The sequence below is a fragment of the Hibiscus syriacus genome, unplaced genomic scaffold (genome assembly GCF_006381635.1).
Source record: "Hibiscus syriacus cultivar Baekdansim isolate YM2019G1 unplaced genomic scaffold, ASM638163v2 tig00109999_pilon, whole genome shotgun sequence".
NCBI classification, from domain to species: Eukaryota; Viridiplantae; Streptophyta; class Magnoliopsida; order Malvales; family Malvaceae; genus Hibiscus; species Hibiscus syriacus.
The window spans coordinates 219,022-291,110 of record NW_024062556.1 but is presented as its reverse complement, the minus strand read 5'-3'; the positions used below and the strand labels follow the sequence as shown (position 1 = coordinate 291,110).

Genomic DNA, 72,089 nt, shown 5'->3' with positions numbered 1-72,089 from the left:
GAGTTCTAAAATACTAAAAGAGTAAGGACCTAAATCAATAATTTCTAAAGTTGGTGAATAATTAATAAACCAAAATTCTAAATATTGTCTAAATTAACCTACTAAAAAGTACTAAGCCTAAAGTGTCACCCCAATAATCGGACATTGTCTTAATTTTAGAAATCATGATGCGGTTTTGAAAATGATGTCGACCTATTTTGGGAATCACCAATAGTCACCCCATGAGCATGCTTGTGGGAGATATACCATAATTTCGTAATAAGTGAACATTGCCTTATGGTTTAAAAAATAAAATGCAATCAAACAAATTCTTATTTGTCCTAATTAACTAAGTGTTAGTTAAGGCTCTCTTTATCCTAAAGTGTCAAATTGTGAAAGTTAAAGAACCCAAAGGCACAAACCTAGTAGTGTAGGTTCTAATATTAACCCTATTTGATTTTTAAACCAAATATTGAATCGAATAGCCAATATGGTCCCTCGAGCATTTATTCGAGGCCAACTCGAATTATTCTCTAAATTAAGAAGACTATATCGAAATCTAGCTAAAAATGAAGGCTCTATTTAACCTATTTTATTATGACAATATTAAAGTTCTAATCAAAGTTCAGGAACTAAAAGGTTAAGATCTAAAATATCAAATTCTAAAAGACAAAAAGAGTAAGGACCTAAATCAATAATTTCTAAAGTTGGGGACTAATTAAAAACCAAAATTCTAAGTATTGTCTAAACTAACCTATTAAAAAACTAATCCTAAAGTGTCACTTTCTATAAAATATTGATGATTAATAAATTTTAAAAGGTCGAGTAATCAATTCGAGTAATCGGGCATCTTATGAGAAAACTCGACTCGAATTGCTCCCTAATTAAAACTAATGTGAAATCCTAATTTCTAGCTAATATTTGAATTACACATCTAATCTAAGAACAAATTATAAAAAACTAACTAAATAAAACTAAAATAACAAATTTAAATAAACAATAAACATGTAAAAGTAAATAATAAAAAAACAAAGTATATGGATTAAATTGTAATAAATTAAAAATGCAAAGCCAAATTAAAGCATAAAGCAAAAGGACCACAATGCATAAATTAAAAATATAGCATCAAATCATGAATAAATAAAAAATAGAATTGATTAATGACTAAAATGAAATAAATAAATAAATAAACGACTAATTGCTCACCATAACCTGAAATGATGATCAAATTAAAATAAAATGCAATAGGATGTCAAAATCATAATAAATAAAATACACAGGAACATACAGAATAAAATATAAAAATACGGCAAAGTTCAGATGACCTAAATGCAATTTTTCCTAAAAATATATAATCATGCATAAAAAGGGTAAATCATAAAAAATTCCCTTACAGGTGACTAACTTGCAAAACATGCATAAAGTAAGGGGACTAAACCATAATTATACCAAAAATTAACATGCATAAACAGAAAGGGGAAAATTATAAAAATGGTCCCTTTTAGTGACCATTTTTTAAAAAATGAATGAGTTAAGGGGACCTAAGTGTAATTTTCCCCTAACTTGTTTTATAAATACAATTTTTTCTTTTTTTATAATTTTCATTTTTCCCTTTTTTTTAAAAATACTTAGAGAGAGAGGTTATCCCCTCTCTCTAGGTTCTCGTCGTCGATTTGGGCTCGGTTTCGCATGAAACGACCTTCAACGCTGTGAAAATGGTCGAGAACCCCTTGACTTCCACCGCTCGGATCTCCATCGTCCGTCGTTAGATCGAGCCCAAATTTTAGTATGTTGTTCCCCTCTTCAAGGTACTCCTCCTCACTGTTATGATTGGCCAAAGAAGTACCCGACCGATGGCGAGGCTCCGGCCGAATGTAAGTCTCATTTCCTTCTCTTTTTTTACTTTCGAAACTAAGGATAGGAAACATCGAAATGGAAAAAACTTGAAATGGTTGTTGTTATTGATGTGAAAAAAAGGATCACAAATTTCCAATATTTTTCATCTGAATTGCCGAGAGAGTTACAATGATTTAATGCATGGGTCTTATACCCATTGTTACAGAAAAATGGAATGATTAACATTTGTTTCTTTTGTGTTGTTTACTGTTACATGTTGTGTGGAGCTGGGGTTTCGTGTGCTAGAGTGCTTTCCTTCGATTGGGGCAGAGAATGGTGGTATTTGGATAGGGGAATGAAATGTGGCCTTCGGTTGGGGTATTTGGGTGGCTACCGAGTCGGATCTAGTTTTGGGGGTCTGGGTCTATTTGTGTTTAGGTCTGGTTTTACTTTGGCTTGGGGCTTGAGGTCCGACTATAATTAAATGGAAAAAATGGTGATCACAGGTTCAATTCTCAAAGAAATACTATAACTCAAGTCGGGCTTTTCCAGAACTTAAAGTTGTTTTTTTATCTAATGGCGATAAACGTGGTTAGACCAACAAGAACCAAATTTCGGAGATAAACTTGAAAATTTTGTTAACCGAAGAGAAGAGTTAGTTGCATAGGATAGGCCCTGTTGATTGTAACTGACGTGTATCACAAAGGGAAAATTCTATTTCGATGATCAATCAAAATTGAGGCTAAGAAAAACCTAAGGTTATATCATCTCAATTGAATTCATCTACCTTATTTACTTTATTTATTTTCTCATTATTTTTTATTCAATATTTATTTTTTATAATTTATTTACTTTCATTATTTTTAAGATCCTCCTTTTTTATTTTTTTGCAATTGATACAATCGAAGAAACGACATTATCAAACTTCATTAGTCCCTGTGGATCAATTATACTTCTCTATAATACTTTATTTATTTATTTATTTATTTATTTGAGACTTAAGAATTATTTTATTTGACAAATTCGACGCTTGTTAACCACATATAGACTTTTTTAATTTACACACCTTCTAAGTCTCTAAGGTCGCCTTTAAGCCCGGAGGAATCTTCATGTAAACTTCTTCCTCTAACGATCTATTGAGGAAAATATTTTTATATCCAGTTGATGAAGACCCCATACATTATTGACTGTCAAACTCAACAGAACACGTACAGTGTTTAATTTAGCTACATGTGCAAACGTCTCCTTGTAGTTAATCTCATAGGTTCATGTAAAAACTTCTACTATAAGCCTGGCTTTGTACCTTTCTACAGTGTCATCCGAGTTATACTTCACATCTTGCAACCAGCAATTTTTTCCCTTTTGATAAATTAACCATCACCCATGTGTCATTTTTCTCTAGAACTTCAATTTCATCATCAACATTTTTTTATCTAGGATCTAGTAATACCTCCTCTATGGTTTTTGGTATTTGTTCTTTGTCCAAACTGACCGTAAAACTTTTAAAAGATGATATCAACTTCTCATAGGCAACAAAATTGTTTATTGGATGTTTAGTACGTTGTTTAGGGTATGTCATCATTATTCTGATCAAGAGAAGAAATTACATTACCTCTATTATATTTGGAAGCAAATTGACTGAGAATCAATTCTCGGTAAGTACTAGACTGTAAATGGCCTCCGGGATGGGTTTTGGTCTTCTTGTATAAACATGGATTTGCCCAGTGGAAGCTTGAGTATTTGGAGGAGTTGTTGAAGAAGGTATAAAATTCATGGGAGACATTACAGTAAGTGTATATATAAGGGTGTTTGGAACAAAATGTGACAAAAAATTTTAGGGTAACAAAAATAGAATAAATGGATTGTAATGTGAAACAGTTTCATCATCATGAATGGTATGAGAAGGCTGGAAAACACCTATATTCTCCCCCAGATTTTCAGTTGGCTTAAAAAATGGAACATGTTCAAAAAAATGTGGCATCAATGGAAATAAAAGTCTTATGAGAAAAAGAAGAATAACACTTGTAGCCCTTTTTTAGTGAAGAATATCTTAAAAATATACATTTAATAGAATGAAGATATAATTTAGACTGAGTTGGATTATCATTGTTAACAAAGACTGTACACCCAAACACTTGTAAATGAAGAGTAGATGGCATGTTTTTGAAATTAGGATACTTGTCCAAAAAAATAGATCGAGGGATTTGAAAATTTAGAACTTTACTAGGCATGTGATTTATTAAGTAGGTTGCAATTAAAAGTGTCTCGCCCCAGTAATATTTTGGAACAATAGAAGAAAACAAAAAACCTCATGACTTCCAACAAATGTCTGTTTTTTCTTTTGGCAATACCATTTTGTTGAGGAGTGTCAACACAAAAACTAATATGCACAATTTCATTTTCTCTGGATAAAGGCTCTCAATGTGTTAACAAAATACTCTCCCCTATTATTATATTGAACAATTTGTATTTGACTTTGAAATTGGGTTTCGACCATGGAATAAAAATGTTTGAATACATTTTTATTTTATTTTTATTTTTTTCTTTAGTAAGTCTAGGTCGACTATAATCATCAATAAAAGTGATAAATCATGTACAACCATTGATATTCTTGACTTTAGAAGGGCCCTAAATATCACAATGTATTAGGGACAACGGTTTAAAGGGTGTATATATAGAAGCATGATAATATCTTTTTGTGTGCTTGACAAGTTAGTAGATAGAACAATTAAAAGTATTAGATTTTTTTATTAATAAATAAATGTGGGAACAACTTGACTAAATAGTAAAAACTATGATGACCCAACCTAAAGTGTCATAGAACCACATCATTAGAGTTTTTTTAAAGCAATAGAAAAACCATAAGAAAATTAACCACTAGGATTATTTGGAGAGGAAGAAATATGTTGTGTTTGAAGAATGTAGAATCCATTTGACATTCCAGCATTGTAAATCATCCTCTTCGAGTTCATTGCCTGCAAATTGCAAATTTTATCAGTAAATGTTGTTACACAATTCAAATCTTTGGATGATTTACTGGTGGAAAGAATATTGCAAGCCAAGTTAGGGAGACATAGAACATCATTTAAGATTATGTTCATGTCCACAAAAACCGAACCAATCCTTGTAATGGTATATAAAGAACCATTTGTTGTACGAATAGAGGACTGATTATGTTGAAGCTTAAACTCACAAAAAATATCTTTATTCCCAGTCAAGTGATCAAATGCCCCCCGACTCAAGAATCCATGTTGTAGTTTTCATTTAAGTATTTAAGGAAGTAGAGGACGAACCATCTTGTTGACAAGTAGCAAGATTAAAGGTGGAAGGTCTAGAAAATTGATCAAATATTCTTTAGACTTCTTCAACCTATTGTTTGGTAAATGTACTCGTGTTATCAATATTAGCCAAATTTGACTGAGACTCTGTAACATCCTCCATATCAAGTTAGTGACTAAATTGAAATATTTCAGAATTTGTTGGTCAAATTAGATAAATTGAAAAGTTTGGGGAATTATATGAAAAATGATGTGTAGGATTTTAATATTAAAGAATGAAATATAGAAGGGCAAAATGGTAATTTGATGAAAATATAATTATTAAGTGGGGATATATATAGGTTACACGTGGGAATGAAGGAGAAAGATGAAGCTTTCTAGAGTTATCTTCTTCATCTTCTTCCAGCCGTGAACTCCAACTTGTTAAGGTGATATTTCTTATTAGTTGGTTTTTAGTTGAAATTAAGTTTGGTTTTTGATCATTGGATGATACTTAAGCTTAAGGAAAGCTTAAGTTATCTTAAAACTATAAGATGAAAAAGATAATATGGATTATAGATTGGGGGTTTTTAAGTAAAATCTTGAAGAAAAGTTGATAAGTTAAATTTAAAGCTAAATTTGACTTGTCAAGAGTTAAATTAAGAGATATGAAGTGATAGAATGGGTTTTAGAACATGTTGAAAATTTAGTTTAATTCTTGAATTCTATGTGGTGGATAGAATTTTGAGGTTTAAGATGTGATTAATAAATAGAAATGGGTTTAAACATGTGTATATGAGTTATGGATATGTAAAGGGTTGAAACATGAGGTATTTATGAGAAATGGAGTGAATTTTCATCCTTAAAATGTGAATTCTGGGCAAGGGGTATCAGTACCCATTCAACAGGTATCGATATCCTCTCAAATAAAAAGAAGCACATAATGCAATGAGGGTACTGACACCCTAAGAAGGGTATCGATACCCCTAAAGAAAAAAGGTGAATATTGGTTTATTAAGTTCGTTTAAGTTGTTAGAATCGAATTACAAGGTGTAGGTATCTAATAATTTCCTTAAAATGTATTATTATGTATATATAGAACGTAATTCCGTTCTGAAACAATAGAAGAATTAGGATCAAATCAAAGCAAGCAATGCTAAGTTGAGTGCATGTTAGTTATTACATGATGTTTCATGGAAACAAGACTTGCGATAAGTCTATTTCCTAGAATATGAAGTATGAACTCGTAATAGGAGCATATGTTTGACATGATGTATATATGTTAATGGTTATTGCATATGTTATATGTTATATATGAGTACAAGTTAATATAATAGTGAATGAGTATAAATGATATATGTGGTTATATATGTTACATGATTATGTTGAATCTATGTGATATGATATATATATATATATATATATGACCATAGAGATATAAGGAATTGAATGAACATGTTATATGTAATCATATATGTTACGTGATATACGTGAATATAGGAGGACAAAGTATAAAATATATGATATAAATGATTTCATAAGAAAACGCAATAAACTATGAGAGTATATGAAAGTGTTATATGAGTTATATGTTATTGTATGTGTGATATATTTTGTATGAATGGTATGATTTATATGATATATGTTATATGATATAAGATGGATGGTTACACATACATGTGGTATGTGACAGAGGAAAAGAAATATGTGATCATAAGAGCAATGGTATAAATTATAATGATATTCCCCATGATAGGTGGCATGAGAGCTATAGGTATAGTTGGCATGCCAAGAGTCGAGGGTTACCTATGTCTTTCGAGACATATGGACAGATTACCTATGTCTTTCGAGACATATGGACAGGATTACCTATGTCCTTCGGGACATATGGACAATTTACCTATGTTCTTAGGAACATATGGATAGGTCCTTCGGGACACAAATTTCATATGCCACTTAGTGGATTTTTTATACGAGCTGTGGTGACAGCATATGTGTGCAAACCTCATAGTAATCATATACCTTGAGTTCTCAGTAATGTACATGGGCTTATAAAAGATATGAAAAGAGTTTGTATGATGGTATGTTGTCATGTTACCATTGCTTGTATTGAATCATGTATGCATATGAACTAATAAAGAAGTAATGATCAGTATATATTAGGAATATAAATACGTTATAAAGGTAAAGGATATTTGATTAATAGATAAGGAGATTAATAATGATCTATGCATATGTATTTATTTCTTGATACGTAATTTGAGATGATTTTATCTTATGTGATGAAACAAAATGAGTTTGGATTACATGATAGAATATAGTATGCATATATTGTTACATGTTATAAGTGTATTATATATTTTATAATGCCTCACTAAGACTATGACTTAGCGTGTAAGCGTTTTTACACGTAAGTTTCGAAGAGCAAGAGGATCAAGAATAGAATAGAATTTGTAGAGCAGCATATCTTCACTTAAAGATCAGATCGGAAGTAAATTCATAGTATGTATTTTGGTTGAGTTAAAAGTTTTGGCATGTACAAAAGTGTAATTTACGCCTGCTCTGATCAATTTTGTAATGTGTTGAACTCAATTATGTAAATATGGCTTTTGTGTTGATAGAAATTTAAATTTTCTATGGTTTCTTATAAATGTACGATCTTTGAAAAGTCAATGTGACACCTCGGACTTGTATTTGGGTCGGGTACGGGTTGGGGGTGATATATTTAATGGTATCAGAGCTAAGGTTTAGCCGATTCTAGGCTTAAACCGAAGTCAAAGAAGTTTTATAATTTGTACATGCCAACTTAAAGTAGATAATTTATGATCTGATAGTGTGAGGAGTATGTTGTCTTGCTAATAGAATAAGATTAGTATAATATAGTAAAAATTCGATTATGAGAATTTCTGAGGAAAGTGAGAGGTGAAAAACCTGATGGTGATAGCAATTCACCTGCCCTGGCCAGGCAGGATTGATAGCGGACACCTCAGGAAGTGCCTAATAAGATCAAAGATTGATTTCAGAAAGTTAAAATCATATCAGAATAGTGATAGAAGGTCTTCACTATTTTGAATCAGAAAAGAGATATGGAGTAGTTTTATTATTATTATTACGTGGATAAGATAGAATATGGTGAACAAGTGTCACCATAAGAACGATAAAAAGATCAAAGGATGTGGTGAGTATTTGTATAAGAGTTTAAGAATAGATGCATCAGTGACAAGTGTATAAGAGATATGGAGATAGAGTTTATGAATTTAAGACAAAAGGATAGTACTATGTTTAAGCAAGAATATGGATACGATAAGGGTTTGCATTCTAGATGGGAAAGTTAGTGTTGGCTAACAAAATTATGTGATGAAAAGTGTATTGGAGTTAAAAGATTTGAAGATATTGTTAGGATAAGTTAACCAAATATGAAACGGATATATATATAGTTGTGTATCTCGATCATGTAAATGTGACGTAGTGAAGGAGATAAGGATTCGTATGTTTAACAAAAGTTAAGGAGTAATACAAAAGTTTAAGAATCAATATATCAGCAATCAGTTTATAAGATAAAGAAAGTTAGAATGCTTGAGTTTGGAAACAGAAGAATCGTAACGTGTAGGGATATGAATATAGTTTGATAAGTAGAAGAAATTGTTGTTAAGTTATTCAAAGGAAAATGATGTATGTAAGTGAGGTATGGAGGGCTTAAGCCTAGACTAAAGGAATAATATTTGTGTTAAAATTGTTCTTTTCAAGAAGTGATGAATTGTGTTAAAGATCTAGAGGGATCTCAGAGGGATTGAGAGAATTTGTATCTCACAAAAATCAACACTATCGAAGAGAGACAGAGATTATGATTTTCAATTACAGACTCAGTTTGAATTAGTTGTTTTCCATATCAAAGGATCAAATTTGATGAAAGACATATACGCTTGAATAGTAGAATTTGGTACTGGAAGATTAAATAAAGAGTTAAGAATGAATATGAAATTAAGTTTAGAAGGGAAAATAATGGATTGGATTAAAGTTATGTTAAAATAGGTAAGTAAAATTATTTTAAAAGGATCAAGTGATATAGGTATTGTTTTGCAAGGGTTTAAGAATGGGTACATTGATGATTGATTTATAAGATAAAGGAGTTGTAATGCTTGAGTTTGAACCCAGGAAAATTGTATTGTAAAGTAAGAATGTGAGTTGAATGAGTCAAATAAATTAATGTTGATTAGTTTCGACCGGAAAGAGTGTATATGATTGGAGGAACTGTTGCTGACTGATAAGGTTAAGTGATGAAGAATGTAGTTAAAAGATTAAAGATGATATGAGGTTAAGCTAATAGAGTATGGCGTAAATTTGTAAATGGTTATGTATTTGATTATGTAAAGGTGATGTAGTGAAAGAGTAAATGATTAATATGTTTGAATGAAGTCAAGGATATGTGTTTTTTGATTTGAATAAGGACTTTACGAAGAATAAGATATGTGCAAGGAGTGTTGATTATCAAAGTTATGAAGACTGTGATGATCCAGAGACGATAGCAGGTATTTTTCTATTGTATGGTAAATATGTTATGATATTGGTTGATCTGGGCTTGTATATTCATATACGAGTAGTAAATTGGTGAGAGAATTAAGATTTAGTTAGAAGTTATTTGTAGTAATATGTAGATACAAATCCGTTAGGGCACAGTGCTCAAGTAAATAAGATATGTTGGGTGTTCTGTTTGGATTCAGGGAATTGAATTCCCTGCTAATATGATGGACTTACTTTTCGAGGGATTTGAAGTAATATTGGAAATAGATTAGTTATATAGCTAGTATACAAATGCTAATTGTAAATTGAAAAGAGTAAAGTTAATTAGTTCATATGGATTGGAAATTATAGTGTTAGAGGATTTCTATAGTTCTGAAATAGAGTGGTTTCTTTGTTGCATTGACAAGATAAGTAGAGGGAATGGATGTTATTAGGAGAAAAACGGGTGAAAATATTTAGTTATGTAATGAGGAGATCTTGATTATGAAAGAATAAATGGAGAAAGAAATGAAAAGGATAAAGTTAAAGGATTGAAAAGGAATTTTCTGAAGGTGACAAGAAAGAGTAAGAGAAGCAATAGGAGAACAGTAGAAGAGATGTTCTTATCAAGATGTGCAGTGAAAATTTTAGGACGAATTTTCCTAAAAGGAGGGAAGATTTGTAACATCCTCCATATCAAGTTAGTGACTAAATTGAAATATTTTAGAATTTGTTGGTCAAAGTAGAAAAATTGAAAAGTTTGGGGAATTATATGAAAAATGTTGTGTAGGATTTAATTACTGAAGAATGAAGTATAGAAGGGCAAAATGGTAATTTGATGGAAATATAATTATTAAGTGGGGATATATATGGGTTACACGTGGGAATGAATGAAAAATGAAGCTTTCTAGAGTCATCTTCTTCCAGTCGTGAACTCCAACTTGTTAAGGTGAGATTTCTTATTAGTTGGTTTTTAGTTGAAATTAAGTTTGGTTTTTTATCATTGGATGATACTTAAGCTTAAGGAAAACTTAAGTTATCTTAAAACTATAAGATGAAAAAGATAATATGTATTAAAAATTGGGGTTTTTTAAGTGAAATCTTGAAGAATAGATGATAAGTTAAATTTAAAGCTAAATTTGACTTGTCAAAAGTTAAATTAAGAGATATGAAGTAATAGAATGGGTTTTAGAACATGTTGAAAATTTAGTTTAATTCTTGAATTCTATGTGGTGGATAGGATTTTAAGGTTTAAGATGTGATTAATGAATAGAAATGGTTTTAAGCATGTGTATATGAGTTATGGATATGTAAAGGGTTGAAACATGAGGTATTTGTGAGAAATGGAGTGAATTTTCATGCTTAAAATGTGAATTCTGGGCAAGGGGCATCGGTACTCATTCAACAGGTACCGATACCCTCTCAAACAAAAAATAATCACAGAATGTAATGAGGGTATCGATACCCTAAGAAGGGTATCGATACCCCCTAAAGGAAAAAGGTGAATATTGGTTTATTAAGTTCGTTTAAGTTGTTAGTATCGAATTACAAGGTGTAGGTATCTAATAATTGCCTTAAAATGTATTATTATGTAGATATAGAACGTAATTTTGTTCCAGAACAATCGAAGAATTAGGATCAAATCAAAGCAAGCAAGGCTAAGGTTAGTGCATGTTAGTTATTACAAGATGTTTCATGGAAATAAGACTTGCGATAAGTCTATTTCCTAGAATAGGATGTATGAACTCGTAATAGGAGCATATGTTTGACATGATATGTATGTTAATGGTTATTGCATATGTTATATGATATATATGAGTACAAGTTAGTATAATAGTGAATTAGTATAAATGATATATGTGGTTATATATGTTACATGATTGTGTTGAATCTATGTGATATGATATATATATATATGACCATAGAGATAAGGAATTAAATGAACATGTGATATTAATTATATATGTTACTGATATATGTGAATAGGAGGACAAAGTATAAATTATATCATAAATGATTTCATAAGAAAGTGCAATAAACTATGAGAGTATATGAAAGTGTTATATGAGTTATATGTTATTGTCTGTGGGATATATTGTATGAATGGTATGATTATATATATGTTATATGATATGAGATGGATGGTTACACATACATGTGGTAAGTGACAGAGAAAAGAAATATGTGATCATAAGAGTAATGGTAAAAATTATAATGATATTGCCCATGATAAGTGACATGAGAGCTATAGGTATAGTTGGCATGCCAAGAGTCGAGGGTTACCTATGCCTTCCGAGACATAAGGACAAATTACCTATGTCTTTCGAGACATATGGACAGGATTGCCTATGTCCTTCGGGACATATGGACAGTTTACCTATGTTCTTAGGAACATATGGATAGGTTCTTCGGGACACAAATTTCATATGCCACTTAGTGGATTTTTTATACGAGCTGTGGTGACAGCATATGTGCACAACCTCATAGTACTCATATACCTTGAGTTCTCAGTAATGTACATGGGCTTATAAAAGATATGAAAAGAGTTTGTATGATGGTATGTTGTCATGTTACCATTGCTTGTATTGAATCATGTATGCATATGAACTAATAATGAAATAATGATCATATATTAGGAATATAAATATGTTATAAGGTAAAGAATAGTGATTAATAGATAAGGAGATTAATAATGATCTATGCATGTGTATTTATTTCTTGATACGTAATTTGAGATGATTTTATCTTATGTGATGAAACAAATGATTTTGGATTACATGATAGAATATAGTATGCATATATTGTTACATGTTATCAGTGTATGATATATTTTATAATGCCTCACTAAGTTTATGACTTAGCATGTAAGCGTTTTTACACGTAGGCTCCGAAGAGCAAGAGGATCAAGAATAGAATTTGCAGAGCAGCATATCTTCACTCAAAAATCAGATCGGAAGTAAATCCATAGTATGTATTTTGGTTAAGTTAAAAGTTTTGGCATGTACAAAAGTGTAATTTACGCCTGCTCTGATCAATTTTGTAATGTGTTGAACTCAATTATGTAAATATGGCTTTTATGTTAATAGAAATTTAAATTTTCTATGGTTTTTATAAATGTACGAGCTTTGAAAAGTCAATGTGACATCTCGGACTCGTATCCAGGTCGGGTACAGGTTGGGGGTTTTACAGGCTCCCTGGGTGATCTGCTGGTAGATGACTTTCAGTCCTTGGCTTGCCATGAAGCTTCCAATAGCGATCTCGAACATGTCATATCTTTTCGCAATAATCACGCCATGATTTTCTCTTTCGGTGTCATGCAGTGGAGGAGGAATAAGTGAACAGTGTCGACCTATCACCATGAGACAAGTCATCCAGCATAAGAGTCCTCCGACTCTCTTCCCTTCGAACCGTAGAAAAAACTTCATGAATTGAAGAAAGTAGTTTGGTAGCAAGTACTCAACCACAGACAACATCCAACTCCTTATTTAAACTATTGAGAAATTGAAACACTCTTTGTTGGGCTACTGTTATTTTGTAAAGGGCTACATCATTTGGAGTCTTCCAATCATGTGCCTCAAATAAATCAATCTGCTACCTATAACGAGTCAATGTGTATATAATGTTACATTCATATCCTCTTATGTAAGATTAGAGGCCTAGCTTTCAATTCCAAATAATTCAGATATATTATCTGAATTAGAGTATTTTTCCGGAACAGCACACCATATCTTCTGTGCAATAGCAAAGAGTAGAAATTTTTACCTGCTACTGGTGCCAATGAATTAATCAACCAGGACATGACTGTCATTTTCTCGCACCCATTTTTCATATCCTTGACCATTATTGGTAGATTGTTGAATCTCTTCAGAAATGCAACCCAACTTCTCTTTACCAATGATGTAGAGTTTAATTAGTTGGGATCACTATAGGTAATTATGGCCCAACAACTTGTGGCATGTATCAACCGAATTTAATGAGTCATAAATATCATCAGAACCAGAAACATTTTATGTGATAGAGTTTATATTATTTGAAGATGATTGGACATCGCTAGATTGAGGAATCAAAACCTAAACTGATACCTTGTATAAATTGTTGAAAATCAAGTATGTTTTCACAGTATATTTCATCACTCAATATTTACAAAGTAAAACCTTTTAAAGGTTAGATCCTAAAGTTTTACTCCTACTTAGCTGCTTAACAAATTACACACATATTTAAATTTCAAATTAAAATAAAATCTAATCCTAACTAACTAGAAGCTATCTACAGGTAACAAACCAAATCTGCCCAAACTTATCTACAACCCACAACACAAACACAAGAACAATCTTAGGTCAAGACACTTTATGGCATTACTTCAACTAAAGGAGTGACATAATGTTATACCCGTTTCAATTTTTTTCTGCTCCGCACATCACTTTGAATAACTTATCCAAAGGGAATCCTCCCACAAAGAAATAACTTTGGACATGAGATACAGGGACTCAGAGTCTTATATTCTTCGAGAAACCACAAACCTTTGCTATAATTCCTGACAAGTTCCACATGATCTGTCAGAGTCAAAATCATTTGACAGTCGATTATATCAGTCAGACATGTCTAGCCTACCGGCCTATGAGAAACTTTCATTGTCCTATGCCCAGTGGCTGATGTAGCCTACTTGCCCACCCTGAAATTTGAATTTCTTTATATTAGTAGTTCATTTTATTGAGAGTGCCCACCGCTGATGTAGCCTTTGTTCAGGGTCGGCACGTGGCCACCCTGAAATTTTATTTGTGTCTACCCCTACGAAACATTATGTCATTAATATACATGTGCCCACCCTAAAAATATATTCATGGATCCGCCACTACCTGACACTAGCACTAAATGTCAATATATAAATCCACATGGCAGGAAGAAAAATATATTCATCTTCATACGCCATATATATATATATATTCATCGTCAACATCACCGATCAAACAGTTGATCTATTATCGATACAGCTCTTCACACAAATGAGAATGAAATAACCATTACAACTCATTTGTGTTGATAGTAGTTTTCATTCGAGTGACATTTATTATATATATGTTATTATATATATATATATAATAATATTATATTATTATTTACAAAGCCCGAAGGCCCGGTTACAGAGCAAGGCACACATGCCCAAGATGCAAGTTCAGTTGTAGGCCCGGTTACAACTCAACCCGAGCCTGATCTAGACTCAAGCCCAGATTGAGTCAGGCCTAATTCCAGCAAGCCTGTGGGAAGACCCATGCAGCTAGGGTTTCCACCAGATGTTCTAGCGCCGCCAACAGCTCTACCGTTCGATCCAGAGGCAGATCCAAAGGCCATAAATGAACCAGCAAAACCCTAGGGTGCTCATTGCAACCCTAAGGTCTATTCCAGCCACCACCTCTCGTTGCTCCAACCAGACGCTGCCACGAAGCCGCCGTCTCTCCAGATCTTTCCCGAAGATTCCAGAGGCCACACGAGAACCGCACAGCACATCACTCTAGGGTGAGTCACCACTGTAGGTCCGTTGACTCACCGGGTAGATCTATCATTATGAACGATGATCGAGGACTATAAATAGCCCTAACCTACTAGAGGAACACACAAACCACAACAAGTACAACAAGGGAACAGAGAGCACCAACACAGTAAGAGAAGGGCAACCAAAGAGCGAAAAATGGTAACTATCATAGCAACGAAAGCAAGAAACGAAAGTTAAGAGCACTTAACATCGTCGAAACCCAAAGGTCGTTGCAAAAGCAATTTTATCGAAAATAAAAATCCTAGATTTAGGCTTACTGAAGGGTTTTTAGCAAAGAATGAGCTCAGATTTGAATAGAGGGGGCCTCGATCTATATTTTAGGTAGGTTAGGGGCAGTTGACGGTGGTTTTCGGTAGCCGGTCGGTGACCAGTTTTCCTCAGGTGAGGAAACTTAGAGAGAACCGAGAGGGTTCTCTCAATCTAGAGAGAAAATAAAAGAGAGAAATAGAGAGAATGAAGGCCTTAGAGCCGGTTTTGGGGTTTAAATACTATCCCTCGTACGACGTCATTTAGGGGGAGGGTATCTTTGTAATTTTTGCATGGGTAAACTACATGTGTGGTCCCTCTTGATTTGTAAACCTTTCATTTTGATCCCGAAATCAGGTTTTCCATATCTTTTAATTTTATTATCATATTTTATTTAATTTTATTATAGTCCTATTTATATATATATATATATATATATATATATATATATATAATTTAGGTAAAATTACATTGTTTAGTCCCTAAATATTTATAAGTTTATATTTTGACCTAGATATAATAACTTAGGGTAAATTACATCAATATTACAAAATTTTAGTAGCATTTCGAATTAGGTTAATTAATTTTATTATTTTATGTTTTAATCATTATTTTAACTTATCAAATGAACTTTATTCTTATTTTTAATTTATATATATATATATATATTATTCTTATATTAACTTAAAAATATTTATTCTTATTTTAACTTAAAAATATATATTTTACTCTTAACGTAATTTTTAAAAATATTTTTTATTTTAACTTATTGCGTATATTATATTCTCACCTTAAATTATTAGATATATTTTATTCTATCTTAACTTAAAAGTATTTTAATATTATTAACTTAAAACATATATTTTAATTTATCTTAACATAAAAGTGTATATTTTATTCTTATTTTAACTAAAAAATGTGTAATTTATTCTAATCTTAATTTAAAAATATACTTTATATATTATTTTAATTTAAAAATATTACTAGTATTTATACTTTAGGATTAATCATTAATATTTTATAATATAATATTATTTAATATTATCTATATTAAGTTATTTTTCAATTTTAATTTTGAAGAATAAATTTATCATTTACTGCAAAGACATTAATTAATAAATACCGATACTAATTTTGGGCGTTTTGGGGTGCTAATTCTTCCTCATACGTAATCGACTCCCGAACTCATTTTTCTGGTAAGCAGACCCGAGTTGTATTATTTTAATATTATTCTTATGAATTTTATTAGAATACTATTACATTTTGGTAACTAATCTCGCCAAATTAAAAGATTGGTTTTGACTCTACAACTTGGTGTTTCATCTGATTCAAGGAGTATAAACGCTTATTTTTTCGAGACTAGTTACACCGTTTGGGGTGTACTATTTTCACTCTCTGTCGTCGAGCAGAGAAACTTCTCGACAGCTTGGCGACTTTACTGTGGATTTTTTTAAAAATGAGATTTCAGCCACCAATTTATTAATTATTTGTCTTTGTAGTAAATAATAAATTTGTTTTAATTATTTTTATTATTTTACTAACGTTTGTTTTTTGTGTGTACAAGTTTAATTTTGGGTCATTAGAATAGACTAATATGTTGTATATATTACTTTATTTCTTTTTTATGCTTTTCCTGACCCACTGAGCACTGCATTCATGACATGATCTAAAACCCCGCTCTTATCATGTTTAAGTGAATGAGAAACTACTCTCTCTTGTGGTTTTCACCTCCGTATGGAATAGGGGACCATTCTTTGAGCTCACACCTTATGTTCCTGTGGTTTTCACCTCCTTATGGACATAAGGAAGGTGTTCCTTCGAATTAAACTTGATCTGAAAGTCTGTAATGGACCAGGATTGAGGGCTTGGCAGTCCAAGGGGACACCAAAAAGGACAATTCGTTGACCCTTTTACCATAGAGCCAAAACCCATCATAATAAAACTTAGAACTTGAGTTCAGGTGGAACCTAGCCCGATTAAGCCTCATAAGGTTAGCACTCAAGGAAAAGCATGTTGTGTTTTTTTATTTACTTAATATTGTTTTATTTTCCTAATAAACGCATGCCAACCAGAAATCATGCGGTTAGGTTTATTTTCCAAACTAGCATGTGAACTAGAAAACATGAGATTAGGATTTATATATAGATACCATGTATAATTATGATACATGTTGTTTATCTGATGTATTGTATCTTCATGTCACCTTTTTGCATACATGCTTTGCATTTCACAGTTTGCATTTCCATTTCTGCATTTTTGTATTTATATATTTTTGCATACATGTTATCATGCATAGCACATGAAAGCATGGGAGTAATTTGTGAAGGATTTCATGACAAAGGTTCTGAAAGCAGATTAAAGTCATTTGGGGAAGGTCTCTAAAAGATTGAAAGCAATGAATGATAAATCAGCACGAGTGAGAATGATTGAAAGATTCCAGGAACAATTTGCAAAGACTCAACAAGAGATAATCGATCAAGTAAAAAATTTCCAGAATGAATCAAGAGAACAAATGACCAAATTAGTGGAGATGCTGTGATCCATGGAGAAAAACCACTAGAGGATTTTGTTGTAAAGAATTTAAGTGGGACTATGAATGTCAATGGTGAAGTCGAAGTAACAGTGACAGGTGATCAATGACCTATTAAGGAGCAGGATATCTCTACCCAGTTTTAAAAATCAAATATGGTTGTAAGAGGTTCCACTGGATCAACAATGATTGAAGAAGTGATGAGAGCTACCCTTGTGAGAGATAAGCTTTACTCAAAGAAGAGGGGCATGAAAAGGATTGAATGCTGAGAAAGAAGAAAAAGAAAATGTAGGATTTTCAATTTTCTCCTTTTTCAGGTGAAAAATTGCGTTCAAAAATGTTCTTAGTCAAATTGATTGCACCGTTATATGTCCAGACATAGTGGCCTCCGAATGAGAAGTTGACCTATAAGGAAGTTCCTTGGATAAATCAGACTGGAACCCCATATTGTTCAGCTAAGGTTCATAATAACCTTGAGGGAAAGTTCTAGGATTCTTTAGAGCAATAAATTCAAAAGAGAAAAGTAGCATAAGGAAGGTTCAATGCTCAGAAATCATTGCCTCAACAGAGATTAATATGGTCAAATCATGTGAAGAATATAGAACGCAAGAAAATGGGAAAGGAAATCAAAGCTAAAAGGCTCCTATGGATGTAATACGAGACTGGCCCATAGATTTAAAAATAAATTGGGAAGATACTAGTCTGAAAACATCCCAAACACCTATATCAGACTTTCTAAGGACAATTGGGACTTTGGACAACCCGACGGATAATATGCCCATCACAGCTGCAATATGTGTTCAGAACCAAGAGAAGTATTTTGGATCTAAATTTGAAGCCAACTTCCAACTGATAAAAAAGGAGATGAGATCTGACCAAAAAGTTGTTGAGAAAGAAGTAAAGATTTGAGCATCCGAGCAATCATCTGAACGAGCCCGGATAAGAGAAATGATCAAGAAATGGGGGGAGGGCAAATGACAAAGATCCTGATCCGATTACACACTTAACATTCTAGGAATAATGGGGCATTCTAGATAAATAAGTGGAAGTTGTTATCTACCACAGTTGCATTTCATTTTCAGCATCTTGTTTGAATTTGTTTTTTCTCGGTTTTCTTGTAAATTTGTGTTTCTTTTATGGTTATGAGCAAGGAATCAAATTTTAATCTTGAATTTTTTTTAGTATCAAGTAAATTAAATATCATTTTAATTTTTCAAGATTTATAGATCTTTGGCAAGTGATAAAATTAGACCTCTCATATTCTTACCTAATCTATTCTTGGTCCTTACCAAAACCAAATCTTGACCCTACATTTATCTGAGACTTTGAAGTAATGCCTCTGTCTATTTTTGGAGATACCAAATCTATATGTTTAGTGTTTCAGGTAAAGCTGATTGATTTATAACACTACCTTCCACCATATACATGACTTCAAAAGTCACACCTTCGTCCTTCCAGATACAAAATTGTCATACTGGTGAAACCAAATACCTCAAAAGAACCAAACTTTCAATTACCCATGAATCTTCCTACAAGAAGAGATGAGATGAGGCATCATATATCAATTTTTCAAAGAGAAGTTCGAGTAAGTGGGGCATGCTCGAAACAAGAAGAAGAAATAAATGGATTGAAATAATTACATCATGCATTAATTACATTATTTTCATATAAATAAAGTTAATTATGAATATTCATCCTTCTGGGGATACCTCTTTTTACAAAGATTTTTGTGTATAAAATAATGAACGGCTTTCTTTCATTTATCCCTTCGCAAAAAGAAAAATATATCCTTTGTTGTCCCCATTTGAGACTGAATTATTTACTTCTGATTCAACCTAATCAAACATCACCCTCCACATTGGGGGCAAGGTAAAGGATATGTTCGCAGAAGTAAAAGATTGTCAATCGAAGGCAAATCGTCATGAAGTAAAGAGAGTTTTGAACCACAAGGTAGGTCAAATACAAAGTGCTTGAAGATCAAACGAAAAAAATTTTGAAAGGCAAGAGGAAAGGGAAATGCTCAAAGCAAGTGAAGTCTTATACTCATCCATCAAAAATAAAAGAAAAAGAAAAAAGAGAGATGCAAAAAAAAAAAGAAAAAGAAATTGAATCAAGATGGGTGACTCATCATTGAGCTTCAAGCTACAAGGTTGATCAAGTGCAATCAATTCACAAAAGCACAAGAGATGTTGGAGATATGAGGGACCCAGAAAAAGAAATGATCCTTGGTTCAATTACCCTCAAACAACGTTTGATCCAGAGGCAGATCCAAAAGCCAAAAACAAACCAGCAAAACCCTAGGGTGCTCATTGCAACCCTAAGGTCTATTCTGGCCATCGCCTCTCGTTGCTCCAACCAGACGCTGCCACGAAGCCTTTGCCTCTCCAGATTTCTCCTGAAGATTCCAGAGGCCACACGAGAACCGCACAGCACATCACTCTACGGTGGTGACTCACCGGGTAGAGCCATCATTATGAACGACGATCGAGGACTATAAATAGCCCTAACCTGCAAGATGAACACACAACACACGACAAGCACAACAAGGGAACATAGAGCACCAACACAGCAAGAGAAGGGCAACCAAAGAGCGAAAAAGGTAACTATCACAGCAACAAAAGCAAGAAACGAAAGTTGAGAGCACTTACCATCGTCGAAACCCAAAGGTCGTCGGAAAAGCAATTTTACCGAAGGTAAATATCCTAGATTTAGGCTTATTGAAGGGTTTTTAGCAAAGAAGGAGCTCGGATTCGAATAAAGGGGGTCTCAATCTACATTTTAGGTAGGTTAGGTGTTTTCGACCACCGGGTGGTAGCCGACGGTGGCGTTGACGATGGTTTTGGTGGCCGGTCGGTGACCAGTTTTCCTCAGGTGAGGAAATTTAGAGAGAACCGAGATGGTTCTCTCGTCTAGAGAGAGAAAAAATGAGAGAAATAGAGAGAATGAAGGCCTTAGAATTGGTTTTGGGGTTTTAATACCCTTCCTCGTACGACGTCATTTAGGGGGAGGGCATCTTTGTAATTTTTGCATGAGTAAACTACACGCGTGGTCCCTCTAGATTTGTCAACCTTTCATTTGATCCGAAATCAGGTTTTTTCGTATCTTTTAATTTTGTTTTCATATTTTATTTAATTTTATTATAGTCTTATTTAAATATTTATATATAATTTAGGGTAAAATTACATGTTTAGTCCCTAAATATTTATAAGTTTATATTTCAACCTAGCTATAATAAATTAGGGTAAATTACATCATTATTACAAAATTTTAGTAGTATTTCGAATTAGGTTAATTAATTTTATTATTTTATGTTTTAATCATTAATTATTATTATATGATTAAATATTACTAGTATTTATACTTTAGGACTAATCATTAATATTTTATAATATAATATTATTTAATATTATCTATATTAAGTTATTGTCAATTTTAATTTTGAAGAATAAATTTATCATTTACTGCAAAGACATTAATTAATAAATAACGGTGTTAATTTTGGGCGTTTTGGGGTGCTAATTCTTCCCCATACGTAACCGACTCCCGAACTTATTTTTCTGGTAAGCAGACCCGAGTTGTATTATTTTAATATTATTCTTAGGAATTTTATTAAAATAAAATGACATTTTGGTGACCAATCTCGCCAAATTAAAAGATTGGTGGCTACTCTACAACTTGGTGTTTCATCTGATTCAATGAGGATAAACACTTATTTTTTTCGATACTAGTTACACCGTTTGGGGTGTACTATTTGCACTCTCTGTCGCCGGGCAGAGAAACGTCTCGACAATTTGTTCTCATCAACAAAATTACATTACCAATTTCGTATTTTGTTAATTTATTTTGTTACCTATTTTGACTCACTAATCACTACTGTATCTTACCACTAAAATGCACTAACACATTCAAATGAAACATCACTAAAATGCAGCAAGAGTTCCATATACTATTTTCCAAAATGGTTTAGCATTAGGTCTGGAATTGATCGGCAAAAATATGCCAAAGAGATGCAATTCCCATTTCCCAGGATCAAAATTAAAAGACAAGGGTGATAAAATAAATAAATTGGGGACCAAAAAAGGGGGAAACCCAAATTAAAGCAAAAGGCATCTGAATAATTGGTTTCCATCTTATAGGATAATATATTCCCACAGTAATAAGAATTTAAAAACAATACCATGTCCAACTAGTTATTCAAAATCAATTGAATGATTATATGGAAAATATTCTTGGTAATCGTTAGAGCAGGAGTCCAAGGATCCTGACATGAGAATTTGTTCTTCCACCCAGTGGTGGACGTAGGTGTATTTTAGGATGAACATGTATTCCTAAAATTTGAATATTTTAGGTTAGTTATTCATTTTACTATTAGTTTTCATCCTTAAATTTTATTTATATTATCTTATACAAAAAAAATATTATTAATATATTTATTTATTCTAAAATATATTTTAAATCCGTCACCCTTTTTAATTTCAGTTTGTCAGTCTCCAAATTTTATTCATTTTTTGGGTGTTAAATACAATTGTTTAAGTTAGCAAAAGAATAATTTGGGTTTTGGCATCTTTTTATCCCATCTATTCTTCACAACAATCTCCATCTAAAAGCAAAGCTTTGCTTCATCACGAAACCGTTAGATTCCAATCTGTCCTGGTCTAATAATGACTTTTTTTATTATAAATACTTAATGAGAAAATAAGTATTTAAATCATATTCTTTTTTATTTTAGTATTTAAAGTATTTTTCATTTAAATTAAGTATTTAATGTTTCCGATTTTATTATTTTAAGTGTATAGTCCATCGCGGTCATTAAAAAAACTGTTATACTACACATGTCGTATTTATATTTTTTTTTGAATTTTAGATAATAATATTCTTAAGTTTTTTAAATAAAAATTCGAAAAAATTACAAACATAATATGTATCATATAATTGTTTCTTTAATGGTAAACACTTAAAAATGTAAAGGCGAAAATGTTAGACACCTATTTTGAACGAAATATTTTTAGACTTATAAAAATTTAAAAATTTTATTTAGGTATTTAAAACGTAACGTCTGACACATATTTTTAACGAAAATTTATTTAAACACTAACTTTAAATACAATTTAGACACTTATTTTTGCATTAAACCATTAATTTAATAAATCTTTCTTATAACAATTTGATTGGAAGAAAAACAACTTGTGATGTTATGCAATTAAAATCCATATTATAAATATTGATAGTGACCAACATAAGATTTAAGACGAATTTTTTAAAATTTTAGAAAAAAAGAAATTTTATAAAATTTGAAGAATAAAATCAATTATTAATAAAAATATTTAAAATATAAATAATTTAAATATTTTAGATAGAGAACCCCCAACCGCTCTCTTAATTCATCTCGGGATACAAATATATTTAAAATGTAGTTGTTTAAATATATTTTTTTTCGAATCATTTGGGTCCTATGGACCCTCATTGACAACATTGCCCCTTGTCTCATAAGTATCACGAGTATAAGTATTTATTGTTAAATAGTTGGAAATTATGTTTGAATAAATATTATCTTATATTTATTCTAAATTAACAGGAAAAAAAGAAGGTAGGTTCAAGGTCAGTTTGTGTTATAATTCCTCTTATTTAAAAGTTTAGACTTTGACAGTATATAGATGTATAAAAAAATAGGCATAATGTTGAAAGGTTTTTTACATTTTATTAAATAATTACTTTAATATTTTATTTTAAGGTAAAAATTATCTTTAATGTTTAATTAAATAGTTACTTTAATTCTTAATTTATTTATTTTTTGCATTTTGATTTTAAAGTCTTATTTTAAGATAAAAATGTCTCTATTTTAGAGTGTTTATAGTTGTTGACTAACAATTTTCTTCACAGAATAAACTTTTAATCCTAAAAATATTTAATTAAATGTGAAAAGTATTTTTCATCATTATGGCAAAAATATATGGACGTTAAAAGGAGATGTCAAAAAAGATGTTGAAATTGGGGAAAAATATTTGTTAATTATGTTTAAATTTTTAAATAATCTAAAATGATTACGAGGTAATACGTGTTCAACAAAATTTTAATCAATTGATAACGTATACACATTTTACAAACATAACTATTCAAACTCAAAATTTCTAAAATATATATATAATATTACTTTTTATTACCAAAAATATTAATAAATTCTAAAAATAAAAAACATATATGAATTGGTTTTTGAAAAGCTTAGGGTTAGAAAGAAAGGTGAGGTGGTGGCCTCAAATGTAAAAGTCATAATCCAAGAATGACACGTCTGGTAGTTAAGAGGACTCATCGTTATGTGTTTGGTCCAAAAAGTCGTCCACATAAACACAATCAAGTCCTTTCACCCTCATCTGTTGTTGCTTCTCGTCTTATCTATTTTTCACTTCACCATCTCCTATTTGCCATTTGTTTTACCACCTTCCTGTTGATAAACATCTCGTCACAAACCTAGGTGACAGAGTTTGGAGGCAAACTTAAAATTTTAAATAAATTAAAGGTTTAAATTAAATTTTAAAAATTTTGAAGGATTCAGTTTATTTTTTTCCAAAAAACTTAGGATCCAACTATAATTTTTAAATTTTTGAGAGACTTAATGAAAAATTTTAAAAATTATGGGAGGTATTTTAATTAAGAACGTTAAAAAAATTGAAAATTTATCTTGAATTTCTAAAAATTTAAAGGGCAAATTGAATGTTTGAAAATTTTTAAAGAGATTAAAAAAATTTAAATTTTAGGGGGACATAGGCCCTCTAACCTAGCTTATGTTCCATCTCTGTAAACATCATTGGCGAATTCATACGAAAATTTAAATTTTTTTGATTAATTATTTTTTATTAATTATATTTATCTTAAAATTTTATTTATATTTATCTTATATAAAATTTTATATTATATATATATATATATATATATATATATATACACATAATTTGAAATATTTTTTAAATCTGTTACTTAGGAACATTATTTTGCCTAACATTATGCAAATGCGACGCGTGAAAATTGGCGGCCATTATTACACTGTGTATGAACTTGATTTTTGTGGAAATTAGTAGTAGTCAAAGCAAGATCAAAAATGAAGACTCAATTTTCAATTTATGAAGTCTGTCAGTCAACCTATTTTATCTCAATAATTGAACTTCAATTATTCCATTCCAGGTCTAATTTCTTCATAGTTGGAAGGTGAATATAACTTGAACTTTAAATAAGAAAATATCAATGACTTAATTATAAAAATATTAATACTTTTATTATAATTTAATTATTTGTTTGTTGACGTTAAAATAATAGTGATGATTTTTTTAATTTATTATTATAATCTTGAAATTTCAATTAATCATGCAAAATGATAGACTTAAATATTAATAAAGTGCTTTAGTATGTTTTAAATAAATATGTTCAAAATAATAATAATAATTAGTTGGTCTGGTGAGTTAAGACACTGAATTTCTTAAAAAAAATTAAGATTATGACATTATGACGAGTAAATTGATTTGTGAATGTAAATTCTATTTTTTATAGTATCTAATCGAAATTAATTAATCAATAAATTAGATATAAATGATTATAAAATGTAAGTATAAAACATTTATACTAGCGGGTTAATTGAGTAGTAAGTAACTTGATATTTCTTAAATAAATTTGAGTACATGTCAATGCATATGCAGAAAATCACTATAGAACGATTCATCGATTAAAACTGATGTGCACCTTGAATCAATTTGAATTAATCGAAATTTTGGAGAGATACTTTTGGTAACATGTGAACACGAGAAAGTTAGGCAGGGAGGTGGGTAAAAGACAAATGAAGAGGTACGTTTGAGAGATATTGTTTGCTAAGGCCAACTATTTTAATGGCCGTTAGCATTAACCGGAACGCGGCTATCGGCTACTCCTTGTATTTTTATTCTCATTTTGATTTTAGATAATTACAAGAATATACTAATTAATTTCATTTTTTTTCGAGAAACCCTAATTGTATTATTATTTCCAGACCCCAAAATTTCAAGCTACTAACCTTATCTAAATATTTATAATTAATTTTAATATTAATATTTTTGTATTTTAGTTGCAGGTTTTCAACCTTGTTTGAAGTCAGCAAAATTGAGTCCGTTAGAATCCAAGTCAATAATTACATCCGCTCTCTCAATTCTTTTTATTTTCATTTTGATTTTTCAGAATCCACAGATTAATTCCAATAATTATAGATAATTTACTACATCTTGTCTGAAATTCAACACAATTTTCAAACCTTAATCCGTGATTTTCTATATAAGTTTAAGCATCTTTTATATTTACGTATATTTGATTTATTAATCGACTAAAATATTACAGAGGCAAATGTAATTCTTTCAACTCAATTTGTTATATTCACAAATGTTAGAATTTAAACTTTTAGACTTACTTTAGAGATCTAGTATCTCATCACCAACTCGTTGTTGGTATAAATTTAAATGGTAAATAATACTAATCGATACCAAACAAAAAACATATTTAAAATGTGAATCAAACTTTGAATACATACGTATTTATTACAAGAATAACTTACATTTAATATCTCTTTTAAATTTTAATGACATATTCTGAGTCCTTAAATCAACATCCAATGTCAAATACGACATTTAAAAACGTTAATATTTTTTTAAAAAATAAAAACGTTAATTTGAGACTGTACCAAAAGGTTACCAAGTTCAAAAAGGTAAAACACAAATAAATAAAAAACATCGGATCCAACATACATGAAAAGAAAACATTTATATTAATAGTGTTGGTTCAAGTGATAAGCAACTTAATATAGTTTAAGTAAATTTTGAATTTGAATCTTTGTGAGTCGGTTCAAATTATAAGACAGAGATTTAAGAATCGAAGGAAAAGAATAAAAAAAGAAGAAAAAGAAAAGAAGACATCTTTCACTCCCACAACACGGGCGAACACTTTGATTCAATTCTAAAATCATACGGAATGTTTGATGTTCAAGAAATGAATTGTAGAACTTGCTAAATTTATGTCATTAGAGGCTAGATCCCCGTCACACCATATCCATCAGAAACGTTCATTTCGCCACTTAAAAGCATAAAAAAAGGAACTTTGCTTGCATCTGATACTCGCCATCCATCACATGTGGAGGGTCCATCAAAATGTTTCCTAATTTCGTGTGTTACTCTCTTTCTAGGGGAAAGTTGGCAGTACCCAGAACTCAGCACCGCAAAGATACAGATTTGTTCTTCTTCTTGTTGTCACAATGGATGGTTTACATGTAATACAAAATTTCCCAAATGCCTAAATCCGTGGGGACCAGATAAACCAAGGCCATCCATTGTGCCCAAAAACAACACACTTGCCAATAATGCCGGTCCCCAGTCCACAACCAAGCCTATATATGCTTATCATCTCTTAAACACCCTCTAAAACCCAGTCTTGTTTACTTTCCCCTTCCCTTTCTTTGACCTTTGCTTCATAGTAGTAAACAATTTCAGCTTGAGAAATGGCCAGAGAGATGCAGAAAAGCAGCATGTTCATTGAGCAAAACACTGCAGACTATGAAAATGGTGATGCCCAAATGAACTTGGATGATGATGGTCGAAAAAAAAGAACTGGTATAGCATCTTCTTCTTCATTCTGTTTCTTTTTTTCATTCACTATTATTATTATTATACTTGGATGTGACCTTGGGTTATTTTGAAGGGACATGGGTGACTGCAAGTGCTCATATTATCACTGCTGTGATTGGGTCTGGGGTGTTATCTCTTGCCTGGGCGATTGCTCAGTTGGGTTGGGTGGCTGGACCGGCGGTTCTCATGATTTTCTCCTTCATCACCTATTTCACCTCCACCCTTCTTGCTGATTGCTATAGGGCTCCCGACCCGGTTCATGGAAAAAGAAATTACACCTACATGGATGTTGTTAGAGCTTATTTGGGTAATATAAACTGTTCAAGTATACATTTTCATGGCAAAAAAAATCTGGGTTTTTATGAGGATGATTAATGAAACATCAATGGTTCAGGGGGGAGAAAAGTTAAGCTTTGTGGATTGGCTCAGTATGCAAACCTTCTTGGAGTAACCATTGGCTACACAATCACTGCATCAATTAGTATGGTGTAAGTAAAAACAAGTTAAAGTTTGCAACTTTGAACTGAGAATGAATGGATTAATTGTTGGGTTTTTGGTACTCAGGGCGGTGAAAAGGTCAAATTGCTTCCACAAACATGGGCATGAGGCTAAGTGCCAAACATCAAACAACCCATTCATGATCATCTTCGGATGCATCCAAATCATCCTCAGCCAAATCCCAAACTTCCACGAGCTTTCATGGCTCTCAATCCTTGCTGCCATCATGTCCTTCGCTTATTCATCCATTGGCCTTGGACTCTCCATTGCCAAAGTTGCAGGTAACAAAACAGTCCATCCAAATTCATTAATTGAATTTCATTTCGTTTTTGGCTGATGTGAAATCAAAATCAAGGTGGGACGGGACATGTGAAGACGACAAGCTTAACGGGAGTGACAGTAGGGGTTGACGTGTCCGCCTCTGAAAAGGTTTGGAGTACATTCCAAGCCATTGGGGACATTGCCTTTGCCTATGCTTTCTCCACCGTCCTCGTCGAGATTCAGGCAAGTAAATATACACGTACATATTATCATATATATACACATGGATCTCTTTGATATGCACAGACAAACCTAAACTTTTATGTTAGGTAAATGAACTTTTAAAATTTAAATAAAAGATACGAATAAAATTTTAAATAAAAATTTTAAAAGCAATTACTCGGTTCGCTTACTCTTCTTTTGGTCTATCTCTACCGGTATGTATGTAGCATTATATCATGTGTGCTATGAATACATGGATGTTGAAATGTGTGCCCGTGATAGGGTTAGATATGGGCATGAAATCACGGTACTTTGAAAAATAATTCATGGCAGCTTGAATAAAGTAAACCCTTTTAAAGAAAATCATTGATTGTTAGGTACTTTGATATAGATTTTCTAATATTACTGTTCATGTCTGCTAAAAGACGTAGCATGTCATGTTAAGTATTTAATAGAATCACAAAAGATACGAATATATATGAATGATTAGTATTTAATGTGTTATCTGATCGTCCGTATGCAAATCTTATAGGATGGACAATAGAACGAATACATGAGTTTATATTAGAAATAAATTTATAAAAAAAAATTAAAAATAAATTTTTAAAAATACAAAAATAATTTTTTAAAATTTTAGAAATAACAACTACCTAATCTGTAACCACAAATATATATATATATATATATATAAAAGAATCCAAAGAAAATTTTGAAACTTCACTTTGGGTGTCGGTCTTCAGATATGGGGGCCATTTGGTAGTAGGAACTAGAAGAAAAAAACCTTGGATTTTTCGCCTTCAAATTTCAAAGATGGATATTATCGATGTTTATCATATGATATTTTTAATCAAATTTAATGTGATTTGATTACACTATCATTTATTAAAGTAATAGTTAAGTTATAGTTTGTTTAGGTCTAGAGTTCGAATATCAGTATTTGTAAAGGTATTTGAACGTTCATAATTAAATAGTTTAAAATATTCAAAATAAATATTACCTTACAATTATATCAGTTTAATAAAGAAAATTAAAAAAAATCATTCTATAAAAAGTAAACGATAGAATTTATTTTAAGGTATATGATTTATATTTTTTTTAAAAAGAAAATAACGTCTTATTTCAAGCTATTTATTTACTTAAAAAGAAATTATTGAGTAGGATAGAATTTAATACCATTATAATACTTTTAACATATCTGATTAAAAAAATATAAAATATCAAAACAATATAGTTATTTAAGTAATTTGATGTTTAGAATATGATAGCGAGTTTTCTTTATTTTTGTCAACTGATCAAATATATCTATTCTATTACTCGTTAATTTTAAGCGGCACTGTACATGTAAAATTTCCATTGGTTAAATAAAAGGCTAATTTATGAGTTGCAAAGACTCGTGTGGACCATTAGGACCACTGATTCCATTGTCTTTCTTGTCCAAAAGATTTTACAAATCTTTCCATTTCCATCTTTCTTTTTCTGGTTTTTGTGAATCATCAAACTATTACTAACGGATTGTGACATCCAATGTAGCTGAGTTTTCCTTTTTGATGATTTCAGGACACACTCAAATCCAGTCCTCCGGAGAACAAGTCGATGAAGAGAGCGAGCGGAATCGGTGTCATGACGACCACCTTATTCTACGTACTATGTGGCATTGGCGGATACGCGGCGTTCGGAAACGATGCGCCGGGGAATTTCCTCACGGGGTTCGGTTTCTACGAACCCTTTTGGTTGATCGACTTCGCCAACGTCTGCATCGCCGTCCATCTCATCGGTGCATACCAGGTTTTTGCCCAACCGTTATTCGGCTTCGTCGAAAAGCTGACCACCAAACGTTACCCCGATAACAAGTTCATTACACGCGAACACGCCATCAATGTTCCGTACTGCGGCGTTTACTACCTAAACTTCTTCAGATTGGTATGGAGGACGGCGTACGTTATCGTGACGGCCGTGTTAGCGATGATATTCCCTTTCTTCAACGATTTCTTGGGTCTTATCGGAGCAGGCTCATTTTGGCCTTTGACGGTCTACTTTCCGATCGAGATGCACATCGCGCAATCAAAAATACCAAAGTACTCATTCAGGTGGGTGTGGTTGAAAGTACTAAGCTGGGTTTGCCTGATAGTATCACTCATCGCAGCAGCTGGATCCATTCAAGGACTAATAAACAGTCTCAGGGTTTACAAGCCATTCCAGACACCCAAGGAGTGAGGATTCTTGACCAGATCAGCTTAGGTTAGTGAAATTTCTAACATTGGTCAATAAGAACAAACTTGAGGGAAATGTAATTCTAATGCACTTACACGTGCATTCCAGATTCAAATCTGCTTATATCGTGCTACCTTTTCAATGACAATATTAAATTCAAAAGTTTATGGCATTAGTGCTACCAAACACTTAAAATCAAATCATTAGCACGGAAAAATTAAGGTGACAGTTAAAAAATGTGTATAATTAGATATTTGGTCCTCAATATTTATACATTCTATCAAATTGATTCTAATTGTAATTTAATTTAATAATTTAATCCTCTAATTATAAAGATATGTGTCACCATATGATTGGTGGAAGTAAAACTTATAAAGAAAGGTGCAGGTGAACTGTGCAAGAAACAAAATTGGGTATTGTAAGAGATATAGACGAGCCTTAATTACCGAGCCAATCCCTAAATTTATATTATAGTTAATGCTAGAAAAAAAAACCAAGGTGAGATTCACACCCAAGTAGAAAACTTGGGAGAATCTAAACAACTCAAGCAAATTTAGGGGAGAGCATTCTATTGAATCGATTTAAAAATTTTGAGTTATTCGAGTTGATAAGTCGTATTTTGTAAAGTTAATGGACTAAATAAAAAGAGAGCATATTTTTAGTAAAGAAATAGGGATTGAAGTTATATAGGTATTCTATAGCGGTATAGGAGCATGTGATTCAAATTTGGTAAAAAATGACTTAAAATGAAGGATCAATTGAATAAATAAAGAAATCATGAAAAGTTGAAGGACTAAATTGAAGAATTAAAAAATATCATCAAAAAGAGGAATTGAAAGCACATATGTATTTTACGATGGATTAGGAGCATGTGGTTGAAATTTGGTAAAAAAAAATTGACTTAAAATCAAGGATGAATTTAAGGAATAAGGAAATCAGGGACTAAATTACAAAACTATCAAAATAGTAAGTCAAATTTTAGTTTTTCGAGTAACTCTAAATTTCCAAACTTCAACTCGACTCGAACTCAAAAACCGAATCAATAATTTGAGTTGACTGGAATAACTTGAAATAAAAATGATTTTTCGAGTCGAGTCAAGTTTTACTCACCCTAAACAGATCTAATATTTGGTTAATAATTAGATAGATTCCATATATATTTTATTCTTTAGTTAATACAAGACTAAAAGAAAATTTTAAAATTTTTATAAATTTAAAATTAAATTTAATATTTCTTTTTTATATATTTATAATTCAATAATTATATATATAATCATTAAATTAAAATTTTTAATTTAATTAAAAAATTTAATCTTTTATTAAAAATATATAAATTATTTATATTTTAGTTAATTTCTCTTTTTTTTAATTTTTAAAAACTGTCTTTATCACATACTTTCATCTACATTTATGGTATGTTTTCCTCTACCTTTTGATATATTTTAGGTCTTATTTATTGGTTGTTCTCTTCGTTTACTTTTTTAGGGTTAATTTAACATCACATCGACTAATTAATATGACACTTATTTGTTCTCACGTTAATCTTCTCCACTTTGGTCGTTTGTTGATATAATATAATTTGCTCGTATCGATATTTTGTGCAAGGTTTTTGAGTGGGTTGTCAACTTTTTCCTCATATGGTCATTGTATAATCTCAAATAACTAGTTTATTGCGTCAATGATTATAAGAAATGTCTTAATTATATGTTTAATTTATGTTCACGATTAAATATTTATTATAATTTTGGATGTTTCCTTTTTCTAATAAAACTAACGAATTCTATTTGCATACAATTATAAAGTTAACATTATTAAAATCAACATTAGGTAAATAAGAGATAATTTTAAAAACAAAACCTTTTGTTAGCAAAATTTTAAGATTTAAATTGTACTCATAAGTTTGAATGTGCTAAACGAACTTTTAATATAATTTTAATTTTTAATATATATTATATATAAACATAGAAAAGAAAATATATATATATATATATATATATATAATTAATTTTAAAATATAAGAAAGTTTAAACTCATTTTCTCTTTTAATTTTGTATCAACTAATTAAATATATGCGAAACATATCCAATTATCTATAAACTATTTTATCTATTTGAGAGATTTAGATGATTTTAATTTTTCTATTTGGCCTGGGTTCGAATCCTACCTTGACCATTTTTCTTTCCTTTTTTCTGACATTAATTATAGTATAAGTTATATAAATAATGTCGTAATTCATATCTCAAAATTTGAAACTTGGCTTAGTGGTAATGTGCAACCAGCATGATCTTCAGATGAGTTCCTTCAAAAACCTAGAAAGATTAACAAGTAAAATAAATAAATAAATCAAACTAAATGATAAAGTCGAATTGTAGCAGGCATCAAATGTTACCAGTTTTCAATGGCCAAATAAAAGATGTTACCTTAAATAATTAAATAGTTCAAGCAGATTCAGTCTCACTCATCACAAAGGACCGAACCAACGACTGTGCCGCATGCGTTTGTTCCGGGGTTCCAGATATTGTAATTGCAGTTCCGGTTGCCGCAGGCTAGGGTTCAGTAACTGAAATTTTTGCATCAGAGATCTGCATTATTTTCTTTTTGAGTAAAAATAAGCTCACTTTGCTGCATGATAGAAAAACGAAGCACAGATTCGTCGACATACCTGACGAATCTGTTTTAAACACGCCCCATTGTCTCCGTAAATTACAGGAACGAGGATTCAATAGTCGTGCTTGTGATAATAGCTGGTTGGCTTCTACATATCCACACATTAAAGAGAAAAAAACAAACAAACGAGATGTTGCCATCAGAGAAAAACCTATAAACTAAAACATTCTAACAGCCAAATGTGATTTGGTTTGCCCTCAAAGCCGGAAATTCTTCGGTGGGGAGGTCCAGAAAATTCTTTCAGATACATGAGGAGGCATGCCTGGTTGGTGAATATTGCACATAAAAGGAGGATCATGGGGGTGAAAGCCACCATGCTGAGGTGGGCCACCAAAAGCATCAAAATTCTCTCCTTCCCATAATCGAAGGGAATGGGGGTCCTTGATCCATGAAAGCAGGATTCGGATGATGGTTAACAGAGGGAAATGCATCACGGAAGAAATGATGCCACAGCCTAGATGTTATTTGCAAAATAGCATCTCGAACGGTATCATGGTCTCCATTAATCTGCAATGACAAGAGAAAGAATCAAAGAGAGCAAGAATAACACCAAATTTTCCAAAATTTATAAATCTTAAGAGAAACACAGAAGCAAACCTGAATAATTTCTTCACCATCTGAAGCACATTTCGGAACCTGATATTTTCCCAAAATACGAATATGAGCCCCAGATGACTTCCTCATTTCAGCTATGATGGCACCACCCTTGCCAAGGAGACAGCCAATTTGATTCGACGATACAAGAAGCCTGACCAGCATAGTCTTGTCCTTGCTATCAGGTATCGCCCTATATAGCCTGCCAAGAACACGAAGAACTGCATCTTGTGCAGGTCATATCCTATCATCTGGGTACTGAATTTATTAATTTATCATCAGTCCCATAAGAAACCGCAATACTAATAACCAAACAATAGATCGAATTTTCAAAATCCATTGATGTTTGAACAAATCCAGAGAGCAAATCATACCGCTGGACTAGAAACGATAATCATGCGGTCCTCACAATCAGGAATTAGCTTCCACCACTTTGATATCACAGCCTGTCTCTTGCTTAACAGCCTTAATCATTGCTCCACCCTTTTCAATGACAGCACCAACTTTGTCGTCATGACACAGTAACCGGAATGTTAGCATTTCCGGAGAAGGCATCATTTGCCAGGGATGAGGGGAAGAAGTGAATGAAGTTCAACATCCCGAGGTCCTGCAGCAAATGGTGCTCCTTGAGAACTTAAAGAATGGTTTGGTGGTCGGTGGACTTCAGGCGTAGGAGCAAAAGACTGAGATGACTGTCCAGTTGTGTTGAGAGGAAAAGAATCATGATCCCGAGGTAGATTTTCTATTAGTTGTTGAGAAACGGATTGAAACGCTTTCCTAACTGCATCAAATTCACCTGTAATCTGCAACAAAACCACAGAGCATAAGTCCAAATAAAAGTCCATAACACATCAATAATGCCTATTTTGCATATTTAATCATATGATAAACTGTTATAGTAGAAACAGCACTATAACAAAGTTTAAAACTCAAACAATTGTTCACAAAACAAAACAGGAAACTAAACCATTCACTCACTCATCAAACTGTGACACAATATTTTTTTTTTCTTTTTGCTGTTATTTTCGGGAATGCTGTCACTTAGATACAAGTGCTAACCAGCTAACTCGTTCTCCCCTTTGTGTTTTCCTCACCTTTTTTTTTTTTTTTTAAATAATATTTTTTCTTACAAACATCCATGGTTTTTCATAAATCTTATGTAACGAAAATAACCCAGTTTTGTTTTCTTCAGGTTATTTTTCCACTACTGCAAATTTATGGTTTAAAGTTGAATTTAGAAATCATATTTTGCTGTGTGAAACATTTGTTAACAGTTTGTCTAAGGTAATATATAATAGAACCTAAGGTACCTGAACTAATTCATCTGAAGCTAAAGCACACGCAGGCAGTTTGTCTCTAGGAAGAATTTGAATCTGCGCTCCACTCTCGGCAGTCATTTGCTTAATTACACTGCCACCTATACCAAAAAGGCAGCCAACTTGACCGGAAAGAACAAGCAACCTTAAAACCATCATGAAAGACTTAACAGTTTCCTCGTCAAATCCATCTGAACCTCGATCTGCTTCAATCATTCTTTCAAAAACAAGTAACAACACCTTCTGAACACAAGAAGTTCCATTTACAGATTTTAAACTTCTCACAGAACCAAAAACCTTACTGTTGTTGTTTTCATCATTTTCTTTTTCTTCATCATTCTGGTTGGCTGCATTAGCCTCGTCGCCACCATCCTCCTTACCCTGCATGGTACCAACTTCAGTCTCTTTATCAGAAGATTCAGAACCAGAGATGGCAATTAGTATCTCATCACAACCAGGGACTGCCTCCTCAAGTTTGACATTTGCACCAGTTTCTTGAAGAATTTGTGATACTAAGCTGCCACCTTCGCCAATGAAACTAACAGATTTAGCTTCAGGGCATAGTACACGAAAAACAATACCACTAGGTGAAACTTTAGGTTTGCCTGACTTTTGCAACTTTCTTTTCCCATTTGGCTCTGAAGGGCTCCTATCATGTGGTCTCTTAGTAGGTGTCAATGGAGCAGACATGGTTGAGGGATTAATTCAAGTAACTGTTTCATTCAAATGCAAATAAGAATTCCATAAAACAAAATTGAAACTTCCAAAGAAAACATGAACAAAGTTATAAAATCATCCATGCCTAGTATATCACAAACTCATCAGTTCTTCAATTTAGGTCCAGAAGGGCAATAACAAGCGGAAAAAAGGGAAAATGAACTTAATGGAAAAAGGCCATAGGTCTGTTTCCTTTTCCTATTAGTTGACTGACTGGTAATAACATCACGTAATTAAAACAATTAGACCCCTTGAAATATCTCGCAGTTAAGCTGCCTTTAAACACTTAAAGGAAAAATCAAAATGCATAAAAAGGAACATGACATTCTATGTTAACAAGAAATCTCCATATTTTTCCATTTAAAAGAAAAGAATTAGAACTTCTAAAATTGTTGCCGCATAAAGTAGCTAAAGATAAAGATGTAAACCCAATTCTCATTTATAATTTGTAAACTCCAATTGCCATGTGCTACGTTTGTTAACTTTTAATGCTAAAGATCAAACCAGCTCACATTTTTTTGATATAAGGGTAAATGCTTTTTAAGCTGACAATTCTAAGCTGGAAAGCTCAAGCCATGAGAACTAGGATTAACCCCATCATGCCCCCTCACGGTTACCATTTTCTTAAAACTTATATTACATGTAAATTAGTATGAATCTCGAGCATCATACATCAATGGTAAAGAAAAGTTCATAGCTTTGTAATCCATGAATTACTCCCATTCTCACACTTCTTCAAAGCTCTACATTCTAGGGCTAAACAGTTAAGTAACGTAGGTTAGCTTTAAATAATTGGGAATTCAAGCTTTAGGGACACTTTATACAAAATTCAAAACTTGGAAGTCATGTATCTCTCATTCAAAGTATAGAACAAGGAAACAAGTTTTAACAATTAATTCATAAAAACAACAAACATTAAAAAAGAAAACGATGCATTCACTATTAAGTGATTGAAGAGCGAAAAGAAGTCACCGTTTAATCGAGAATTTGAAGAAGCAAAAACCCAAAAAAGAAAAAAAAAACAATTCAGTGATTGCTTCGAGGACAACTAGGATTGAATCTTGGGAGTAGGTTTCTGTTGTAATACTTGATGAACCGTGTTCGAACGGATTATTCCGGGATCATGAGCCTTTCTAGTTTTAGTATTGAAGGATGAAACAGGCTCACCCGGCACTGCTCGGCCCACACCATAACATTCGAGTAAATAATCATTTTGAGTTATGTTCTTCTTATTTTTTTTAATATTTTAACATTTAAGTTTCTGTTTGGAATAAAAAATTCATTTATGATTGAAAATTGTTAGTTAATAAACGATTAATACTTCAAAATAGATATTTTTATACCTTAAAATAAAAATATTAAGAGCCAAAACGACTATTTAATCAATCATTAGGAGTTTTTTCCCTTAAAATAAAATATTAAAGGAAAATATTAAAAAATAATAAGAACTAAAATAATCATTTTGATAAATATTAAGGATTAATTTTAACATCATGCCTAAAAAACCAAACAGCAGTAATCTTCGTTGTACTCTAAAATAAAATGAATGTAGGTGTTAAACCAAAGGGGTAAGTACACAAATGGTCGTTCAAATATATAATATGAATTTATTGAGTCATCTAATTTTAAAAGTTACAAAACGATCATATAAATATATAAAGTTACTTTGTTGAGTTCCTCTATCATTAAAAGGTATAAAATGGTCATCTAATTGTTCATTATGTTACAAACTTGTTATTTTCTTTTAAAAATTTAACGGTCTTCTAAGCTGGACGTTAACATGTTGATTGAGATGTGATTGTCATTTGAGATTATGAGATCAAATTTTATCATATCTCAGTTAGTAGGTTAACTTCTAGCTCAGATTGTCGTTAATTTTTTAACGAAAAATGACGATTTTAGAATATAATGAATAGTTGAGTGACCATTTTATAATTTTTAATAGTCGAGAGACTCGATAAAATAATTATCTATAATTAAAAAATCATTATATAATTTTAATAGTCGAATTATTCGATAAAGTAGTATACTATAATTCGGGGACAAATTGTGTACTTTACCCTAGATCAAACAAAGTTGTTCTGTCTAAACTGAAAGGGCATTTAGCTCGTAAGTCATAACTCACAAGTATCCAAAAGTGTGCAACTTGAACGGGATCTGCAGATCCGGTTGAAGTCCACAAAGGCAGATACAGTGGCCAGTGGGTGAATACTGAAGCCAAGAAGATGAAAGCGTTGGGATGGTGGTTAAAGCTGGTGGGTTCACTTCGATTAGTCTCTGTTTGGTTCGGCTTCTTCGATATTTGGGCTCTTCGTCTCGCCGTTTTCGCCAACACCTCCAGTGAGCTTCTTTCTCCTATTCTTCGGTTGCTTAATTCCTTTGTAAAATTTGTTTCTATGTTTGGGTTTCTTTGAATTTAATGATACATCTCGGAAACATGACTCGCTATGACAACCAATCTCTAATTTTTAAACCAAGGAAGAAAATTTGTTTTGTCTGAGTCATGGATACAAGGAGCTGTTTTTGTGCGTTTTCCAAGTGCTTGGTTATGTCTCCTTAAGTTAGAAAAGGAAGTTTCACAGATTAAAGAATATCGGAAAGGTGTTGATTTGGGATCCCAAAATTTATATATTTTGAAGCTTCTTCTAGAAGAAAAGATGTTAGCTTTGTTGCTTTGGGAGCACTGCTTTTGGGAAGCTAGTTGCATCGAATGTAATATTTTTTTTTGTTCTAAAAAAGCAAACGAGAATTAAATTGAATTGGGTGGATTCAATGGTGCATCGACTGATGGATTATTCTCTCCACATACAGATATTCACAAAGACTTCTGTGGCTTATTTTTATTTAAATTTTACTACTAAATAAATGCATTATTTCAGTAAAAATGTGAACAAATCTATAATTATCATGCAATGGTGGATGCTTTGAAAAATAACAAGGTCAATGAGTTTAGTAAGCATGCAATTGGTTTAGGATCCATTTTCCGAGAAAGATTTTGGATTTCTGAATTGGATTAAACAAGAAAACAGATTTGGAGCATCTGAATAATTAGATGTGTTACTTGTACCTTCAAGTATAGACCTCTAAGGGCATGCATAAGCCCTTGCTTAGTCGAAGAAAAAGACTATGCTGGCAACAGAGGGGGTTATTGATGGTTTCCAAAATGAAAATTTAGTGATGATAACATGTGAATTTTGATGCAAATTTGGACACATGGAAAAAACTGTTAAACCTCAGAATTTGAAAGGGGATGGGTTTGCCTTAGGAGGCAATAGCATTTGATTCCAGAGCTCAACAAAGATGCAAACATCTGGGTTTTGACTGTATGGTCAGGAAAGTTAATACTCTGAGGCTTAGTATGATGCGAAAATGTACCTAGTCCTTTCGTGGTCTTTAGGTGCATGCATATATGGTTCACTATTGAATCGCACGAAAATGCTATAGAGAAAGGGAAAACAGGAAGGATTGCCTAAAATTTAAGTTAATGAAATAGACACTCTCCTTAACATTTACTGTCAATGGCAGATTACATCCACAAATCTTGCCACACACTACAAGGTACTTCGAGCTACCTTTTTCCTCCCAAAAATTAACTACAAAACCAGCCCATGTTTTCCCTTCTTTCTAGTACAAATAACCTGCCAAAATAATCGTCAGTAACTGCTAGGGTCCATAATAAACAAAATAAATTAAAAACACTAACTGATGCAACTAATAGAGACCATCAAAGCATTATAAATAATAAATATAGTGTACTAAATCTTCTACTGTTGTAGACCTTAGTAACTACAGGTCTAACATTTACATTTTTTGGATTCTTGAAGGTGTCTGTGAAAAAAATTAAAGCTATGTTCTGATATGTTTTACCTTACCCACATTAAATCTTGTTGATGATTACAAGTCTTTTTCAAAAAAAATAAAGTAGATTGGAATTGAATGTCTCTATATAGAGAGTAGAGAGAACGGAAAATATAATAATCTGACCTTGAGTGCCAATATTTGTCAACTATGCCATGGATATGTTTTCATTTACATACTGTTAATAAAATTGTTGACTATTTCTTGCTGTTGAGTGTTCCTTCTGTACCCCAATGTACAAGTTAAAGCAGTTTTTGATCTTTCTGCTAATAGAATAGCTTTCTGCTAATAATTCCGAAAAGGTTTCCACCTCAGGGTTCAATTTCTTTGTTGCTGAAGAATAATAAATCATTCCAGATGTTGATAATTGGTTCTCCTTTTTGTTTCTAATGATATGCAGTGACTGAAGTTCATGGGAGGACGTTTGGAGTTTGGACGCTTTTGACATGTACCCTCTGCTTCTTATGTGCATTCAACTTAGAAAATAAGCCACTATACTTGGTGACATTTTTGTCATTCGTCTATGCCTTTGGCCACTTTTTGACTGAATATCTCTTCTATCACACAATGGTCCTATCAAATTTGACAACTGTAGGAATATTTGCAGGTATGGTGTTCTTGAGACTCGTGAGAGTGCACATGCCATTGTTTCAAGTGTGTTTTACATGACCCTGCTTTTACATCAAAAGGTTTTTTATTTAAGTGCTGCAAACTTTTCCTTGGTAAAACAAACTAAAAATGATGATCTATCTGTTTGCCAAAGCCTGAGATATCATATTTTATATTCTTGGACCTTCTTTAGGATGTTATGATCTATATAAAACAATAGCATCATCATCTTTTGCTGAAATCTCAGTTCGCTCTAAAGACATTTATTTTTCATTTTAGAAGTCTTTTGTTAACCAATCACCATGATTTGGTTTAAAGGTTTTTGCGTATCATTTTCCATTGCACTTTCTTTTATAGTTCCATTGAATTTTGACTACTATACAACTATGTGGAGGTTGACATTTTGCCTAGAACTAATTATTCTTAACTTTTTTCCTGAAAAAACAGGGACTTCAATTATATGGATGCTTTTACAGTGGAACGCTCATCAACAAAGTCATGTCAAGCATACCTGAAATTAAAATTTATATTTATTTTCAGTTACTTTAGTATAATGTTGAGAGGGACAGGGACATATTGACTTTGAAATTGTTCTCAATCCGTTCCAACTGATAAAAGGCTGTTTAAAACTAACCTCATAAAGGAATATGAGTAAAAAAACTTCCATCATGGTGTTTTGGAATCTGTAGTTAGCTTGGAACCAAGTCATAGGTCCTAGGAGCTTATACTTGGGGTGCTAATAAAAATATCATGCGGTTATTTGTTGCCAGAGCTTTGGGTTCGTAATTTTAAGTGATTATGGTTCAAATTTTTTATAGCTTTAAGTATTTATGTGTATGCATAGTACATGAGAAATAGTGAAATACCAGCAATTGTGTATGCATTTAAAGATGATGGAATGGTTAAAACTCTTTGAATCAAGGAAGCATACATTGAACTGATACTTTAACAAGTTATATAATCATGTTGATGCATGACAGTTCAAATATGGTATCTTCCTAATCAATGCCGATCTTTGACATTTCTTATACAGGTTAATGTATAGTAACGTTTAAACTAAGCAGCTTGATCGAATCCTATAGAGAATCTAGAGGCCCAATTCTTAGTGATACCTACTTTCTCACTTGCTGTTAAAGAATAATGCTATGATTGCATGCCAAGTTTCTCAGTAATACCTCTTTGTTCATCATCGTCATCAATCATGTGCTGCACATTGCGCTCATTTATGTATTGATCTTCTTCATCAATGAAATCCTCAACTTCCCCATTTTCTTCCCTTTCTGCTTTCTCTTGATCATGTCCGTCGATTTCATCATCCCCACCACCTCTTTCATCATCTTCGCTTTCCTCAGCTTTCCTCAGCTTTCCTCCATCTCCTCTTCCACTTCTTCAACTTCCCGACCTTCATTAATCTCAGCAGGTGACCCCCTTGATCAAGGTCTTTTCTCCCAAGTTTTATGGCTACATGGCTGTGCTCGGTCGTCGCCGTTTGGAAAATCCCACTTCCCTTGTTACCATAACTGTTCTTAAACTGGTTCAACAACCAGATGCAAAGAGCAATCAAGGCACATATTTGAAGAACATGCGTTACTTTGAAGCCTTTACACCTTTGGTTTCTACTAGCTGGCTGCTTAAGCATGGTGAACCCTTGGATATACCTTAAACTGTCAAAGAAGGATCAGCAGCCAGATGAAGATACTGCAACTCTATATGTCTTGTTCAGTCGAATTTATTTAATCTCTTATTGTTCTTAGGAAATCAACTTTTGGTACTCAAAATGTGGGTTTTTTCCCCATAGGGTTTAACAACTATGATAGGGTAAAAAGTTATCAGGGAAGCATGATAAGGGGATGTGTTTTTGAAAAAAGAGTGATCTCAAAATGTAGATTGTTGCCTCACTCTAAAAGAAAGACCACCTTTCATCAATAAGACCTTGTCTCCACATGAATTTGTAGCTATTTTTTCAAATACATGATATTTTCAAAATAAAAAAAAGTATTAAATATAAATTCATATTTGATACAAATATTCAAACTAATTTGCAGAAGATATGATTGTTGTTGAAGATAATATTAGAGCTCATGCTTACAGGCAAAAGGACAAGGAAAAACCCATAACTGGAGATAATATTAGTGCCATGTAGCAGACGAACTTTTTAACTAAAGTTTGAGCTTTGCACCTCTCAAGGTTTAAATGAAATCATTGTCATTAACACTAATTGATTCTCTTATAAGCAAACAAATGCAAATCACTAGGTTATAAACTGCTCGTCTTAATTTTTTTGAAGTTTGATTGAATGACAACTCAAATCTGGTGGGAAATTTATTCTGCTTGATTGGTGGTGTCAGCCATCAGTTGGTGCTCAACTTCATCTATCTATCAAACATCTGTTCTTTTTTTTCCTCTTCATTTTTGAAAGATAAGTTTTCTAATCACAGCATCAAGTTGCAGCATACGAATTGTCACCAGTCATCTCTGGTATGCAATAAAGAAGAAAGAGCAAACTGCAAGGGCTAATGAATGAAGATGATGAGTCCTATCACTTGTCTCTGCATGCAATCTTTCCAAGTCCCATACTGAAATGCTGCATTTGTATTACATTTTATAAAGTTCTCCCAAACATCTACAAAACTGTAACTGTACAATGATTTCGCATGTGCAAGCTTGGTGGAAAGGAAAAGATTTTGTAGCAGATCCTTTCCTACAGATTATCATCATTACTAATCAAAGTGTTTCATGGTTAAGTATTTAGCTCTTCGAGATAAGCTGCCTGAAAATGCTGCAACGAAAGCAGTGCCTCTCAGATTTCTCTACAGTGTTTTCAGAAATCTTGTATCATACGGAATCACCAATGTCGTCACTTTCCATCAAAATTATTACCATTAAATATTCATGAAATTAAGGATTTTACATTGTAGACCATATGGCTAACATGCATGAAGAGAGTGAGACTGAACACGACAAAGGTATATATATAGAAATTGAAGTTATTATTTTATCCACAGTTAAAACATTTGTTTTAATTGATTGGTTTTACTTCAAAATCAAGGATTGAAAATCATGTTGCCACACTTGCATTTCCAACACATTGGCTTGTAATTGGAGACATCATTGCCTCTCGAGTAAGCAACTGAAAACATGTCATCTGAGAAATGTCGGCTTCTTCGGTTCTGGAACTGTGTTGTAATAGGAACTTGAATTGCCTCACAGTGTGCGCACGAACTGCATCTTCTCTCGCACCTTGGTGGCCTTGACCCAACCAGATTTCTCATCACCATTCTCGTCTCTTCTTCCATTCCTTTCTGTTTATACCAACATCATCGAATTCCATCATTTTCTAATCGGATGTCAAGAAAAAAAAGAGAAAGGAAATTAACCGAATTATGACCCTGGATTTCATCAATACCTCGGCAACATCAAGTAACCTGGAAAGTGACCTTCCTGGAAAGGGCGTGAAAATGAAGTCAATGATCGAACTTGGGTTTTTCCATTTTAAAACAAAGAGAAAAGAAGCTTACCTTCTGCAGCCATGAATGTAACTTTGGACAAGCTTGAAACCAGGAGAAACAACAGGGACACAATAAGGTGTCTCCTACTTGGAGAGCAGCTCATTCTTTTTTCTCAAAATGGAAGAGGAGAGATATGGAAGAGGCAGTGTATTGATAAGAACCCAAGGAAGGGAAAATTAAATATAGTGTGCAGTGAAGGAGGGTAAACTGAATCTGAAATTCTGAAAAGTGTCTCTCAAGGGAAGTTGTTTTTCAGTACTTGAATGCCACCTTTACAATGCAATTGCAAACAAACAAAACAAAAGATGAATCTGTGGGTTTTTTTTTTAATGTAATATTTCTGTGAAGGTCTGAATCAAGGATTGAACGTGGAGCACTGCACACTGAGGCTAAAAGCAAACGGGAAGGACCTCAGCCTCGTTTCACGAGCCACCAAATAAACAAGCTACCTCATAGCCCTGACTACATGCAACATAAAAAGGGGAAATGAAAACAAAAAAACAGCAACAGAAAAGATCCTTTCAAACATCAGTTTTCCAAATGGGGTTTTATGTAATGTCAAAGGGTTTTGCCTCTCCTTTCAATCTACCCACCACGTTTATATTGAGTGACAGAGCGGGGTGACTCGTGAGTCTTGACCACTTCCACTCCAACACGCCAAATCAACCTCCCCCTTGTTGTGTCACTCTATTTCACAAACAGGTTACTATTTTGGGGTTGGTATTGCCAGAAATTAGGCTATGGAGTTTGCTTGATAAACGTTACTTTTTTATATACTCTGCAATCCTAACTGCTTATGGCCCCCAATTACAGCAGAGAGTCGAGTGTTCAATGGATTAAACTCTGCAAGAATATTATATATATTAGTTAAAAAACTTCATTTGGTTAGTCAGTTGTTACCTACGAGTTCTGATACAGAAACCATTTTATCCATTGTTGATTACGTTTACATCAGCATCACCCTTCTTCATTATTGATTACAGTCGGACCAGCTTTATGATTTACAGAAATTACAGCAGAGCAGTAGAATTGGGCCAAAGTCCAGATCCAACATAAATTCCAACACAATGAACAGTTAGTGAGCTGGGGCACACGTAACAATCTTAAATAAATTCTTCTCCTTCTACTACTACATAAATCTGACTCACACCAGCAATGCAATTAGGCTGCAATCATATTTCCAAGTCCAGCTTGATTTAAAATTCGCTACTTCAAAGTAAAGCTAACTTATTTGAACTCATTTCAATTAAGTTTGTTTATATGATCTATATGCTTAAACTTGAGTTTTAAGTTAAAGTTTGAACTCATTTCTTATACAAAACGATTATATTTGAATAAAAGTTAATATTTGAATGGCCTAGTTTATTAGAATCAAAATAAAATTTTATATAAAACTCAAAATTTATCATATCAAACCATTAAAAATAATAATTTAGATGCACAAGTGTATTTGAATCCATCGATAAATTAAAAATCTTCAATTTTGATGTTGAAATCTCAAATCTTGTGATCTTGATCTCCTAAATTAACACATAAGTATTTTAAGAATGTGACACTATTTTATGAAGATGAGATGTTATAAAAGTTCTCTCGAACGTAATTTTATGATTCTGAAAATTACTAATTCTCCACCTGTTGAAAGTTCCATACAAACTCCTCCGCTTATCGGAGTTACTAAGGGATCCTTGACCTCCAGGGGTGAGAACATCATTAACCTTTAGATAGGTTACAATGTCTAGACAATACCTCTAGACAAGACTCTTGATAGATCCACGTATAAAATTCAAAATTAGACATCATTTCCTTTCTATGATTAATCTTTCATATATTATACATTTTGTCATTTATATCCATATTGGACCCATTTCATATGATAATCATACTTTTATAATTCATCTCATATTTTTTGATATATTGAGTAGATTACAATAAACAAATAAATAGGATATCCCATATCAACTTATTTGAGTATAAACATACATTTTTAATCTCACTCAATTAATTGGTCAAAGACATTATTCACATTACGTATGAGAGATAAATCTTATATCGATCAATCATATCCCACTACATAAACTGTGGTGTATCCAACATTATCCTTTATAGTATAACTAGTTATATTAGACATTTGACTGTATCAAAATATACGACTTGTGATGTTCAGTAATGATTATCTCAAGTCAAATGATCATATACATAGTTATCAACATGCGTAATGTTGTGACTATTACATATTAATCCGAAAAACACACTCATAACCGGATCAGTTAAATATGTTGATCTCTAATGCATACTAATATATTAATTTTGATATGTTAAAAGTCAAATAATTTAGGCACCAAATTAGGCACCAAATGGTGCTTTGTCAAAGTCAAAAATTAGGCACCTAATTTTTGTTGAAATTGGGTAATGGGATAATTAATTTTAGTCATTGTAATTTATGGTATTTATAAGATTAGTCCTTAAGTTTCAACTATAAATACCCTAGCTCATTTAGCTTCAAAACCATCCCAAAGCATTCTAGCTTTCTTCCAATACTAGAGAGATTTTAGAGAGTTTCTTGAGAGTTGTTTTCTCCTTTTTATCTAGAGAGAATTATCATTGTTTTCTCATTGGTAGATCGAGAGAGGTTGTAATTCCTATTTTCTCATAGTGAAATTCTTCTACCGTTGCCCGTGGTTTTTACCCTAAATTTTTAGGGGTTTTCCATGTAAATTTTGTGTCTATTTTATCTTCATTTTTATTTTCTCAGATTATCAGTTGCGATTTTGCTCTATCCGATAGCCGTCTTCCGCAACAATTGGTATCAGAGCTAGATTAGAGTGTGTAATATCTGCTTATTGTCTTTGTGGTTGCCACCAAAAGGTGGATCCTCCAACATAAGAAAGTAAGAAGTTATTACCCATTCTTTGAAGGTTCCATAGAACTATTCACGATAGTGAAATAGTGGGAGCTATCCGTAAAAGAAACTATGGCAACGAAATTTGATATTGAAAAATTCAATGGGAGAAATTTCTCATTGTGAAAATTGAAGATGAAAGCCATCCTGAGGAAAGACGGGTGTCTAGCATCTATCAGTGAAAGGCCGGTAGATTTCACAGATGACAACAAATGGATCGAAATGGACGGGAATGCTATGGCAAACTTTCATCTAGCATTATCAGATGAAGTATTGTCAAGCATCGAGGAGAAAAAGACAGCTAAAGAGACATGGGATCATCTCACCAAACTGTACGAGGCCACATCGCTGCACAATAAAATTTTCCTTAAGAGAAAATTGTACACTCTCCGTATGCCAGAATCTACTTCAGTGACGGAACACTTAAATACACTGAACACTTTATTTTCTCAGCTTACATCTTTAAGCTGTAAAATAGGAGAACAAGAACGTGCTGAACTTCTACTTCAAAGTCTACCGGATTCGTATGATCAACTCATCATCAACTTGACAAACAGTAATGTCACCAGTCTAGTCTTCGATGACGTTGCAGTTGCTGTTCTACAAGAAGAAAATCGGCGCAAGAACAAGGAAGACAGACAAGTAAATCTACAACAAGCAGAAGCGTTGAAACAATGACAACGATGAGAGGGAGATCAACAGAACGTGGCAAAAGCAGCAGTCACAAACATGGTAGATCGAAGTCGAGAAGCAAGAAGAATTTAAAGTGTTACAACTGTGGAAAGAAGGGTCACTTGAAGAAGGGTTGTTGGAGTCTAAATAAAAACTCCAATCCACAAGGCAATACCGCAAACACTTCAGATGATGGAGATGCTCTATGCTGTGAAGCGTCAACCACCGTGGAAGGATGAAAACGATTTGCAGATATATGGCTCATTGATTCGGGAGCAACATATCACATGACCTCAAGAAGAGAATGGTTCCATCATTATGAACCTGTCTCAGGAGGATCTGTGTATAGTTGCAATGATCACGCCTTAGAGATCGTTGGCGTGGGAACCATCAAATTGAAGATGTACGATGGAACAATCAAAGTTGTTCGAGATGTGTGGCACGTGAAAGGCCTGAAGAAAAATTTATTATCCTACGGATTGTTGGATAATAATACAAGCAAGATTGAAACACGAAAAGGAATCATGAAGGTGTTCCGTGGAGCGCTTGTGGTGCTGAAAGGCGAAAAAATAGCTACAAACTTGTACATGCTGAAGGGAGAGACTTTGGTAGAAGCAGAAGTCTCTATTGCCTCATGTAGTTCAGATTTGGCAATGCTATGGCAGAAACTTGGACACATGTCAGAACAAGGAATGAAAGTTCTGGTGGAGCAAAAGCTACTTCCAGGCTTAACAAAGTATCACTTACTTTGTGTGAGCATTGCATAACAAGTAAGCAGCACCGGTTGAAATTCAACACGTCAAATTCTAGAGGCAAAAATGTTCTAGAATTAGTTCATTCTGACGTATGGCAAGCACCAGTTACATCCCTAGGTGGAGCAAAATACTTTGTCTCATTTATTGATGACTACTCTAGGAGATGTTGGGTGTATCCTATTAAGAAGAAGTCAGATGTGTTTTCAACTTTCAAAATCTTCAAAGCACGGGTGGAACTTGATTCTGGAAATAAGATCAAGTGTTTCAGAACAGATAATGGAGGAGAATACACAAGCGAAGAATTTGATGACTTTTGCAGGAAAGAAGGCATCAAAAGACAGTTCACAGTGGCAAACACTCCTCAACAAAATGGAGTGGCAGAGCGGATGAACAGAACCTTGTTAGAAAGAACAAGAGCAATGTTGAGGGACGCAGGGCTAGAAAAATCATTCTGGGCAGAAGCAGTCAATACCGCCTGTTATTTGGTGAATCGAGCTCCATCAACTGCAATAGAGCTGAAGACACCAATGGAAATGTGGACTGGTAAACCAGCTGATTATTCAAACCTCCATATATTTGGAAGTATTGTGTACGTGATGTACAACCCCCAAGAAATCTCAAAGCTGGATCCAAAATCCAGGAAATGCAAATTCTTGGGGTATGCTGATGGAGTCAAGGGGTATCGCTTGTGGGATCCCACTGCCCGCAAAGTGATCATCAACATGAATGTTATCTTTGTAGAGGATAAACTACAAAGAAAAGAAGACGATGATAGCGCTAAAAAGTCAGAGACTACTCAGATACATGTGGAAAAAGATTTTGAAGAAGGAGATTCTTCTGAAGCAGAACCAGCACATGATGAACAAGAACCAGAGAGTTCTGAAGCTCCAACAACTCATCAATCATATCGTGTGAGAAGACGTCCCAATTGGCACTCAGATTATGTTATAGAAGGTAATATTGCATACTGCCTTTTAACAGAGGACGGTGAGCCATCAACATACCAGGAGGCAATAAAAAGCTCAGATGCTTCACTGTGAATGATGGCGATGCAAGAAGAAATCGAAGCCCTTCATAAAAATAATACATGGGACCTTGTGCCACTACCACAAGGAAGGAAGCCGATTGGTAACAAATGGGTCTTCAAAATCAAGCGAAATGGTGACGATCAAGTTGAGAGGTATCGTGCAAGACTGGTGGTCAAAGGATATGCTCAAAAAGAATGTATTGATTTCAATGAAATATTTTCTCCTGTGGTTTGACTAACAACAGTTCGAGTAGTTTTGGCAATGTGTGCTACATTGGACTTACATCTAGAGCAGCTAGATGTTAAAACAGCTTTTCTTCATGGAAATCTTGAAGAAGAAATTTATATGCTCCAGCCTGAAGGTTTTGAAGAAAAAGAAAAGAAGAACTTGGTTTGCAGGTTGAACAAATCTCTGTACGGTCTAAAGCAGGTGCCGAGGTATTGGTATAAGAGATTTGATTCTTTCATTATGTGCCTTGGATACAACAGACTTAATGCAGACCCTTGTGCTTATTTCAAGAGGTCTGGTGATAACGATTTTGTTATTTTGCTGTTGTATGTGGATGACATGTTGGTTGCAGGACCCAACAAAGATCATATTGAAGAATTGAAGGCACAACTGTCTAGGGAATTTTAAATGAAGGACTTGGGATCAGCAAACAAGATTCTAGGGATGCAAATTCACCGAGACAGAAGTAATAGGAAGATTTGGCTTTCACAAAAGAATTACTTGAAGAAGATCTTGTCACGATTCAACATGCAAGATTGTAAGCCAATTTCTACCCCTCTTCCTATTAACTTCAAATTATCCTCCAGTATGAGTCCTAGCAGTGAAGAAGAGAGGATGGAGATGTCTCGAGTACTGTATGCATTAGTAGTGGGAAGTTTAATGTTCGCTATGATATGCACAAGACCAGACATTGCACAAGCAGTGGGAGTGGTTAGTCGGTACATGGCGAATCCAGGCAAAGAGCATTGGAATATTGTAAATAGGATCCTCAGATACATCAAAGGGACCTCAAATGTTGCATTATGTTACGGAGGATCAAACTTACTAATCAATGGTTATGTAGATTCTGACTATGCATGGGATTTGGATAAAAGCAAATCTACTACAGGATATGTGTTCAAAATTGCTGGTGGAGCTGTAAGCTGGGTTTCAAAATTGCAGTCAGTTGTGGCTACGTCCACAACAGAGGCAGAATATGTAGCAGCTACATAAGCCAGTAAAGAAGCAATTTGGTTGAAGATGCTATTGGAGAAGCTTGGGCACAATCAAGAGTATGTCTCTCTGTTTTGTGACAGTCAATCTAGCAAGGAATCCAACATTTCATTCAAGGACAAAGCACATACTAGTTCAGTACCATTTCATTCGTGAAAAGGTGGAAGAAGGAACGGTAGATATGCAGAAGATCCATACCAAAGATAACATAGCAGATTTCATGACGAAGGCAATCAATGCTGATAAATTTACCTGGTGTCGATCCTCCTGTAGCCTGTCAGAAATGTAAGCAACATGAAGGTACAAGGTAGAAAGAATGGTGTGAAGATATGATTATTCCAATCAAATCTTCAAGTGGGAGATTGTTAAAAGTCAAATAATTTAGGCACCAAATGGTGCTTTGTCAAAGTCAAAAATTAGGCACCTAATTTTTGTTGAAATTGGGTAATGGGATAATTAATTTTAGTCATTGTAATTTAGGGTATTTATAAGATTAGTCCTTAAGTTTCAACTATAAATACCCTAGCTCATTTAGCTTCAAAACCATCCCAAAGCATTCTAGCTTTCTTCCAATACTAGAGAGATTTTAGAGAGTTTCTTGAGAGTTGTTTTCTCCTTTTTATCTAGAGAGAATTATCATTGTTTTCTCCTTGGTAGATCGAGAGAGGTTGTAATTCCTATTTTCTCATAGTGAAATTCTTCTACCGTTGCCCGTGGTTTTTACCCTAAATTTTTAGGGGTTTTCCACGTAAATTTTGTGTCTATTTTATCTTTATTTTTATTTTCTCAAATTATCAGTTGCGATTTTGCTCTATCCGATAGCCGTCTTCCGCAACATGATATCCTTACGTCAATGACAACACTTTCTTATAAATCTACTACACATTAATGTTATTGCATTATTGTTGTCCAAACCTACAATAATACTTGACTAAGGACCTTTGTCTTAAGGTGAACAAGTATGTAATTACAATCATCTCATAATTAATCTTTGGGCGTACACTGATAATTGTCATCTTCATTTTCTTGGAGAAATACAACATAATCGTCTGAAATAGAGTTTTTCTTCTCTCTCATGGACATGATCCTTAATCAACTTCATATTGTTGAAATTCTAAATTTATTTTTTTATAAATGATAGGTAGGAGAACCTGAACATAATCAACCCTCGTTAAAAACAATCTCTAAGCTTATTTCTTCATCTAAACTTAACTTCTCAAAATTATTATAGTTCTCATCTAAATAATATTCTTAATTGTGAAATCATAAACTTATAGCCCCTAAATTACACCACCTTCGCAAGCAGTTTGAATCAAATAATGAAGTACTTGAATTCAATTTCTTCAACAGTTTAAGCTACTCGTGATTAAGATCAATTCAAAAATGACCAAATGAAATTCAAAGTGAAAAATATAGTTGTAAATGCAAATGTCTTGTCTACATCCCTAAATGTAATTCCCGCGTACATGCATGGAGTTGCATGCTTCCAAGCCGCTATCTGCCTCTTTACACTCTTTTGGATATCATTTTATTTGACTGAAAATAGATTAAGCAGTTAAAGCCAATGAGATAAATAATATTTCCAGTTGCAAGCAATTCACCTACATGTACAAAAAATGTAGATCATCTACAATCAGTCTATATAACGGTATTCAAACCCTAAACTCTACGTAGAAACAAAAACTAATAATAGTATTTATATTTTGGCATACATAAAATGTATAAAGCTCGACTATTTTTCATTCCATAACAATAGAAGATTCTTGAGACACTATATATATGCAGGGATAAGTTAAAGGGACAGATGGGGCAATCGTCTCTTCTGAAAATTTCAAATTAACATATATTCTTTATATTCTCTTTGTAATTTTAATCGATAATCCTATCTGGTTTGAACGCTCAAAAGCTGTTACAGGAGGCTGCCGTCATTTAGTGAAGCGGATACGTTTTTTAGGCTCATCCCAATTGGTTAAAAGAAGCCATTGCAAAGGTTAATTAGACCCATCATGGGGATGGTTCTTTGTTCTTAGCCACACGCAAAGCTCCAAACTTCCTTCAATCTGCTAATATCATATCAAGACATTTCCTACCATAGAAGTTTACAAGATATATAAATAACGAAAGTTAATGATGTTGAATTTTAAATTAGTTATTAAACTTTAAAATATTCTAGTTGAATCTTTAACCTATTATTATCGTATTAATCGAGTTTTTTTCATCAATTTCATCACTAGGTTAGACATTAAATAACAATTTAAATGTAATACGAAACATATTTAAAACACATATATACTCGGTACGGACCAAACAACTTTAGTTTTGGTCCAAGGTTCGAGTACCGCGTATACAGGGATATGAACGTTTATTGTCTAATGGTTGAGAGTATTTGAACAAATACTTTCTTGTATTCAATTCTATTCTCATCGTATTTGAGATACCTAATGAGATTGTAAGTAAGAGTTTTGAGTTTGAGATTTAATTTTTATTTTAAAATTTTTGGTATAAACTATTATTAAAATAATTCATGTCATTGTATCTTTTATGATTTAATGTGGAGCGATAAAAAAAGAAATTTAAAAATTAAGTGGTTAAATTAAAAAAGTTTGGAATTTTAATGATCAAAAGATGAGAGAAAAAAAGTTGAATAATGGAATTGGTATTTAACCTAGTATAATGCTACTAATTCAGGATTGAATAATCAACGGTATGAAGATTGAACTGTCATAAGTAGATGTCAGTGAAATCCCATCTTCCCCCACCTAATTTTGCAAGCATTTTCCTTGAAACCAAAGACTCCATTTTTTAATAAACATTAAATCAGTGAACAGAAGGAGCACTCCCCCAATTGCTTAATCCTTCTATTCCAATTCAAGCATCCAAATGCAAATTGGGTGTTACCCAGTCTGCACGACAAAGATATGGCATTGAAGAACCAATTATCCTTAAAAAAACCGAGAAAATCCGACAAAACTGATGTTTGTCAGTTGTCAACGGCCTTTTTTTTCTTCTGTTTTTGCTGAAGAGTAAAGTGGTTCGATAACTTCGATTGGTTGAGTTTGTTAGGTCCCGCGCTTTTCTTAGACTCCACTTTCAAAGCTCTCCGCAACAAAGGGTTTGATTTCCAGAGCCTTATAAATGAGGAGGCTCTCCGTTTGCTGCTTCAACAGTCAACAGCATAAGCATTCTCTTAAGGTTTCTTGTTCTTACATTTCTACTTCGTTTCTTTGCAAAAAGTGAGAAATTTTCAATGTTTTGTTCTCTGTTTTTGTTGATGATTGTTCTTTTGGTGTTTGTTGTTAGAAATCCGGAGAAACCATGGAGAACCCCCAAATGAAGTCTGACAATGGCAACTCTGAGGTTTGAGCTTTTCTCTTTCTCGATTATTTGAATCCTATTATTCTATTCCTATCACATTGGTTTTCTTTTGTTTTTTTTTTTTTTCTGGCTTAAATGGGTATCCATTTTCATATTATTCTCCCTAATTTTGGTTGTTTATTGTTAATTTTCCGCCTTTTACTCGTTTCATATTTCAGTGTGCCTCCATATTTCATGTTTTAAGTTTATTTTCCATGGTTATATTGTGATTTATTATATTCTTGTAGTGAATATTACCATCCAATTCCTTTTCATGGCAGAACTTCAACCAAAAAAAGATGAATCCAACTGGCAATTCAGTTGCTAATATAATAGTAAATCATGATTTCTCCGATGGACTGCATTCTTGGCATCCGCATTGCTGCAATGGCTTTGTAGTTTCAGCTGAGTTTGGCAAACGAGGTGAACTGTCAGCAAGGTCTGGTGGTAACTATGCAGTTGTCACGAATCGGACGGAATGCTGGCAGGGTCTGCAGCAAGATATCACAGACAAAATTTCTCCGGGCTCTGCATACTCGGTTTCTGCTTGTGTTGGAGTATCGGGACCTCTTTCGGGATCTATGGATGTGCTGGCAACGTTGAAGCTAGAAAACCATGGCTCAGCCACTAGCTATTTGTTAATTGGAAAGTAATGTTCTTTACTTTATTTGCATTACATTTCTTTGTGTTCAGGGCTTGAAAAGGAAGCCTTTTTCTTAATAATATTTCTCATTGCAGAACGTCTGTGTCAAAGGAGAAGTGGGAAATTGTGGAAGGTACATTCTCATTATCTACCATGCCTGAACGGCTTGTTTTTTATTTGGAAGGGCCTTCGCCTGGCGTTGAGCTGCTAATTGATTCAGTGGTGATTAGCTGTTCCAGTTCAAGCAAATCTGAGGTAACGTCCATTTCTAACCGAATATTATACTATATTCATTTTCATCAAGTCAAAATGATCTTTATGTTATTTTGATATTTTTGGCATCCTTTTTATTTTCAAAGAGTGCAAGAATAGGAGCTGGAGATGTGAACATCATCATAAACCCTAAATTTGAAGATGGCCTCAATAACTGGTCCGGAAGAGGCTGCAAGGTTGCTTTACATGATTCTATGGCAGATGGGAAGATAGTCCCACAATCTGGCAAAGTTTTCGCTTCTGCTACAGAGCGCACACAGAACTGGAACGGAATCCAGCAGGAGATCACTGGAAGAGTGCAGCGAAAGCTTGCTTATAATGTAGAAGCTGTAGTACGGATATTTGGTAACAATGTCACAACTGCTACTGTACAGGCCACGTTATGGGTCCAAACACCAGGTCGCAATGATCAGTACGTTGGAATTGCTAAGTAAGTTTGTTATTTTTTCCAACTGTCCTACAATCCTAGTACTAGTGCTTTTTCACGTAGAATCTCTGAACCCTTACACATTCTCTTTTTTCTTTCTTTTTTTGCTTTAATCGTAAAGTGTGCAGGCAACCGACAAGGATTGGGTGCAATTGCAAGGAAAGTTCCTTCTAAATGGTTCCCCATCAAGAGTAGTCATCTATTTAGAAGGTCCACCTCCAGGCACCGACCTTCTTGTCAATGCCTTGGTTGTAAAGCATGCTGAGAAAATCCCTCCTTCACCTCCACCAGTTATTGAGGTGAGTTGAATAATTTCATTTGGGAATTTGTTATTGCTTCAAATATCTTTAGAGAAGATATGAATGCTTGGTTTTGCCATATGCTTTCCATTAACTCATATGAGCATTCATATTTTGGAGTCAATCTAGTGACAAACTAGGTTTTTCATTTGCCACATGTTTGTATATGGGTGTGGATTCTGATTTTCCAAACATACGGAAAAACTTTGAAAAAGTTGAACATATTTGTGTTGTGCATATTTTATAAATAACCAATTATGGGAGGTTTTCCTTATGTGTTCTTAGTTTTTGTAGAATCCTGATTTTGGAGTTAATATAATCACAAACAGCCAACTAAATGACGGAACGAATGGATGGTTTCCTCTTGGCAATTGCAATTTGAGTGTTGGATTAGGCTCACCACATATACTCCCCCCTATGGCAAGAGCTTCCCTTGGTATCCATGAACCTTTAAGTGGCCGCTATATCCATGTTCAAAACCGCACACAAACTTGGATGGGTCCAGCTCAGATGATCACTGATAAGCTGAAACTTTTCTTGACATACCAAGTATCTGCTTGGGTTCGCCTTGGTTCTGGAGCAAATGGTCCTCAAAATGTGAATGTTGCACTCGGTGTGGACAGCCAATGGGTTAATGGTGGACAAGTTGAGATTAACGATGACAGGTGGCACGAAATTGGTGGTTCCTTTAGAATCGAGAAACAACCATCCAAGGTTATGGTTTATATCCAGGGTCCAGCTGCAGGTGTTGATTTAATGGTTGCTGGAGTTCAGATCTTCCCTGTTGATCGTGAGGCAAGATTCAAACATCTGAGGCATCAAACTAATCAGGTATATCTACTTGCGGTTTCTGTAGTATTTACGTAATCAAAATATGTAGACATTATAACTTCAAACAGAAAAATGGAAACTGAGATTGTTTTAACCTTAAATAAGAACAGAATCTGTTGCCTTTTATCATGAGATGGTCAGAAGATTGCAGATAGAAACTGCAAATATTTTCATTCTGACAATGTAGGCTACATTTAACCCTAGAAACATCGACACGACTTTTTCTTACTTATCTTTGAAATATTAGTCCTGGCTCATTTCTTACTTCCAATGAATGTCTTTGGCTCAAATACAGATTCGGAAGCGTGATGTCATCCTCAAATTCTCAGGAGCTGGTTCAGGCAGTTTGTCGGGCACCTTGGTGAAAGTTGTGCAAATGCAAAATAGTTTCCCTATAGGGTCGTGCATTAGCAGAACAAATATCGACAATGAAGATTTTGTTAATTTCTTTGTGAAGAATTTCAACTGGGTAGTGTTTGGAAATGAATTGAAGTGGTATTGGACCGAACCACAACGAGGAAATTTTAACTACAAAGATGCTGACGATTTACTGGCTTTGTGCCAAAACCACAACATCGAAACCCGAGGTCATTGTATTTTTTGGGAAGTACAAGACACAGTCCAGCAATGGATTCAAGCATTGAGCAAAGATGACTTAAAGAAAGCTGTTCAAAACCGTCTAACCGACCTTCTAACCCGTTACAAGGGAAAGTTCAGGCACTATGATGTGAACAATGAGATGATGCATGGATCGTTTTATCAAGACAGATTGGGCAAAGATATCCGAGCAAATATGTTTAAGAATGCAAATCAGCTAGATCCTTCTGCCATCCTATTTGTGAATGATTATCATGTTGAAGACGGATGTGACACCCGATCATGCCCTGAAAGGTATATCGAACACATTCTTGATTTGCAGGAGCAAGGTGCACCCGTTGGAGGACTCGGAATTCAAGGACATATTGATAGCCCTGTGGGACCAGTTGTGTGTACAGCTCTGGATAAGTTAGGCATTCTTGGTCTTCCTATCTGGTTTACGGAGCTTGATGTGTCTTCGGTTAATGAACACGTGAGAGGGGAAGATTTGGAAGTTATGCTTAGAGAAGCTTTCGCCCATCCCGCCGTCGAAGGTGTAATGTTGTGGGGATTTTGGGAGTTGTTCATGAGCAGGGACAACGCACATTTGGTCAATGCTGAAGGCGATATCAACGAAACTGGTAAAAGGTTTCTTGCTCTTAAACACGAGTGGTTGTCTCATGCTCGAGGACATGTAGACGAACAAGGACAGTTCCAATTCCGAGGCTTTCATGGGACATATGACGTGGAACTCGTTACTGCCTCCAAGAAGGTCACAAAAACATTTGTCGTCGACAAGGGTAACTCCCCGCTGGTCGTACCCATAGATCTATAAATTCTCAATGGTTGCTACTAACCTAATAAAGGAGGTAATAAGATCTCTTTCCATGGATCATCCATTATATCTATAAAACCAGACACACACACACACATACACATCATACAAAAGCTTGTGATTATGAATTTCATGTACTGTTTGTTTGCAAAAGAAAGTTCGAGTTTGTTTCCATTGTAACATAAAGGTCAATAAATAAAAGTATGATCTTTTGCTATTCATTTATTGAACCAACTCCAATGCCAGCTTGGATTCTGCAACTCTCGGTCGAAACATGGTCCAAAGTCGAAAATACCCATGCTTTCATGCAGCCAACTAGATTTCAATAGTTTGGATTCTGCTTTATTATGCGATAACGAAACAAATTAACGATTCTCTCATGAGAGTTTACATTGTTCCATTTTAACCGAATTATTCAATCGAATTAAAATTTAGTTCAGTTAATCAATTGATTAATTAGATATTAGATCGATTAATGATTTTTTTAAAATTCGATTATCGGTTAATTAAATAAAATATTAAATATTTTATTATATATATATATATTATATTTTAAGTTCAACCCATTAAGAATTAATACCTAATTATTTTTTAATCATACTATACCCATTAAACATTTTGTCGACCCAATCGAATTTTAATCCAAATGAAAAAAAATTGTACTAGACTCAAATTAATCTAATTAAAAAAAATTACAATAAATTCCAATTAATGCAAAAATTGATCGAATTAACTGAACTTTGTTTGGTTCGGTTAATAATTTTCAAAAATATTTCCATTCGATTAACAATTAAAGAAAAAAGTTCAATTAATTCGAATTTGGTTAATTCGATTTGATCAGTAACCGAATAAACTGTTTGAACCCCCAACAACCTCTTAAATCTACCAACAATTAGTTTATCTAGTGGGATGAGGCACTAGATCTCTTAAGTAAGATTTGGGGTTCGAATCTTGGTGCTTGTGAATAGAGCAAACTAGATTGGGATGGTCGTCATTGCCTCTGTAGTATCCAATCTGAACTAGTCGATTAATAAATCAAAAACTGGTGATTATACAAAAAAAAACCCTCTTAAACCACCTCAGTGACCATCGACCGTGAGCATGCTAAGATCGTTGACTGATCTATATCCGACTCGTTAACAAATCCATATTTGACCTGTTAAACGATCCGTATTTGACATGTTGACTGATCTATTTGATCAACCCATATCTGACCTACTTAACCGATCAGTATATGACTAGTTGATTGATTCATATTCGATTTGTTGACTGATCCGTTGACTTTACCCAAATTGTTTCTATATTCGTACCTAAATTGAACTTAACATGTAACTGTTTTGATCCGTATTTGTCAACCCAAACTTTTCTGACTCACCGAATCGACTCGTTGATCGTTAATCTGTTGATTGTTGACTCATTAAATGTTGATTATTGACTGTTGATTTTGACCTTCAACTATTGACTTCAAATCTTTAACTTAATTTACGTGACTCGTATTTATTTTCTATTGATTTATTCACATATTCTTAATTTTTTTAAGGGATCTAATTGACATCAGAGTGCATTAGCAAGTAGGATTTAATAAACTGATTGTTTGAATAATCAAATTATAACCTAAGAAGTCAGTAGACCATTATGGAGATGATGTTCAAATTCCTAAATATTAATTTGTGTAGGCTCTGATTATGGCAACTCCGTCTGTAAAGATTTGGATTCCACAACAATTGATTTTCAGTTTTAACTCTATTGCTAAGTACTATTCTTTTATGACTTATCGCTTTGAGACAATTTAAATTATACATTTTTTTTATTCCTAACTTTCTGAATTTATTTTGAAACCATAATTAATTTTCTTCAATATTTAAGCTCAAAAACAATATTTGACCATAACATTTAGATCCCTTAAAACTAAAATCATCACTTGTTTAAAAAGAAGCATTAATCTTATGGTCGAATATCAAATTTAATACTTGATTATGATTTAAATCGCCTCAATAAAATTATTAGGATGATCTAATACACTCAAAATCAACAAATCATTAATTTCTAAAAAACCGAGCTTAAAAATTAGAGAGACAGATCATCAAATCTTTAGTTCTATGTTTATATTTGATAAATTAAACCGAATTAAAATAAATTAGAAATCACAAATTAACTTGGATTTATGAGATCTACCATTGAAAGCTCGAGAACTTAAAAAATCTTCATAAATTTTGGATTCTTTGATTTATTGGATCAGATCTTGTTTTTAATTGGAAAATAGTTGGGAAATTGATTAAAAAACGTTTGCTTACCTTGATTGTTGAAGAAGAACGAAATAAATCTTGAAAAATCTTTAAGGAAATGTTTAGGTAAAAGATAAAAATATTTAGACAATTTTTTTATGTTTGTGTGAAATGATTTATAAATTCGGATATTTAGGGAGAAAATCATAGTTTTTTATTATTATTATTATTGCCCTTCTCGTTCTTAAGATTTCACCCTAATTAATCCGAATCGTTCAGGTCACACACCTGACTTTAGTAGGTAAGTCTTCCAATAGAGATTTTCTACATACACAAAATGTAACACACATAACACATATATCTCTCGTAATACGAGCTACAGATGTCATATCAACTCAACTGATATTTTCTGAACTTAAATGCTTAAAATTTTGTTTCATTTAATAATTTAGTTTTTAACTTTAAATTTTTTTCCTTAATCATATAAATTTATAAAATATTGTTTGATCATTGAAAACTATTTTGATTTCAGTCAGTAATTAAGCAGTTTAGTGTTGTTTCATAATCAAACACAATCGTCTAATACTGTTTGATTTTAAATCATTTAAAATATAAAATTTATAATATTCTCTCAAAATATGATTAATACTAAAATTAGACAAAACTAAAGAAAATAACCTTAATTACTATTTCAAACCCATTTTAAAAATAAATATGATAAAGCAACCCAACAAATATAACGTACACGCCACTAATAAGTCAAAGTTAGGATGTCTTACTGATACTGTCGGTAGGTTTGATTTTGCATAAGATGCTGGCAAGCTTCTCACTTCACGACCTCTACTTTATTCAAACATACGCATGAAAATCATCACGTGCTAAGTAAAACTTAGTGAAGCATAAATATAACTAAAACGTAAAATCTATAAAATATAAGCAATCAACTACAATTTAAATAAAAACACTAAAACTTCAAACCCAGCTAGTCAAGTCGTTTTTCCTTCTGAAAACCTGAAAAATCATCTCATGATTTTATCAAAAGTCACGTAAGTCAACATCGAATATCATAAATAACTTTTGTTCTTTTCATTCGAACATATTTCAATACTTTGTTTTCAATTTTATGTTCCTTTCTTTCATATATTGTCATAACTTTCATATTTATTGCTATAGCCCAATGTATGTGTAAGAGAATATAATGTACGTGAGTTTAAGGTGCGCACTAGGCACAACACGATGTCGAATCATAACTGAATCTGATATATGATGCACTTCATTGCAGTCATAACTTGAATGAGCACCAACGATGCTGAACATTGATACACAAATGTACCAAAGTTGATCTGATAACTGATAACTGAACATTGATGCACAAATGTACCAAATCTGAACTGATAAGTACTCACTTAATGGTATAGCAATTGCACATACGACTTTTAATGTAACATACAATGGGCTTAATATTTATCATCATAAAATCATTTATTAATATGTATCTGATAATTGTAAAATATCTTATATTTGTAATTATCTGATAACTGAAAATCATCTGATAACTGAAAATCATCTGATAACTGTAAATATTTAGAATTCATCATCATAAATATCATACTTGGGCAGTTCATACCCAAAATCATTCATAAAATTTGATGAAAATTTTATAGAAATATTCCATACTAAAATTTATAAATCATACTAAAAAAATAAAATAAAGTTGACTTATCACAAGTCGTCCTCAACTATAATAATCAATAAACAAATTGTAGTCACTTTAACACTTTATTATTATTATTATTATTATTATTATTTAAATCAAAATATAAACCTCACTTTATTATTATTATTATTATTATTACTTAAATCAAAATATAAACCTCACTAAGCTTTAGATTTAAATCATTTGCCTTCGACTACTTTTAATATATAATTTATCAAAATTCTATATTCTGGCTGATTGCACTACCTTCAAACAAATATTATTCTGTATTTATTAATATAATTAAAATTATTCTATTTGCACTAATGAAAACTAGACTCAAATACAAATCTAACCATATAAGGCACTGCATCTAGTTCCACTTATACAATTTATAGCGAATTTTCAAAGTTGACTGACAGAAGTTGATTCGGGCAGAATCTGTTGTCATATTTTCTGACCTATCACATATTAAAAATTCATATATATTTTTGTGTACACCTCTAAATCAGTCACAATCGGTTTAAACAAAGCTAGACTAATATACGAATCTAACGGTATAGAGATCATCCTCTAATCAATTCTGTATAATTTATGGTAAATTTCTAGACAACTTTCCTTAATTACTTAGCTTAATTTCATAATTTTGTAAGCTTAATAAATGAACCTTTACGCTAGAGTCACAATTCACATAACATTAGGAGTCACTTCTTACTGTAGTTACTCCGACACTGGCTCATCGCAAACCAATATTTGTACGATAAAACAAACACGAATTAAATGCACTCACCTTTGCCTCGCTATCGAACCTTCTCCACAATAATCTTCTCGATCCCTACTTTTTTCTTCCCTTCAAGTTACTTGAATCACTAGATTTACCTTTATTTGACGACATTATATAATAACATAAAATATTCAAATTATATGTTAGCATCAAACTAACATAATCTAAACTTAAATATAAAATTTGATAGAAATAAATCCGATACTTAAATCGATATAAAACTAACAAAATGTATATGGATCTCAAGAGTCGATATTGGTGGCCGGGAATGAAGAAAGACATTACGAAATTTGTATCAAAGTGTTTGACTTTTCAACAAGTCAAAGCTGAGCATCAGGTTCCGTAGGATTGTTACAACCAATTTCAATTCCTCAATGGAAATGGGAAAACATAACGATGGATTTTGTCACGAGGTTGCCTTTAACTCTGAACAAAAAGGATTCAATCTAGGTGATCATAGATAGATTGACTAAGTCAACCCATTTTATTCCGGTATGAACTGATTTCTTCATGGATAAGTATGTTGAGCTGTATATTAGAGAGATTATATGTTTGCATGGTGTACCTATTTCCATAGTTTCTGATCGAGATTCTAGATTCACATCACGGTTTTGGAAGTCATTACATAGAGCATTGGGAACTCGGTTGAACTTTAGTACAGTGTTTCATCCTCAAACCGATGGTCAATCCGAGCGAACTATTCAAATTCTGGAGGATATGCTTAGAGCTTGTGTCATTGAATTCAAAGGATCGTGGGAAAGGTATTTACCACTTGCTGAATTTGCGTACAACAATAATTATCAGTCAAGCATCAAAATGGCTCCCTATGAAGCTCTATACGGAAGAAGATGTCGTACGCCCTTGAACTGGTATGAACTTAAGGATCGAGAAGTTATTGGTCCTGAGTTGATTCAGAATACGGAAGAAAAAGTTCAAGTAATTTAGAATAATCTGAAAGCTGCAGTTGATAGACAGAAATCATATGTTAATTTAAAAAGGAAAGAGATTGAATTTCAAGTCGGAGATAAAGTGTTCTTGAAAGTGTCTCCGTGGAAGAAAGTATTGAGGTTTGGACGGAAATGAAAGTTTAGTCCTCGATTCATTGGACCTTATGAAATTACTAAGAGAGTAGGACCAGTAACATATCAGCTAATTTTGCTACCTGAAATGGAAAAGATACACAATGTCTTTCATGTCTCAATGCTTAGGATATATCGATCTGATCCATCCCACATTGTGACTACTGAAGAAATTGAAGTTCGACCAGATTTAACTTATGAGGAAGAACATGTTCAAATATTAGCTCATGAAGTCAAGCAACTAAGGAACAAGACTATTCCATTGGTTAAAGTCTTGTGGAGGAATCACAAAGTAGAGGAAGCAACATGGGAATGTGAAGAGGACATGAGGATTAAGTACCCCTACCTCTTTGCATAATGAAAATTCGAGGACGAATTTTCTTATCCTCAATACTGGGTTAGTGACTAAATTATAAAGTCTCAGAATTTGGTGGTTAAAATAAAATTAATGAATAGTATAAAGATTTATATGTAAAATTATTGTGTAGGATGGAATTGAAAGGAAGAAGGAATGGAAGGACAATAGAGTAATTGCAAGGAAAAATAATTAAAGAAAGGATAAGTATAGATATAAGGATACACGTGGGTGGAAGGGGAGAAAACACCCAAGGCTTCCAGAGTTCTCTTATTCTTTCTTCCTTGTGCGTGTGAACCAAAGCAAATGTAAGATTTCTGATTATTGAGTTTCTTGTTAAATTTAAGATTGGTTTTTTATTTTTTAGATGATAACTAAGCTTAAGGAAAACTTAAGTTATCTTAACATCAAATGATGATGGAGTTAGGAGAGATTTAAGATTTGAAGTTCTTAAATGAAATCTTGGAATAGAGTTCATAACTAGAATTGAAAGTTAAATTTGACTTGTCATCAATCTAATTAAGATATACGAAGTGTTAAAAGTGGAATTCAAACATGTTGAATTATTGATGTAATTCTTGAATTACATATGAAAGATAGAATTCGTAGGTTTAAGATGAAATAAATGAGTATAAATTGGTTTAAGGATGTGTATTATAGTTAAAAATGAAAAAGGGGATTAAACATGAAGGATTTAATCCAAAATGAATGAAATTTCGGATTCAAAAAGAGGATTCTGGGCAGAGTGCATCGATGCATATTCATAGTGCATCGATGCATCAAGGTTAAAACCCAGAAATTGTTTGAAGGTGTATCGATGCACATGTAGTGCATCGATGCACTCTTTTAAATAAAAACATCGAATGCAATTAGTGCATCGATGCATAAGGCATGCATCGATGCATCCCATTAATAATAAAACATCAAATGTATTTTATGCACCGATGCACAAGTAGTGCATCGATGCATACCTTCATTAAAAGAGGAAATTGGCATTTATCTTAATCTAAAGAGTGAACCATTAGAGTATATTAGCTATAATACTGATATAGATCCATGTGTGATTATATAGATACTAAGAAATCAGATCAGAAGTAATTGATAAAGTAGGTACTTTGTTGTGTATAAAGTGTTGGTATGTAATAAGTGGTTAATTACGAATGCTCTGATCGATTTTATATTAAGTGGTCTCTTTTATGTAAATTAAAGTATTTTGTTTTAATGAAAGTTTTAAATTCTCGGGATTTTACTTTAAGAATCAAAGTTTGAAAAGTCAATGTGACATCTCGGACTTGTATTCGGGTCGAATATGAGTTAGGGGTGTTACAATTATGATTATTTCACATTAATAACATAAAATTTCCAGCACCTCAATAAAATATTCAAATCAATACTTAAACATTCAAAAGCTTGCAAATTCATCCTAAACTTTCATAAACTTTGTCAATTCAACTTCCAATCTATGTAAACTTGTAATTTGATTCAAACTTAATAATTAAACAAAAAATTCAGCAAGCTTCCAGAATTGTCCTAATTTACCCAAATGATACTTCTACATTTACTAACTTGCAAACAAGTCTCCATTTTCTTAGGACCTTTCGAATTCCATCCCAAACTTTTACCAAATTTGCAATTTGGTTCCAAATAACTTTCCAACTTAATTTTCCAGCATCTCAATAATAAATATTATCATTGAATACTCCATATCTCACATTCATGCTATAATGTCCCACAATTCCCAATATTTATAAATTAGCCCTTTTTCTATTTCAAGCTTCCAAATTAATCCAAATTGATCTCCAAATCACATAGAACACTTCCAATATCAATTCTAAATCATAGGAAAATTTTTAATATTTCCCCCTAATTTCTTTCTTATGACTAAATACCCTTAGTAGACTAGGACTTGATTTCCATTTAATTTCAAGCATGAATTCAATTTCCTTACATCAAATTCATGCTATTCTAATAATCACAACTTCAAAATCCAAACATTCCTAAAAACCCTAATCAGGCCAAATTCAATACAAGACTTTGCACATAGTTTTAATCGTCACACAGGCCTTAGAATTAATCTCCAACATAAAAAACATCAAAATCTTTCATCAATTTTTCAAAATCCCTAAACCTTCCATAAATCAAAATTTTTCAAATCTCATTAAATAAGCATGTTCATCATGTAATATTGGTACCAAATGATAGAAAATTTCATATAGATTAATTCTCTATCTAATAGCTTAATCCAAAAATCAAGTATGTAGCTTCAAAAATCAAAAAATAAAATCTCACCTTAGAAAGCAATGGTGGTTCGGCCTAGGTGAAGAAGATGGCTGAAAATGTGATAAATTTCTTGATTATTCTAGTATTTATCAACTAATACACTTGGTATAATAATATAAAATTCAATTAATGAAAAAAATCCCAAAAATACCTTTAATGAAACTTGATAATTACCAAGTGCCATTGCATTATCTTCCATTAAAATATTCATTGGTCAAAGATGAATCAACTTGGCTTTAACTTTCTAATTTGGCAATGCAATTTTAAAAATTACATTTTAGTCACTAAAATTCCACTGTTCGGTCAAATCTAAAAAATCACATTGTTCTGAGCCAAATTTCTTTGATCTAAAATATGAAAATAATATTTCCAACCATTTTATAAAATCCTTCAAATTTTTGTAAAATTTCGGTTTGATCCGATTATTCGATTTCAATGCCGAACTTTATTGTTTTATAGCTTTTAACACAAATCTCGTACCGAAAATATGATTCCCACAAAAATCCTTGTTTTAAGATAAACTGTTCATTTACAGGATAAAATATATAATTTTTCAAAATTACAAATTTTGGTCCATAATCTTTTCAAACTTTATACTTTAGCCACTAAACTTTAAAAAATTACATTTTAGTCATTAGTCAAAATGTGGGGTAGTACACTAAAACTCGAACTCGAAAGCTGCTTAAGTGATATCAAGTTGCTTACCACTTGAATCAATCTATTGATAGAAAATCATAGTTTATTGATGTTTGATAAAAAAAAAGTTTAACGAATAAAATGAAGGAAAAGCTTATGTTTGATTTTATAGAACACTATAAGAAGAAACTCAATTTTTAAAAGTGGTTTAATTATTTCTTAAAACTCGTTTTTTACCCTTATTCTGATTTGATCCTTTTTTATTAATAAATTATTTTCTCAATCATTTTTAAGTCTCGATTTCAGTAATATCATTTACAAAAGCCAATTTAAATTTCTTGAAATAATTTTTTTACTTTCGAAAAGTAAATTAAAATATATTATTTTAAAAATATATGGAAATTTGCTCATTTAACCAAAATCTTGAAATTTTCAAATGGAATCCAAATTAATTATCCAATTCACTAATTCAAATTTATCAAACCAAAATTTATAATGTAAAAGTGACCATTGGAAAAAATTTAGATGCACCCGGCTCATTACGTCATCTATGGTCCCAGTTAATAAAATACATCCATCTCTTTTTTTAAGGTGAATCTTCATCTCTTTCCTACATGTGAATAAGGAGTATAAATTTTTTTGACTGAAACTACAGATAATGTGGTAAGCCGGATCCTATAATAATTTCTTCTTAAATTGAGTAATCTAGTGTATCACGAAAACCAACTTTTTAGTTAAGGCAATGATATGCTATTGATTCACTCTCAAATATAACGGTTAGTATCTTGCAATGAATAGTCTATTACATCGTCATAACCAACATTTGAGTTAAATATTTGACATGATATTGATTCATTCACATGAATTTAATTAAATTATTTGTACGAATCAAACGATCTCAGCGGTTAAGAAATTAATGTTTTTCCTTCGAGGTTCCGGATTTGAGCACCACGTATGTAGGGGTGTATGAGCATTCAATGTCAAATTGTTGAGAGTCTATGAACATATATTCACTTGTATTCACCCCATACTAATAAAAAAATTGAATTAGGGCCGAAGGCAGTCATCCAAAATTTAAGATTATTGTATATTTTATATTTTTTCTATGCATTTTCTATTAATAATCTATTTTTATCTTCTAAAATTTTAGAAGTTCATCTCCTAACATAAAATCATACGTTTGTCGCTTCTAATTATAAACATGCTAATGTTCAAGATGGAAAATTAATATTTTTATGAAGCAAATTTGATCTTCGCTCTCCATCGACGTTTGGCTTTAAGTAATGGAAAAGTTTCAAACTCAATTAAGTGGAGAGGACCAAAGGCTCTTTATGTACTACTTTCATTAGACAACCCATCAATATATACCTTCTTATTACATGAACTATTCAAGTACGTGAATCGATTTTAATGTAATAATTAACCCGGAAACTAACCTTAATCCTACATTAATTAACATATTTTGATAAATGGAAGCTTGGTTCTGCTGTATGCTTTTCTACTAATATAAGCATTTATATCTTGGAGTCAATATAGTTACAAACTGTGTTTAGTAGCGGAGGGTGGACACTGAAATCTGAATTTCTTTTAGTTAATTATCGATTTTATCGAGGGTAATATAAAAAATGTCAAGAAACAAAAGCATGAGTTTTTTCTTTTCAGCTATTCAACTGCCAGCTTGAATAGTGCTACTTTTGGCCCAAACATGATCCAAAATTCAAACTAGCTAAGCTTTACTTAAGCAGACAACTAGGTTCAGCCAAGAATATCCCACAACTACTTTATTACTATATAATATAGTGAATGGTTCAAATTGATGATTGTCTCCCATTTCCAAATCTTCTAATCATATATATATATATATATATATATATATATATATATGGGTGTTAAAATAATGTTGTACTTTTTGAAAATTTTAAATGTCCATATACTTTAAATAATTTTTTGTGTTTTCTATTATAATCTAATTTTACATTCTTAGAATTCTATACTTTCACTCCCTGAATTTCTAATATAACTTCTTAAATTTACATTCATTAACATAAATTTCTACGTTAATCCCTAATTATCAGCTTATGACATGGAAGGAAAATTGGCATACCCTTGCCTCATAAGTCAGCATCAAGTTATACAAACTAATATGGTCTTCATATAAAATAAATAAATGGCAAAACTATTTAAAAGAACCCAACTTTAGAAATTTATTTAAATAAGATCTGTTATTTTATCACATTTGAAAAAAAAACCCTTGAATTAAATCTTAATATAAAATAACCAAGACCCAAAGTTTCTAAAAAAAATTAAAAAAAAAGGTTGATTTTAGTGACGGACTGAATTTTGTAATCAAGGAAGGTAAAGCATTACTATATAAAATAATAGAAGACAGAAGCAAAATCTTGTGAGGTGGGCAGCAGCCAAGAATTAAAGTGGAAAGGAACAACTCGATTAGACAAGCTCTCCAATTAGGTTTAAGTTGAGAGAGAGAAAATGTTAGGTGGCGTTCTTGGCCTAAATTGTTGCACTGATTTTTTCTTTATTTTTTTCTTAAATTTTAAGTTCGAGCAATATGTCCATAAGATATATATATTTATGTCAATAGATTAAAAAAAATACTATTTTATAATAATTTGTATTATTAAAAAATTATATTGATTGTACCATCATTTTAGATTTTTAGTTAATGCCTAGTGGTTGTGTCCTTCAAATCAAAATACAGTCCTAAACCTATAATGAATCCAACTTAATTACAATGTGCAAGGGATCATCATCAGCTGGTTGATGAATGGTTTGTAGTTATTAATGATTTGGTTTTGTCAACACAAGACATAATCGAAACTGCAAATTTACCATGATGAATTTATCTCCAATTGCAATTTACCATCCAATTTGTGCCCTCACATCACATTGATGGACTCTCACCATCTACTCTCCTACTAGACCACCACTAATTATTTTATTGTATGCAAACTTACCATCCGTTCACATGAAAAATCTCTTTCGCACCGTCAAAAGTCAAGGGTTTCTTTGATGTTTTAAGGGATTTCTATGCATCAATCATGAAACTTCATTAGTCATTTAGACGGACAGGATTAGTTTTATATTAGTTAAAAATTGAATAAACTATGTGTTTAGTCATTCACTATTCTCGTGATTTCGTTTAATCATTCAATTATTTTTTAAATTACACCTAACGTTAAGTTTTAATTTTATTTTAATGACTTTTCGTTAAAAATAAAGATAAAGACTAATAATTTTTTAATTTTTTTCAATAATATATGATATTAAATTTTAAAAACAATCATTATCATAAGTAATTTTTGAACGACGGACAACTAAAATACTTAATTTATCCTTACAACTTTTAAGTAATTTGGAATTGTTGATGAGATTTGTCCGCATCAATCATGGTTGGTTTTGGGTTTGAGTTTGTGAAGAGCATAGGATAGGTTAGGGGGTATGTTTGATTGGACCCAAACACAGTGTGATCTCTGTTACAAAATACACGGCTCGTCCATTTCCCCACATGGGATGTATAGCGTTGGTTACCAGCACCCTCCACCCAAGCGCACATTAGAGTCATCCCCTCGGTAAAAGCCTTCAAAAAGGAGTTGAACATATTGATGTGATTGGAAATTGCAGAAATTGCAGAAGGTAATATATTAATATGTTGGCAGTGGGAGTGGGAGTGGGGACTGGCAAAGAGGGCATCGGGAAACAGCTCCCGCGCTGTTCCCGCGCGCCTCTCACTGAAGCGATGACCAGCGAATGGGACCCAAGACCGAGCCATGAGATCTTATGGTTTGGGTAATAAAAGAAGGATTAAGTGGTAGTGTGAGTTAAGTGTGTCAGACTCACGGCTAGAGATTCAACACTGACTAAACTACAGTTATGGTAAGAAACTTTTAGAAAAGGCAAGTGAAGAGAAGTATTTGTCTTGCTCTTATGTCTTGTATTTGTTTCCCCATCTTTCTGTTTTCTACTCTACTTGCCTAACTTTGAAAATTAATGTTGTATATGGTTTTAACTTTGCATATTGAAAACATAACGATTATCCAATACTCAAATTTAGAGTAAATATTAATTTAAAATTCTATAATAATCAATAAGGACAAAGTTTTTAGGAATCGGGAGAACAATAAAAAATAATAATATTTTTATTATTTTTTATATATAATTCAATCATTTATATTTTAATTTAATATTTATTATAAAACAAAGACAATAAAATTGTTATACTTCTTCCTCAGGTTACGTTAGAATACACCTCTAGAATTTCACGTCTTTTATAATTCTTCAAAACCTCTAAAGTTTCATATGCTCCGCTTAACTATTACCTTATAATATGATAATTTATCGGCCCACATGATCTATTGACGACTGAATTTATTCATCATGTCAATCTACAAGTAATCGTCATAACTTTATGTTTGACGCTAATATTAAGAGTTACTATAAAATATCTTAGATCAAAATTGATAGAAATATTTGAAACCCTTTTTTGGGCTCATCCTCGTCCACATTCTCACGGAAACATAAGACTTCAATATCAACTAAAGATTGCCTAACTACTGGCTGTAATTCCCCATCCAAATTAGAAGGGATGAATCGCCAACACTAGACACAACCACCTTGTTACCAACAATAAGCTACGAGTTGACGTATTAATCATATATCTAACACCAACACTAAGAGTCACTATAAAATTCTCGACCAAGATTGGTAGAAAGATCTAGAGCTCCTTTCTTCACTCAACACTCTTCTACATCCTTATGGAGAAAGAGGAATTTGATACCAGTTAACGACCGCCTGACCACCAACTATAACTCTCAATCCAAATCAGAAGGGATGAAACGCCATCGATTGACACAATCACCTTGTAATACCCAAAAACATCGGGTCAATGACTAAAGTGTAAGAACTCAAAAAATTAGTAGTTTGATTTTGATAAATTGAAATGTTCAAGGATTGATTTGGAAATTTTTTTTTATGATGTATTATCAAAGATTGAATGTTGAAAGGGCAAAATGGTCTTTTGGCATGAAATGGATTTAAAATTCATTTTTATGTTATATAACATGTGAGGAATTAGGGTAAAAGGAAAAGAAAAGCCTAGAATCTTTCTCTTCATCTTCTCTTATTCTCTTCTACCGTGAACTTCCATTGATAAGGTAAGTGATTTTGAAGTTGGTTATTTCTTTCATTTTTGAATTGGTTTTGAGTCTTTGGGT

At 32.6% G+C, this 72,089-nt stretch overlaps 4 protein-coding genes and 1 pseudogene across 4 annotated transcripts; 3 read left to right on the top strand and 2 right to left on the bottom strand.

The window, feature by feature from the left end:
- Positions 1 to 27,324: 27,324 nt before the first annotated feature.
- Positions 27,325 to 30,892, top strand: LOC120212160 (amino acid permease 6-like). The gene is made up of 6 exons (XM_039210570.1): positions 27,325 to 27,513; positions 27,602 to 27,835; positions 27,923 to 28,016; positions 28,093 to 28,307; positions 28,382 to 28,530; positions 30,067 to 30,892. The coding sequence occupies exons 1-6, from the start codon at positions 27,402 to 27,404 to the stop codon at positions 30,721 to 30,723; spliced, it is 1,461 nt and encodes a 486-aa protein (XP_039066501.1). The 5' UTR covers positions 27,325 to 27,401; the 3' UTR covers positions 30,724 to 30,892.
- A 2,196-nt stretch (positions 30,893 to 33,088) lies between these two features.
- LOC120212159 lies at positions 33,089 to 37,093 on the bottom strand (annotated as a pseudogene).
- Positions 37,094 to 38,091: 998 nt separating this feature from the next.
- Positions 38,092 to 41,373, top strand: LOC120212158 (ergosterol biosynthetic protein 28-like). The gene is made up of 3 exons (XM_039210569.1): positions 38,092 to 38,354; positions 40,273 to 40,479; positions 40,929 to 41,373. Exons 1-3 carry the CDS (start codon positions 38,240 to 38,242, stop codon positions 40,994 to 40,996), a joined length of 390 nt encoding a protein of 129 aa, XP_039066500.1. The 5' UTR covers positions 38,092 to 38,239; the 3' UTR covers positions 40,997 to 41,373.
- A 2,152-nt stretch (positions 41,374 to 43,525) lies between these two features.
- LOC120212157 (EPIDERMAL PATTERNING FACTOR-like protein 2) lies at positions 43,526 to 44,093 on the bottom strand. Its single transcript, XM_039210568.1, has 3 exons — positions 44,000 to 44,093; positions 43,888 to 43,922; positions 43,526 to 43,783 (listed from the first exon to the last, which is right to left on the bottom strand). The coding sequence occupies exons 1-3, from the start codon at positions 44,091 to 44,093 to the stop codon at positions 43,526 to 43,528; spliced, it is 387 nt and encodes a 128-aa protein (XP_039066499.1).
- Positions 44,094 to 53,286: 9,193 nt separating this feature from the next.
- On the top strand, positions 53,287 to 58,024 carry LOC120212156 (endo-1,4-beta-xylanase 1-like). Its single transcript, XM_039210566.1, has 8 exons — positions 53,287 to 53,757; positions 53,866 to 53,922; positions 54,201 to 54,568; positions 54,658 to 54,817; positions 54,922 to 55,265; positions 55,384 to 55,561; positions 55,856 to 56,392; positions 56,688 to 58,024. The coding sequence occupies exons 1-8, from the start codon at positions 53,701 to 53,703 to the stop codon at positions 57,801 to 57,803; spliced, it is 2,817 nt and encodes a 938-aa protein (XP_039066497.1). The 5' UTR covers positions 53,287 to 53,700; the 3' UTR covers positions 57,804 to 58,024.
- Positions 58,025 to 72,089: the final 14,065 nt, after the last annotated feature.

Coding starts and splice junctions, on each gene's coding strand:
- LOC120212156 (XM_039210566.1), top strand. CDS start 53,701: ATGAGGAGGCTCTCCGTTTGCTGCTTCAACAGTCAACAGCATAAGCAT. Junction 54,818..54,921: donor CCAGTTCAAGCAAATCTGAG/GTAACGTCCATT, acceptor TTATTTTCAAAG/AGTGCAAGAATAGGAGCTGG. Junction 55,266..55,383: donor CAGTACGTTGGAATTGCTAA/GTAAGTTTGTTA, acceptor TTAATCGTAAAG/TGTGCAGGCAACCGACAAGG.
- LOC120212158 (XM_039210569.1), top strand. CDS start 38,240: ATGAAAGCGTTGGGATGGTGGTTAAAGCTGGTGGGTTCACTTCGATTA. Junction 38,355..40,272: donor CGTTTTCGCCAACACCTCCA/GTGAGCTTCTTT, acceptor AATGATATGCAG/TGACTGAAGTTCATGGGAGG. Junction 40,480..40,928: donor AACTGTAGGAATATTTGCAG/GTATGGTGTTCT, acceptor CTGAAAAAACAG/GGACTTCAATTATATGGATG.
- LOC120212160 (XM_039210570.1), top strand. CDS start 27,402: ATGGCCAGAGAGATGCAGAAAAGCAGCATGTTCATTGAGCAAAACACT. Junction 27,836..27,922: donor TGTTGTTAGAGCTTATTTGG/GTAATATAAACT, acceptor TCAATGGTTCAG/GGGGGAGAAAAGTTAAGCTT. Junction 28,017..28,092: donor ACTGCATCAATTAGTATGGT/GTAAGTAAAAAC, acceptor TTTGGTACTCAG/GGCGGTGAAAAGGTCAAATT.
- LOC120212157 (XM_039210568.1), bottom strand. CDS start 44,093: ATGAGCTGCTCTCCAAGTAGGAGACACCTTATTGTGTCCCTGTTGTTT. Junction 43,923..43,999: donor TACATTCATGGCTGCAGAAG/GTAAGCTTCTTT, acceptor CGCCCTTTCCAG/GAAGGTCACTTTCCAGGTTA. Junction 43,784..43,887: donor GGTTACTTGATGTTGCCGAG/GTATTGATGAAA, acceptor TGGTATAAACAG/AAAGGAATGGAAGAAGAGAC.